We start from the raw sequence: 72,089 nt of genomic DNA on the forward strand, positions 1-72,089 counted from the left end.
CTGAAGCCCTTCAGGCCTGGGCACCAAAATGGGCACCTAGGTGCGCCCCTGGTTAGATGAAGAGTTGGTAAACCTAACTGGGAGGTGAACTGAAGATCAAGAAGCAGGCGTCTTGGGAATTCAGCACCCAGACAGCAGACAGGGATACCTTGCCATAGGGTTACCCACTAGAGGGATGAAAAGGGAAGGGATAGGAAGCATTAGGTGTACTTAAACAATTCCCAGCAACTAAATTCCAGCAAACAATTACCAGCAACACTTCCTAGAGATTTCTATATCAGGGAGTATAGAAATTCAATATACCAATAAACCAATAATAGGTTTGATGTTGCTTTGCAGAAGAGCCGCTTTCTGATGATTAATGCTGGAAGAGAATTTCTGCTGTAATACTCTGACGAAGCAAAGGAGAGAGAGAGAGAGACAGAGGATGTTGACACACAGACCTCTAAGCAGGGCCGGCTCTAGGGGATCTGGCGCCCAGATGCAACATTCTGTTGAGCGCCCTTAGTTATTGTGAAAAATAAAAATTCGAAATACAATTAGTCTGTATTCAAAATTTAATAGACAAAGATTTCATGTAATTATGTACATAACACAGTATCTAATATAATTATGCATATAATATATATGGACTTTGAAGAAGCCAGATAGAAAAAGCATCGACACTTTTGAACTTTGGTGCTGGAGAAGACTTTGGAGGATACCATGGACAGCCAGGAAAACAAACAAATGGATCAGGTTGGGATCATGATACTAAGGTTTCAACCTCAGCTGAAGGAAACTTAGTTGAGTCAATGTCAGGCTGCTCATTGTTAACGCTGATTTAATAGGCTGAGGCAGGCAGCTCCTCCCTCAAGAGCAGGGAAAGGGGAACCTGTTTCCCACTCCTTCCAGGGCGCAGCTCCTCCACAGCTTTTCACCCTGTCTGGTATCATCTGCTCAGGCAGCTCCGTCCTCCCTCAAGAGCAGGGAAAGGGGAACGGTCGGACCCACACTCAGGAAAACAACACAGGCTAGAGAATTGGCTTGGTTGGTTGCTGCTGCTTGTTGTTTAAACCTCCCCTACCCCCAAATGCCCGCAACAAGCTCAGAGGGGAGTCACAGCAAGCACAGCGTCTGGAGCGCGGGAAGAGGAAGGAGGCGCCAGCGGGAGATGGTTGGGATGCTGCACGCAGGCGCCAGGCAGGTCCACGTGATGCACAGTAACAGCGGCGCCAGCAGCAGGGCGTGATGATCGGGTTGGAGCGGAGGGACCAGGGCCGGACTGGGGGCACTGAGAGGGCGGGGGAACATATGTGGGGAGGGCGCCAGGTTTTCAGCAGAATGGGTGGGTTTCACAGCCCTTTTTTTGGTTTCATTTAATAATTTTTTTTTCCTGTTAACTGTTGATATCTAAACTCTGCTTTCTGTTGTTGTTGTTATTATTATTTCCATTTTATATCCCGCTCTTCCTCCAAGGAGCCCAGAGCGGTGTGCTACACACTTGAGTTTCTCTTTCACAACAACCTTGTGAAGTAGGCTAGGCTGAGAGAGAAGTGACTGGCCCAGAGTCACCCAGCTAGTATCATGTCTGAATCAGGATTTGAACTTGGCTCTCCCCAGTCCTAGTCCAGCACTCTAACCACTACACCACGCTGGCTCTGTTACTTATAGGTTACTATTAATACTTCCAATGAAGTATCACTTGTAACTATTAAGAAAGCACCATTCTATGCTAATGAAATAGTTTGGATAGATGTGTTCCTGTGTAGCCCCGTTCCTGCAGGATAGTTAGAAACTGAAGTGGATGGCATCTTAATTCACTCTATAAGTCACTTGATAATCTGCCCTTCAGTCCTACAATAGCACTGTTTTATTTGCTCTCTCCGCACCAGTTTCTGCCCTCCCACCAGCGTACCCTCTAATTCTTACCATCAGTGAGCAGAAAGAGTTTTCTTCTGGGCAGCACTATCAAGGCAGTGTGTGCACACCACTCTCTTTCTCACACACACACGCAGACACATTTAAGGGCCTGTGATGGGGGTTTCAGGCAGATTGGGTGGAAGATACTGCATGGGACCGAAGTCTTAGGAAGAAGGCTGAAGATGGAGTCAGAGCTGAAGGAGGAAGGGCAGGCAAAGAGCTCAGGTGCCTGTTCCCTTTCAGGAAGTCAGTTTACCAGGGAAGAGAGTCATTGCTGGCTAGATACTGATGACCTGGGGAATGGCTACCCAGTTTTAATGGAGTTTTGAAGGAATGCATATGGGAATTGCAGACAAAAGGGGGGGAAAACCTAGAAGGAAATACGTAAAAGGATTTTGGTTGGAGGTTGTTAACAACAACAAAAAGAAAAATGCTTGAAAAGCACCAGTAAGTTATAAGATTGTGATGTGGAAAGGTAATATAGAATTACAGGTTGTTTTCATGGATAACTGTGATAAGTTTGTTCTGTTTAAACTACTTTCTTAACTGAGTTTATGGCTGACATATTTAAAATGCTATAAAATTCTTTGTGATTCATATGAAGTCTTCTTTTGTTTAGTCCTTTGTTCTGTGAAATACACAAGACAAGCCTCTGTGTGTGTGTGTGCATGTTTCTGAGAGGGAGCCCAAAGCTCTGGTTCTGTATAGGAATTCAACCCACATCAATTTTATAGCTCATCTCTGTGAAGATGAGGTTTCAGTTGTAATTATTCTGTTTATTCTGTTGTATTTGTGAATATATTTATACTAGTGACATGTTGTTGTTTTTCCCTTTCTGTAAACTGTTCCAGACCAAACTTGCTCTGACACTGAATTCCTAAATTAGCAGTTATTATATTAATTGAACATAAAATTGGTCATGAGCAACTGAATCTTCCCACCTCTGCAAAAGTGCTGCTTATGGATGGCTAAATGCATTAGGCATGAGAGCAAGCTCTATTTCATTCATTTTTATGTTAAGTTGATTGTGATATTTCTGCCACTACTGAGTGTCATAAGCCTTTATATGTTATGTTTACTGATTTCCTTGAGATGGTCTCTTACCTATTTTCCGTGAGCTCAAAACTCTAAACCGGAAGTTTCCCTTTCAAATTCTTGCTCACAACTGAGCTGATCTCTGATGAACAACTCCGCCCATTTCCAGATGGGAGGGGGAAAGAGGTTCTCTGTAAAGCAGTTTGTGTTCCAGCCAGATTAATTGTGGGTGAGAAGGAAAAATGGATTTTAAGATAAATGAGTCTAATTGTATTACTGTCATGTTTTTGCAAAATCTATGCAATATTTCTGCTAACTGAATTGATGTAAACTGAAAGCTACTAATCAAATGGTCTAAGGTTCAAAAAAATGTTTTTAATTTGACTCATCCACCAGCCCTGCTTTGCCTTCACAGCAGCTGAATCTTAAAATCCCAGACATGAGATTTGATGAAAGGAATTTTGTTTTGCCAATCCTGCAAGTGGCAAGGAGTTCCAAAGCACCGGTTTGCAATTCACCTTGGAAATTTCCCAGCTAAAAAGGATTCGTCTGGGGCAGTAGATGGCTGACTCCCTCACACATGACCGAATATCATGTGACTTTGGTGGGGATCCTGGGGTTTCCATGGCTACTACTTTGTTCTTAATCCAGCTAACTTACTTCCTTTTGAGCCTACAGAAGACCAAGAACATGATTGCTTGCAAGCTGTGGACTGCATCTATGCCAAGCCGTCCTGATCTTAAAGATCAACCTCTCCAAAATGCAGACATTGATTTGTACACAGATGGAGGCAGCTTCATGTAAGATGGACAACGTAAGCTGACTATGGAGAAGTGACTGACCATGCTCTTTCTCCAGGTATCTCAGCACAGCTTGCAGAACTCATCACCTTCAAGGTAATTTTTACACAACTCATGGGGCCACTTGGAAAGAAAGAAGATTTTTAACAGTGGGAAACAAGGAAGTAAAATATGGGACACAGATATCAGAACTCTAGACTGCTGTTACACTACTAGAAGAGGTTGCAGTCATCCATAGCAGAGGTCACCAGAGGAAAATGACCCAGTGACAAAGGGTAATTGGATGGCAGATGCTGCAGCTAAAACCGCTGCTCCTTCTATTTCTGTTTCCAAGCATCTTGGATTCCTGTGCTAACTATCTTGGCACACCCCCCCCCCCCACATATTCAGAAAAAGGACATTGACTTTGCACCACAGCAGGGGGGCGCATTTAGAAGAGGATGGCTGGTAAAGAACAGCAGATGGATGTGGATTTCTTGCAGAACCAATCCTTTGGTTTTTCCTAGTCAATACAAAGACACTTTTGTGCCTCTTGGATGTACCCTTTTGCAGAACATGTGGCAACAGCCTTTGTAATACAAAGGCCTGTAAGTATGATTGTCAGCCAGCGTGGTGCAGTGGTTAGAGTGCTGGAATAGGACCGGGAAAACCCGAGTCCAAATCCTCATTCAGCCAAGACACTTGCTGGGCAACACAGAGCCTACAACTCAAATGATTTGGCCTGCCTCACAGGGTTGTTGTAAAGAGGAAGAACAGGATACAGAAGAGAATGTGAGATGCCACATGGAAACTGGACTTGTTAGCAGTGACTATGCTTGACCTGAAAGGCTTTAATGCCTCCTCAAAACCCCAAACTCACAAGGGGGGTGAAAAATGTGAATGCCTTTTTCTTTTTGACTTTATTGCCTTGCTTTTGCCCAGGATTGCTGTTTTGTTCTCGTGATCAGAAACCAGCCTACAACACAAGCCAGCCAGCCTCCAAGAAGCACCAGCTCCCACACACAGCCTCATGCCTGGCCACCAAGCCTCAAATGAAGACATCATCCCCTGTTCTGATCTTCAGGGAAAGGGGGGCCCAAGGCAAACAGGGAAACAAAAAATATAAATTGGGGGGGAAAAGAAAGAAAGAAAATTGCCAAAAGACCAAATTGAAATTAGCCTCAGGTTTTGTCCATCCTTTGTATTATTTGCCTTGAAAACTTGACTTTTCCTTTTGTGCTAACGGTTGGCACCCAGAGACTTAGTCTCAGGATGCTGTCCCTACATGGGGGGGAGGGAATTGGCAACTCACTTGCCCGTCTTTCTCTCAGGTAAACAGGTTTGCAACCAACAGTGCCTTGAATTGTCTTGCCAAAGAAGGATTGGTCCTCCCCAGATCGAAGGAATACCTGGATCCATCGCCAGAATGTGATCCCAAGGGAGTCTCCATCAAGAGTGACCCAGGAAAACTAACCATCAGCAGCAGCAGCTACCGGAGGGCAGTGCCTATCTGCATTTCCAGTCCAACCCAATGGTGACAGAACGTCCATCTACTACCCTGTCCTGTGTTCGAGGAAGAAGGCCTAAGGCACAGAAGTTCATCTTCCTGCTCCTAAGTGCTGTAGGAGAGGAATAGACAACAAACAAGCAAGCCAATTTGTTCACTTTTCTCTGGAGTCATACATGCAACAGCATTTCCCTAAGCTGTAAAGCCCTGGAACCATCCTACCTGGGTAAGATACCTTGCCAAAGACACTATTTCAATTTCTGCCAAAGACACTATTTCAGATTGCCCACAAGGGGAGGGAGTCAAGGCTCCCAAACACATGAACATTTGAGCTTGTCTGTGGACACTAGCCAAACAAGCCAAAACAACACGGATCAGGATAGCCAAAATCCTGCAACGTTTTACAAAAGCATTTGGTTCTCAACTGAAGGACTAAAATATATTTTTCCTTACCAAGGACTTTTAGATTTTGAATTCTAAAGCTCTCCATGGCTTCCTTTTTGGCCATGACAGACTTTAGAGGACACTAAGGGGGGTGGGAGTTGATGATTTGCACCACTTTCTTATATTACTTTCTTGTAGTGACTATGTGCTATCATTATGTTGAAAACCTTGCTGTCTCCAGTCATTTCCTTATTGTTTCACTTATATATTGTGCCAATCATCTCATTGTTTCAACCAGAGCATTTACCTGCAAGTCTGCACCTATCCCCAAGTTACTGATCCCTTTATGCTCTAAGACATTAAGCTGGCCCAAGCTTTACCTACAATTTTATAGACACTTGTATTAATCAGTGTGATTATACATGACTTGTCATTGCTATTGCTTTCCACAAGCTGATAACCCATTAATCACCAGAAGCATCTGGTTCCACAATGCAAGACTGTTATTTATACTTTATTTGGGATAAAGATGGTTTAAAATCATGTTGCTTGCTATAAGTTGTATGATCTTTATATGTACACTTTGCTGTTATGTGTAAAAATTTTATATATATATCAAATCATGCCAGATATGGGTGGTTAAGGATATGTGTGTGTGATGTATAGAATTATATAATTATGTTTGTAGCTCTAGAATATTGTATGCAATGTGCCTGCCATAGCACATACCATTTCTGTAAAAACTATGCTTAATGCATCACAAATGTTTAAGGCATCCCAAAACCACATGTGTCCCAAACCCTTTAGCCACACGAAACACAGAGTTCCATCTAAGAGTTTATGTGTTAAAAAGGAGCTATTATTAATATTTCCAAACAGTTAGAACTTTCATTAACTAATATGGAGAGCCTATTGATTTATAGGCACAGAAGATAATTCTAGTTATAGCATGTATTCTCTTGTATTGATAATCACATGTTGCTGCTTACAATGCATTCTAGCTTTAATCCAAATGTTTATGAGAACCTTTCAACCTTGCCATAATGTAAGACCCATACATATAGTTGTACCTTTACAAAACTTAATTAAGGCATCCTGAAGATTCAGGATGATGCAGTGTTTAAGGGGGGGATTGATGTGTTTTAGAAAACCAAAGTAACTCCATTTTACTTAGAATACCTCACTCTAACTTAAAGTAACCCCAGCCCAGCTCAGGCCAGCTCAAGGACACGGCCTCACATGATCAACGCCATTATCTCTCTCCACTAAAATGTATCAAAAGAAACTTGATTCTCACAGGACAGTTTAGAAAACAGGATGTAACCAAATAAGGGGTGATCACCAGATGAACAATGAATCATTCGCATGCGTACTAGATACTTAGTCCACCATTTTGTTGCCAAGTGTACTATGTCTAGGGTGTCAGCATCATTCAGATTGTCTGTATAAATGTAAGATGCACCTATAACCAATTGGTATCTCCATGCAGAGCAATAGCCCATTGATTTACCTGCTGGCTGCAGCAGCAAATAAAATTGCCTCTAATTGATCCCACTGAGTCTGTTTGATAGGCTAAAAGGCGGACCCAGGGACGAAATGGTATTCACATCAGTTTGATTTTAATTGTTTGTTTATCATGTTGTGAACCGCCCTGAACCATTTTGGAAGGGCGGAATATAAATCTGACAAATAAATAAAATAAAATAAAATAAAGAGAGAGAGACCAGATTGAGGACTGCAAGAATTCAAGCAAGCCATCAGGGAACAGCAGCCAAGCCTGTTTGAAAAATTCAAGGCTGAAGAATCCATCCCAGTTGTCAGAAGGCAGGCCTGGCTTAGAACCTTCCAAGGCCTGTGGCATTTAAAGGGATAGCACACCTTTGTCATCAGCTTCTGTGATTGCCACTTGAAAGGACAATTAGGGGGAACTGATGGAAATGTCAGTTACAGATTCAAACTGATACAACAGAAGGAGAGCTGGGACACTTGATGTGGCAAGCATGACTTGTCCCTTTAACTAAGCAGGCTCCGCCCTTGTTGCATATGAATGGGACACTTGATGTGTGAGCACTGGAAGAGATTCCCCTCAGGGGATGAAGCTGCTCTGGGAAAAGCAGAAGGTTTCAAGTTCCCTCCCTGGCTTCTCGAAAGGTAGGGCTGAGAGAGATTCCTGCCTGCAACCTTGGAGAAGCTGCTGCCAGTCTGTGCAGACGATACTGAGCTACATAGACCAATGGTCTGACTCAGTATATGGCAGCTTCCTATCTTCCTATGTTCCTACACGCAAATAATGGGCCATGCACAGTGTGGCACACAAAAACATTATATCTCACCTCCAGCCCCCCACCTCTGGCTCTGACTTTCCAAGAAGTAAGGTCTCCAGGATAGCTGAGAAGAGAAAAGTATCTGCCCCTCAAGCTATATTATTTATGGCATATAGAAGAACAGGTTCATTTCTCATGGGGTTATGAAATCTAATGGCTCCTCTGTCCCTTACAGATTATTATTACATTTATATCCTGCTTTTCCTCCAAGGAGCCCACAGCGGTGTACTACATACTTAAGTTTCTCTTTCACAACAACCCTGTGAAGTAGGTTAGGCTGAAAGAGCAATGACTGGCCCAGAGTCACCCAGCTAGTTTCATGGCTGAATGGGGATTTGAACCCGGGTCTCCCCAGTCCTAGTCCAGCACTCTAACCACTACACCACATTGATACATATGCTACATGGAAGATGGAGAAAGGCATCATCTCATACAGCGCAGGAGATGGCAATGGTAAACCCCTCCTGTATTCTACTTAAGACAACCACATGGCTCTGTGGTCACCAGGAGAAGAAACCAACTCAATAGCACACTTTACCTTTACATGTCCAGAACTGAATGAAGACTGAGTGTGTGTGTGAGAGTGTGGGTGAGAGAGATCCGTATGTATATTCTTTAAACTAAGGTGTAACATATAAGTAAGGTATTCATTTCACAGCAATTCACTGGCCAGCATGAACAACCACCTTCACAAAATCCTTCTTACTCCCCTCTATCTCATCATTGAAACTTACACAAGATCACACACAGGCTTTTTTCTTTGTGCCGATTAATCTCAATTTTGTGCACATATTCATGATTAAGCAGGCAAAACACTCAAGTAGTCCTTGCTCCTTATTTTCACCCTTTCAAAAATAGTCCCTACCTATGCCTGTAAATTCTACTCAATTTACTCAAAATAATCATACTGAAAATTAAATTTAACATTATACTGCATTAAGCAACTAAATCATACTGCATTATTGCATTTTTGCCCTGGATTCTACATGCACTGCATTTTTTGCATTCAGTACTCTGCCATCTCCAGAATCACAGACACAGAGTGATTCCATGCCCGGTATCTCCCCATTTCACAAAACATCCCCCATTTGCACCCCTCCATTTTTGCTTACTGTTTTTGAAATAGGAATGCTAAAGGATGCTTCCTCTTTGAAATGAGACTGTGCCTGTGGTCTTGCTCCCCATGTCTCCTTTCTCCTCACTCTGATCTGAAGAGCCTCACCCATGAGGTGAGGAGTGACTATGTGCATGTACAGAGAGTCTAGCCCAGAGAGCAAGCAAGGGGAGGAGGAGAGCCTCTTTCTACTGGCTGTGGTCTAGTTTGTTTGAGAGTCTCTTTGCAAAACAAAGAGAGTCCCTTTGTTTTGACTTGATGACTTGTTGACTCAGACTGAGCAGAACAAAGGGAAGCCGAGTTCACCCCCCACCTCAGCTAGTCTGTCTATCTTTGCAAATTGCAATCCACTTGTATGCAGATTCCCTGCCCTGAATGAGACAGGCAGGCCCCACGAGACACACACAGGAGGGGGTCGGGCTCAGGCTGAGGGCACAGCACACTCTGAGACTGTTGCTGCTTTTCTTCAAGTTCCATCGGCAGCGGCACCTTCCCAGCCCAGTGGGTGGCGCTCTGCGCCTTCCAGCAAGCTGTGCCTAATGCAACGCATCTCTTGCTTCATCGGAAGAGCTGCCCCTGCTTGGAATGCAGGTAATGTGTGCTCAAATGGCTTCAGCCACACATTTCCTGGGATATTCCGAGGAGCAACTAGCTTTTCTAGTTACTACAACTGAGCATGAGCATATGTAAGTGAATACCTGTTCTTCCCCAGAGGTGCATCTAGGTAACTTTGTAGCCTGGACCTAAAGGCCTTTGGAGACCTACCCCACCCCCACCCATTGCAAATTAAGCATCATCCCCCTGCACGCACGCGCGCACACACACACACACACACACTGTGACACATGCAGTATTTTTAACATGTGGGTTCATGAGGGTACAAACAGCATTGCGTAGTGGTTAGAGTGTTGGACTAAGAATGGGAATACCCAAGTTCCAATTCCCATTCACCCATGAAACTCACTGGGTGACTCTGTGGGCCAATCATGTATCTTTCCACCTAATCTACCTCACAGGGTTGTTGTGAGAATAAAAAAATAACCATGTGGACTGTTCTGAGCCCCTCAGAGGAAGAGCGGGATATAAATGTATAAAATAAAGAATCAGCAACGGAACTCACAAGAATGTAATAATATAAAACAGGTTTATGCAAAACTATCATACTACGGACACATTATGCAAAGATCCAGCTCCCTTGAGAAGTCCATAATGCTGGGAAAAGTTGAAGGAAAGAGAAGAAGAGGATGACCAGCAGCAAGGTGGATGGACTCGATTATGACAACAATGAATGCACCACTGAGAGACCTTAAAGGCCATGTTGAAGACAGATCATCCTGGAGAGTATCTATGTGGTCGCTAAGAGTCGATACCGACTTGACGGCACTCAATCAATCAATAAATCAATCCATCAATGTTTATGCATTAGCAGAATCATTTCAACATGCAATTTAATATATTCCCATCTTACATATGTCTTTCCCCACTTCCGCTCTGTCTCTAAAGCGGAGGTCATGCTTGGCCACCTGGCAGAGTCTGGGCTGTCTGCAAGGCAACCACATCCCCTGGGACAGACTAAGGAGGATTTGGGGCCCCCAGGGGGTGTGGATTCCCTGGGCTTCTACCCAGAAGTCCAGGGGGAAGAGTGCCTCTGTCCTCTTCCCCCTTATTTTTCCCTCCTTCTTTCTTTCCAAATGTTTCTCCTGTGTACCTCTTCAGGGCAGAGACTGTGCTTCCGTTGTGGCTCCCTATAGCACCCTGCAGCAGCTGCTGCTGCTCATTTCAACAGTAACACTGTTGGGGGAACTGGGCACTGGATCAAGACTGCTTATTAGCAAGAAATCCCCACGTTATGATGGGAGTTACTCCAGAATTTCTTTTTCTTCAAAGAGTTGCTTTGAGTAATAAACCAAGCAACAATTGATCAAATGCTGCCTCTGATAGGTCAATTTCTCTCTTGATTGTGGTTGCTTCCGCCCAGGACCTCTTGAGTGGTTTTCTGCAGATATCTGGCAGCAGAATTAAAACAGTGGTTTGCATCTGAAAGCCACCATCCAATTGCATTTAGGTGCAACAGAGCAGCAATTGCAATGAAACATTTGAAAAGTCACCACAAATCATGTCTGGACAAAAACAAGAAGGAAACACTGAACACCTTGGAATGCAAAAGGCTGCAATGCTACTGTCTGGAACAAAGGGTGGCAATTTCAGACTCAGCAGTTTGTGTGGAATTAGCCAACGTGTGTACATGTTAACTTGGAAATCGGAAATAACAAAATAAGAGGTGAATACATTGACATTGCTCAAATGGGTATATTCCAATGTGTCGCATAACTGATATTCCTAGGAAAGAGGGAATGGCCAGGTGTCTTCTGAATTGCTGGTTTGCTTCCTTTTTGCAGGGAATGAAATATGACACAAATGGGGACCCAGAAACAAGGCCTAGCAAGGACCCAGCATCACAGAGACATCACTCTAGAGTGCAGGGAGAGGCAGACTCTAGGCTGAAGCAGAACCAGTGGAGTGCCTCTGGTTGCGGGCTGGGCCCTGCACCTTGTCCCTGCCTGTGACCAGGCCGAAGCCAGCAAGCAGCCTTTCCCCCAAGCCATTTCGGGGGACAGCTGGTGGCAGGAAGGGTCTGAGGAGTCTGGCGAGAGGGGTGCTGGTTTGTGGTGGTGAGTCACCTCCCCTCCAGGCGCTACTATGAGAGTTACGTCTTCCTAACTCAGCAAAAGGGTGTCTCTTGTAGGGAGCAGCTGGGGGGAGGGCGGTGGATCCTTTCCAAATTTGGGGGACGCACTTTTGCAAAAGAAGGCATTAAGGCTCCACGGTGGAGTTGCCACGGATTGCCCAGGGTGATTCTGTAGCCCCGAGTGTGAAAAACGCCATCACAGGCAATGTCTAAGAGGAGGCCATGGGGTGGGGGTGGGCAGGGAGGGAGGAGGGAGGTCGCCTAGGTAACCAGGTGGGCAGGGAGGGAGGGAGGTCGCCTAGGTAACCAGGTGGGCAGGGAGGGAGGGAGGGAGGTCGCCTAGGTAACCAGGCCAGTCGTCCAATAGAACTGTTGCTGGAGCTGCTGGTGAGTGAGAAGTTGGAAGAGAGAAGAGGGGGGAGGAAGAGCCCCGGGGGTAGGAGGAGGAGGAGGAGGAGGAGGGAAGGTGACCCAGGACTGGGTGTGCAGCTATAATTGAGCGGACTTTGGGTTCAAAGAGCCCGAGCCCCCCACCCCCCCTGCTCCACCCCCCCTCTTTCCTTCCTGCTCTCCCTTACTCCTGCCCACCAGGGGCTGCTGGAGAGAGGGGTCAAGGGTCACACAGGCCCCCCCTCTCCCTTAGCTCCGCCCCTGCCCAGGACCCCAAGGAAGGAGGGAGGCTGGGGGGGAAGAAGCGGAGGAGGAGGAGGAGGAGGAGGAGGAGGAGGAGGAGAGACCAAGGCTGGAAGGACGGAGACTTTCCTGAGGAGACGGTCCTGCTGCGACAGATCCTGAAGGCAGAGAGCAGTGCTGAGGGCCAGGCAATGATGACGGGAGCGGTGAGGGGGCTCTGTGGGGAGGGGCACCTCTGGAGATTGGGGTGTGTGTGTGGGGGGGTCTTACCTAGTGCAATGGTCACTGTTTGTTGTCTTTGAAATGTGTCTTTAGGGCCACTGATGTTTGATTTACCTTGAACCGGCTTCTTGCTCTTGCCCATTAAGTTAGGTTCTCTGGCCTCATTTGGTAGATCCCACTGACTGCTGGCACCCCCAGGGCCCGTCACAGATTGGCTGCCGTGGGGCAGAGTGGGACCTGGGACAACGGTAACGGGTCTAGATAACAAACTAAATGAGAACCAGTGACCCAGGCTTCAAGGCTAAGGGTAAGGGTAATATATAGTCAACAGAACAGCCTGACTTTCTCTAGTACCATTAAATGACTTGCATCATCCACAATTTGCAAAACCTTTTAAAAAATAACTTAGGATGATGTTCTAATGTGGCACATAGGATATTACTAGAGAAAGACATGCTGTTCTGGTAGCTCCAGGTCTTAGCACCCTCATCAATTTTGGAGGATGAACACAACTGAAGGAAGCCTGGGCAGGTGTGTGGCTGGGGGAGTCAGTCATGTGGCTTGCCTCTGGGGGGCCCCCCAAGGCAGTGAGCCCCCAGACAACCGTCTCCCCTTGCCCTATTATTGTTACGCCCCTGCACTGGTCTAGAAGGTAAACGTAAAGGGTGCTGTCAAGTCAATTTTGACTCCTGGCACCCCCAGAGCCCTGTGGTTTTCTTTTGGTAGAATACAGGAGGGGTTTACCATTGTCATCTCCCGCGCAGTGTGAGATGATGCCTTTCGGCATCTTCCTATATCAATGCTGCCCAATATACTACCAGCAGGGATTTGAACCGGCAACCTTCTGCTTGTTAGTCAAGCATTTCCCCGCTGCTCCATTAGGAAGGACAGTATAAATTAATGGTTGTTATACAGAATACAAAATGAATGACGAGGTATACATTTAATCAACTATTTAATCCTATGCCATGCAGTGGAGAAAAAGAAGGGTGTTTGGTCAGAGGAGCATGGAACAGCAGGTGAGTTAAATGGTTGGGATGAAAGCCTGAAGTCAGGGGCTCTCAAACCTGGGTCTCCACGTGTGGTTGGACTACAGCACCCATCATGCTGGTCATTGTGACTGAGGATGATGGGATTGTAGTCCACCAACATCCGGGCATTTTCCAGATTATGCGCTGTAACAGTTTCGCTACGTGTTCACAAAGTGCCCCTCCATTTTGCCCGTGTCACGACATCAGTGTCGTTATGTTGTCAGCAGGGTACCGTTCATATTTCCCATGCCCTGTTTCAGATTTAATTGTTTCGTAATTGCCCTATAACGTGGCAAATGTTTTGCAGGAAAGTAGCTGTATTTTTCCATTGTAGGGAGGCTTGTCACGTTATTTATGCTTGCAGCATTTTGCAGTGTGGACAGTTATTTTTATTTTATTTTATTTTATGGTGGGGAAAGGGAGGGGGCACACACTGCTTTTGATGGGGGTGGTGGGCAAGAGGCTCCCTTCCACCTCCTTCCCTGCCAAAAGAGTGGCACTTTTCTGAAGAGGAAGCCCATCGAACTAAATCTAGCTGTGTGAGAATTGGTTGATTTTGCAGCCCCTCTCCGATCCATCCATGAAATAATTTTACCAGACTGATTTTGCTCTCCTTCCAGAGGGCTCTTTGGGTGTGTGGGTGGGGGGGGCTACCTGCCCTCCCTTTCGCGGCCCCTCCTCCCTCTTGCGAATCCGCTGCTTTTCTGGAGCCCCTCTGCCAGCCCTGCACTGATGGGGAGTGGAAGTGGTGGCGGTGGAGACAGCCCAGGTTAGGGAAAGCCCAGGACTGCTAGTCCGAGAAGAGCCACTGCTCTTGCTTGTGTGGGGGTGGGGGGGTGGGGTGGGGCACAGAGAGCAGACCTTCTCATGGGCAGCCCGCTCCCCCGCCCCGCGTCTTCAGATTGCTCGTCCTCCCCTCCCCTCCCCTCCGCATCTTCCCTTCTCCATCACCATTGGATTAAATTTTTTTTAAACCCCTGCTTGCCTTACACAAGCCTGCTATGACAAAAGGAATTGTTTTGGACGGGTGTGTCCCCCTACTGGCGGATTTGCACAAGTGCACCGAGATTTATTTTTTCTTTAAGTTCCATCATGTCAGCAATCCCCCTCTCCCTCTGCAACCCCTTTGGCCCAAAATTGGGGAGGATGAGGGGCCAGTGGATGTGTTCCAGAGGTGGAATATGGAAGCTCCCTGCCTGGAAAAACTGCTGCAGTGATGGGCAGTATGGACGGGCAAAACCTTGTCACATTGCATATCTTACTGCCTGAGAATCGCTGCGCTTGTGGTTTCAAACTGCTGCCTCATTCCATTACACTTTGCAACACTTTAAGCATTGCAAATCTCATCCGGAAAATGCCCTGGAGACCTAAGTTTGAGAGTCCCTGCCTTAACTTAAAGCACCTGAGTCTGTTACTTATGGGAAAGGCCAGGAGAGAGTATTGTGGGCTCAGCAGAGACATACGACATATTATATGCAAGTGATGAAAGCATTAAGAACTTCTCTGGGACCTAGTGGGTATGCAGATTGGGACGGAGCAGTTTTTCCTTCATTATAAGAAAGGCCCTGCAGAATCATTGCAAGCACTTGGCATTGCCCTCAGAGAGTTAGCGGTGAAAGCTTTCCCTGGAACTAGTGCAGAGGTGCAAGATCTGATGGCTAGAGGCCAGATCGCTAACAATGCCTTCAAAGGAGAAATGCACCTCCAGTTCCAGTTAGGACGGTCTTGGCATTGGGCTAATGCCATCAAATTGGCCCCAGAACTGGAAGGCTAGAAAACTGGAAACAAAAAAATTCCAGGCTCTGGAAACCAAAGGGCATGTTCACACAATCAAGGAAACAAGAGTCGTTTCTGATGAGCAGTTGAATATGCAAGTGATGGCAGGGCCCCCCCCCGAGATATCTGTAGTGAACTTCATAGGCTAAAAAAGGTGGTTCATGTTTAACTTCAAAGCAAGAATGAATGGAGCACGTAGGCTAAATCAAAGGGATCAACCCTTTGTAAGAAAGTAAGTAAAGGATGCAGAAACTGTGGAAGCCCATGTCATTTTCCTTGGAAATATTATCTGCACAGAGGAGATCCAAAACAGGGAAACTAAGGAAGGCAGTGGATGGGGGCCAATCCACTGCCAAGACGGATGCTGGCTCAAACAATGAAATGTTAATTGCTGAGGCGGAAGGCCTGGGATACTTTTTGGAAGGAAATCTGCAAGTTGTACAGTACCAGTTTCTGCTGGACTCCGGTGCACAGGTATCAATTGTTCATAGCCAGTTTTGGGAGCAAGTTAACAAAGAACATGAGAGGCATTTCATACCCTGTGGACTGATAGTTCCAGTAGCTAATGGAGCAAAGCTTCTGGTCTGTGGAACGCGGAACGTTACAATCAGTTTACGAAGTTGAAGTGAAGAGTAATGTTGTTGCACTTTCCAGAAGTGAGATGGTTATTTGAGGCTGACTGCGGGGCAGAAACTGGAAAGATCAGGATGGTCTGTTTGAACTGAAGCTTGCCAACTGGCTAGCATGCCTTGTGGGATCCGTGATGCTCAAGAGGAAAAGAAGTGAAGTTCTGGTGCCTATAGCCAACCTACGGACAGACCCGCAGGTGCTGTAAGAAGGGGCAGTCATTGGTATGAAGCAGGGGCGTAACTACCATTAGGCAAGGGACTTCCGGTGGTGCTTTCTACCGGAGCGGTTGTGTTTCTATTAAGCTCCTTCAGCCTCCACCTATTTTGAATCTTTTTTAAATCTTCTGGGCTTTTTATTGGTATTTTATCTCCGGCCTGGAAGATAGACTGTATTTTGACTGTCTCCCTGTTAAAGCTTTGCTGATTACAAGTTATAATGACCAAGAAGAAAAGAACGTGAGCGGCTCTTTCCCCTTCCTCTCCCCCAGACCATCCTACGGAACGCTCCTCTAAACAACAGACGTTGGATGCCTTTCTAATTCCTTCAAAGGACAAACCAACCATACCTCTTTATAATCATTTGGATTTATTGGCTGACCAGGAGGATTTGCAGGAGGATCACCAGGAAGAGGTAATACATTCCCTTGAGGAAACTTTCCCTGAAATACAAACTAAGGGAAAATTACCTGACCAGAACTTTCTTCTTTCACAATTTTGCTCTCTTACTGCAGCCACATAGCATTATATAATTCTGATGGCCTCACGCTTAGAATCTAAAATGGATGTTATTTCAAGGGAGTTGTTGCAACAGAGTCTGCCTAATGATGGCCATAGATCTAAGGCATTCAGCAAAAATGAAGAGACTAGAATATTCGAGTCGCCTTCTCCTTTAACTCATTGTTTGCCCAAGAAAGTCAGCTACAGACTTGACCCGAATTGCGTTGCATTAGGCAAGGGGAGGCGGCTGTCTGGGGGCCCCCACGCCTCGGGGGGGCCCCCAGAGGCAAGTCACATGAGGCAAGTCACATGACTATATATTGTGTGCATCAGCGAGGGGCCCATTTTCAAATTTTGTCTCTGGGCCCACTCCAGCCTTGTTACGCCCCTGGTATGAAGCATTTGCATCCGTAGTGTTTACCTTGCAAGAGAATTCTGGCTTGAAGAATTCAATCTATGCCAACCTGCTGAGATTGTCTGAAGGGAGGCCCAAGGCCAGTAGCCCCTGGAATGCGTCAAAGCTGGAAGATATTTGTCTTAAATCAAGGCAGTTTGAAGCTGGAGCACATACAGGCAGCTCAAGAGGTTCTGCTATTGTCTTCAGATGTCCTCAGTTGTGGTGAGAATGACATAGGCTGCACTTGGTTAGCCCAACACAACATCAGTATGGGAGATGACAGCCTGATCAAGCAAGGACCCCCATTTTCCCCGTTCATTTTCAGTGTGAATTTGAGCAAAAGATGCAGCAATGGAGGCTAGAGGTAAAATTCAACTTCCAGAAATTCAACTTCCGCATTCCAGAGACCTGGGCAGCTCTTGTAGTTCTGGTCTGAAAGAAAGTAGGCCAAATGAGAATTTGTGCCAGTTATAATAAGATCAACATCAGAATCAAAGGTATGTGTACTATATGTGTATGTGTAGGTACCTGATTATGAGGTGGTTTGCCTACCTCATCACACTATGTAACTGTTAGGGACCCATACTGATCCAATGAAAATGGGTGAAGATGCTGAACCTGAGTGGTCATTGGGTCAGTTAGCAGACCGTGCAGGACCACAGAGTCCAGTCACCAGCTGAATTCAGGGCTGTAATGACCATTCAGCTACTGTGGAGCCAGGGGGAAAGAGAACATGTGGTGCCAGGGAAGCAGTAGTATAAGGAAGTAGTATAAGTAGTATAAGCAGTAGTATAAGGAGCTGAAATTCACTTGGGTTGTCAAGTGTTCAAGGTGGCTGGGGAAGCAGTGGAGCCCTACCCGAAGAAGCTGTGCCAGGAGCCTGTAGAGAAGCCCAGCAAGAACACTTTTGTGCGAAGAGACACAAAGAGGGGCAGGCGAACCCCCAGAGGCCAATCTTCCTGATTCTGAAGAGTGAGAGCCTGTCACGTCACCAGCTGCAAGATCTGAGTACCCATCCGGTGGCTGTGAGTGAAAGCCTTGGTGGAGCCCATCCTAACAGAAGGGAAATTGGGCTCTGGTGGACAGAGCGGTGGGGGGCAGGGGAGGATTCTTGGTGTGAATCTTAAAATGAGCTGGTATTAATCAAGGATTGGCACTATCCCATCTAGCCTACATCTTTCTCCCATTCTGAGAAACTAACAAGCAAATCATATTTTTTAAAAAAATCTATTTACGTTGTATTGTGCTAGCACTGGGGCGAGTGGCGAGGTGAGCTGGAGTGGCCGGGCGGTGGGGAGAGAAAGAAACCAGGCTGCCAGGCAGTGGTGTAGTGCTGCAGGGAGGGCACGTTCCCCCATCTGGGGTCTCAGCAGGGATGCAAAGCCCTTGGCTTTCGACATAGGGCTAGTGTGATGCTCTTGCTCTTCCAACCATTGATTAGCATGCTACCTATCTTAGGAACAGAGGGAGCTGCCTTCCTGGAGTCAGACCCTGGGCCCCACTGACTGGCAGCAGCTCGTCATGGTTTCAGGCAGGAGTCTTTCCTAGCGCCAACTGATTAAAGCAAGTACCGTCAGCATGCAAGTGCTCTGGTGGGTTAGTGTCCTCAATCAAATGGCAGGGAATGCCCACTGAAATGCACTGCTTCCTTCTAAAGGGAGTCCTCTGGCCGCTGTTTCGGTGGGTGAGGCTACACCTAGGAATTTACGACTACTTCGCTGCTGCCAGGAATCCCACAATGCACTATGCGAACAGCGCAGTGCATTGAGGAAGTTCCCGATGCTGTTCCACTCCATGCGCCGCCCCCCCCCCCCGCTCTGTGGAAAGGATGGCTGCCATCAGCCTGAGCGACCACACCACCCGGGTATGAGGTAGAAGGCAAGTACACATCCTGCTACCTCACTTTTAGCCTGGGTAAAAGCAGGGCTGCCTGGGGATGGAGCACCGGGATCAGGAGTGATTCTGGCGCTGCACATGACCAGCCCTACGTAAGTTTGCCTTGTCCCTGTAGGGCCGGTCATGTGAACAACCTGAGTGTGGATTTAGACTAGAGCAGCCATTGTCACTGACTGATCAGGTCATGATGTCACAAGAAGCCACAGAATTCTGTGATCTTGGTTTACTTTGGAGACTCTCTTGGAGTCTCCATGGGCTTCCTGTGCAAAGGAACAGCAGACAGGGTTGGTAAGAGGAAGACCAGGGATCCTGGGTAGCTAGGAAAAGAGCTTTTCCTGAGAGCAGCTGTTAGTCAGAGCAGGGCAATGAGAGGCTGAGGGTTTGCAATGTGGTCCCGGTGTGTGTGTGTGTGTGTGTGTGTGTGTGTGTGTGTGATAGGTGGCATATCCCAGCTGGATAATGTAAGCAGCGGAAATTGCTATCAGGTCTAAGTGATGTGTTCCTCTTCATTCCGTGTGTATGTTTGTACCTGGAGGTCCCTCAAGAACTGCCTGCTGCTCCATATGATTTGCACATTTCTGGTCCACAGGACTGGACCTTTCCCTGTCCACCCATTCGCTCTGGAGCAGAGACACCAGGGCAAAGCTTGGGCAGCACTTTATTCAGAAGGGACTCAGAATTTGTTTCTGCCTGTTATGTGCTATGTAGTGTGTTACTTTCAATGCCAATATGTTCTTATTCATTCCGTGTGTGTGTGTTCCCTTTTTAGGTTTTGTAATAAGCGGTGAACATTTCAGCAAAAAGGCAGAACAGCAGTCAGTGTTGCTAAAGCTGAGCTGCTTTGTTTTGCACTAATGATTAAAAAAGCATTGAGCCATGTTTTGTTTCCTGACATATGCAAAGTATATTGCCAATGCTGATTTAATATATACAAAAAATCCATTCCATTCACTACATGTTCTCTGTGCTGAGAACTTTAAAATGTACATCTTCTCACCTAGGTTGTGGACAAGCTGGCTATGGAGGCTCGCTTAATGAGGAGCTGCGAGGCCCCCTGCTACTTGCAGTGGGATGAAGAGCTGATCAGCCTAACCCGCAGGTGCATTTCAGATAAGCCAGCAGACATGGGTCTTAAGAATGTAGCTCCTAGACAGCAGCAGGCTGAGCAGAAATACAGGTCACCTGGTCCTAGGATTCCCAACTGTGGTGAGTTGCATTTTTCATTATCTTATATCTTAATCTATGGCCTCTTTTTGTCTTATTCTGTCTCTCTCTCTCTCCCCCTCCCTTGCAACCCCATTATTTAGTCAACAGGAATCATAGTAAAGGACTGGGGTTCTAATTCAAAAACATATATGAAAATATTAATGTACTGAGCTAACTTGCACATAACAATCCACAGGCTCCGGATCAGAACAGCTAATATAACATGATTTAGTGGTTCATCTGAAGTCTGCATTGTTTAAAATCAGCTGCTAAGTTCTAAACATCAGACCTAGTATGTGCTGCACATTGGATTTAGTTTCCAAATACATTTCCACCACTCTTAGAAACATTGGAAGCTGCCTTATACTGAGTCAGACCATTGGTCCATCTAGCTTAGTATTGTCTACACAGACTGGCAGCAGTTTCTTCAAGGCTGCTCAAAAGCCATAGTCTTTGACAAACAGGGTCCCATAAAATTCTGTTTTGGCCCCCATGATTTTTAACATCTCCATGTCCAAACAAAGCATCTCTGCCACTCCCCTGGGGGAGGTCCTTTGGGGACTTGATGTTGGATCAGAGGAACTGTGGAATGAAATCAAAGAAGTTGAAGGACAAATGTGAAAAGAGACTGCCAAAGACCAAGAAACAGAAGAAAGCAAAATGGATGTCAGAACAGACGGTGGAAATTGCCAAGAAGAGGAGAGAAGCCAAAGTCAAGAAAGATAAAGACCTCATTAATTAATTTAAAAGGGAATTTCAGAAAGCTGTTAGAAAAGACAAAGAACAGTACTACAGTGGCATTTGCAAAGACCTCGAGGAAGGAAATAGACATGGAAAAATAAGGCAAGTTTTCCAAAAGATCCCTGAACTCAGAGGGAGGTTCCAAATTCCAACCTTGTATTGGTATGTTAAGAAATGCCAAAGGACAGATAGTAACTGATTCAGAGAAGATCAAACAGAGTTGGAAGGAGTATACTGAAAATCTGTACAGCAGGGACACCAACATCCAAGATACTCTGGAACAGGGATTCTCAACGTTGGGTCCCCAGATGTTTTTGGACTCCATAATCTCCAGTCCCAGTGCCCTTTGGTTGGGGATTCTGGGAGCTGAAGTCCAAAAACATCTGGGGACCCAACGTTGAGTATCCCTGCTCTAGAAGATATTCCTATTTGCAAGAACCTCTAGTACAGGAATATGAAGTTAGATTAGCACTCCGGTCATTACCAAGTCAGAAGGCTACAGGAATTGATGGAATAGCTACAGAAATATGGCAGGTAACAGAAGAAGAATCAGTCAAGGCTCTAACCAAACTATGCCAGCAAATTTGGAGAATGACACAGTGGCCAACAGATTGGAAGAGGTCAATCTACAAACCCTTACCAAAGAAAGGAGACTTAACAGATTGCACTAATCATCGCACAATATCCTTAATTTCACATCTCGCAAAATAATGCTCAGGATCATTCAATGCAGATTAGAGCCTTATGTGGAAGGGAAATGCTGGATGTTCAAGCTGGTTTCAGAAAATACTGAGGAACAAGAGATATTTTGCTGATGCATGCTAGATCATTGAGAAAGTCAAAGAACACCAGAAATAAGTCAACATGTGCTTTATTGACTACAGAAAAGCCTTTGATTGCATTGACCATGAAGTTGTAGAATATCCTAGGAAAATGGGTGTCCCAGAACACCTCATTGTTCTCATGAGAAACCTATCCACAGTACAGGAAGCCACAGTCCAGACGGAACATGGTGAAACAGACTGGTTCCAGATTGACAAAGGAGTAAGACAAGGCTGTATACTTTCTCCTTCGTAATGTAATGTGTAATGTAATTTTATTTACAGTCATTGACCAAACAGAGAGTAAAAACCAGTAAACATTAAAATATGTATATACATATATACAGTTTATGATTGGGGTGATATCCCATTATACCTTTTAAAAGCAATATAACTAAACTTATCTACAGGAATAGAAATTAAAGCATCTTTGTCTGAAAGCAGATGTTTTACAAGGTTAGCATCAGATTGATCTGCCAGTTTACATATTAGAGGAGCAATAAGGCCTTCCCTGGGATACAAATGGAGATTACAGTGGAGAAGGATATGTGCGACAGTTTCTGTATCTCCTGACCCACAACGGCAGTGTCATTCTTCTAAAGGCACACCTTGAAACCTCCCAGCTAGAAGTGCGGATGGAAAGGAATTAACCCTTACTCTTGTGAATATCCATCGAAACTTAGAGAAAGTCATTGTCGACAGATATTTTGCGGGGAAAAGATCCATTTTAGTTCTTATAGCTCTATCAAACTCTGGAAGCGCAGCCCAGTTTTCTTGGATCTCAATTTCAACAAAGCGTTGTCTCACTACTCTTTTCGCGTTCACTAGACCCAATTCCAGCAGTTGGGCTGGGTCTAAGCCTAGAGAGGTGAGCTTCGTACTTACTGTAGTACACCATAATGGCTGGGGACTAACTGAAAGAAACTCAGGAATTAAACCAACTGGTCGCAGATGTATTTTCAACCAGAAATAAATAATCAAAAGCGAGGCCCGAGATTCAATTTTTATGAAACCAGTCTCTGTCCTTAAAGTCACATTTGCTGTACATTTTGGTGTACCAAATAAATTCCTCAAGAACCCTGATTGAGTTCTTTCCAAAGTGTCAAACCTTGAGTATGGACCTAGTTGTATGCCATACAATAATTGCGGAATGACCTTTGCGGTATAAAGCTTTAAGGCAGCTGGTATGTAGCCTGCACCCTGAGTTCTGAAAAATCTTAAGATTGCTGCTGTGCTGCGTTTTGCCGAATCTGTGAGCATACTAATATGTGCTGATTTCCCAGCATTATATTGAAAAATTACCCCCAGGTATTTTAATTGATTTAATTGTTCGGACAATGGTTTTCCCCGTGACACTCTGGATGCGAAAGCTGGACTTTGAAGAAGCAAGCTAGAAAAAGCACTGAAGCTTTTGAACTTTGGTGTTGGAGAAGATACCATGGACAGCCAGGAAAACAAACCAATGGATCCTAGAACGAATCAATCCAGAATTTTCATTCAAGGCACAAATGACCAGGCTCAAACTATCATACTTTGGACACATTATGCAAAGTCCAGATCCCTTGAGAAGTCCATAATGCTGGGAACGGTTGAAGGAAAGAGAAGAAGAGGATGACCAGCAGCAAGGTGGATGGACTCGATTACGACAACAATGAATGCACCACTGAGAGACCTTAAAGGCCATGTTGAAGATAGATCATCCTGGAGAGAATCTATATGTGGTTACTAAGAGTCGACATCAACTTGACAGCACTTAATCAATCAATCAATCAAATCAATCATCTCCAACAATTTCCCTGCTAGATAGAAGCAGCCAAGTAGGGCTAGATAGAAGCAGCTAAGTCAGGCAAGGATCCAGCGAAGAAGTAGTAGGCCGCACTGCCCCAAGCAGCTAGTCCATGTCCTCCGGCATCACATATGGAAACTGATCCAATCTAATACTGCAAGGAGGATTGCTGGCCACCACCTTAACAGATTCCACAGAAACAGTGGAGTCGAAGTCGCCTGAATAAAGTATAATGTAAACCTAGATAGTAGATTTTAAAATTAATGTGCTTGCAAAAGAGACAGGAATCCAAATACCACTATTTGCGCAAAGACATACAAAATTAAATTATTGCAATTTTGGGCAAGACCATCACTGAAAAGATCTTGTAAGCAATCTAGAAAGCAAAGTACTATTTTATAATATTGGACTGCATTCCAGACATCAGTCACATTGAGCAGATGATGGTTATGATTCATTTTGTTTCCTGCAAAGAAGGCACTGTGGACATAGAAGAACATTCCCTAGGTTTCCTGGAAGTGCATGATGCAACTGGAGAGGGTTTGTGTGACACTCTTGTCAATCAACTGCATCCCTGGAATCTTAATATTGGTGGTATGAGGGACCAAGGCTACGACAACGGAGCCCACATGAAAGGGAAAAGGAATGGGCTGCAGAGGTGGATTTTAAAAATGAACCCTCAAAGTAAAATCAAGCAAGAAACAAAACACAGAATTAATGTGTGCCACTACTCAAAGAAAGTTGCTCTCTGAAGCCAGCCCCTTCCAAATAAGTGCAAGCACAAATGCAGAATGAATGTGTGCTACTCAAAAAGAAATGTCCCTGAGGGAACCATCTTTACTTATTTCTCACTTTTCTATGTATTTCAACACTTTTCTTGTGTTGAAAAGCAGTATACAAATAGCTAAAACAGAAGCAAGTAGACTTCCTCCCTTCAAAACTCTTATTTTTAGGTCCAGGCTACAAAGTTACCTAGATGCACCTCTGGGGAAGCATATGTGTTCACTTATATATGCTCATGCTCAGTTTTAATAGAGAATAAAGATCAGCGTGCCAAAGGTTTCACAGAAAAGCTAGGTGCTCCTCGGAATATCCCAGGAAATGTGTGGCTGAAGCCATTTGAGCACACATTGCCTGCATTCCAAGCAGGGTCAGCTCTTCCGATGAAGCAAGAGATGCGTTGCATCAGGCACAGCTTGCTGGAAGGCGCAGAGCGCCACCCACTGGGCTGGGAAGGTGCCGCTGCCGATGGAACTTGAGCAAAAGCAACAAAAGTCTCAGAGTGTGCTGTGCCCTCAGCCTGAGCCCCGACCCCCTCCTGTGTGTCCCGGGGTGGGGGGCTCCTGCCTGTCTCTTTCAGGGCATGGAATCTGCATACAAGTGGTTTGCAATTTGCAAAGACAGACTAGCTGAGGTGGGGGGTGGACTCAGCTTCCCTTTGTTCTGCTCAGTCTGAGTCAACAAGTCATCAAGTCAAAACAAAGGGACTCTCTTTGTTTTGCAAAGGCACTCAAACAAACCTGACCAGAGCCAAGTCTAAAGAGGCTCTCCAACTCCCTTTGCTTGCTCTCTGGGCTAGACTCTCTGTTCATGCACATAGTCACTCCTCAGCTCATGGGTGAGGCTCTTCAGATCAGAGTGAGGAGAAAGGAGACATGGGGAGCAAGACCACAGGCACAGTCTCATTTCAAAGAGGAAGCATCCTTTAGCATTCCTATTTCAAAAACAGTAAGCAAAAATGGAGGGGTGCAAATGGGGGATGTTTTGTGAAATGGGGAGATACCGGGCATGGAATCACTCTGTGTCTGTGATTCTGGAGATGGCAGAGTACTGAATGCAAAAAATGCAGTGCCTGTAGAATCCAGGGCAAAAATGCAAAAATGCAGTATGTTTTAGTTGCTTAATGCAGTATAATGTTCAATTTAATTTTCAGCATGATTATTTTGAGTAAATTGAGTAGAATTTACAGGCATAGGTAGGGACTATTTTTTAAAGGGTGAAAATAAGGAGCAAGGACTACTTGAGTGTTTTGCCTGCTTAATCATGAATGTATGCACAAAATTGAGATTAATTGGCACAAAGGAAAAAGCCTGTGTGTGATCTTGTGTAAGTTTCAATGATGAGATAGAGGGGAGTAAGAAGGATTTTGTGAAGGTGGTTGTTCATGCTGGCCAGTGAATTGCTGTGAAATGAATACCTTACTTATATGTTACACCTTAGTTTAAAGAATATACATACGGATCTCTCTCTCTCTCTCACACACACACACACACACACACACACTCCTCATTCTGTTCTGGACATGTAAAGGTAAAGTGTGCTATTGAGTTGGTGTCTACTCCTGGTGACCACAGAGCCATGTGGTTGTCTTAGGTAGAATACAGGAGGGGTTTACCATTGCCATCTCCTGCGCTGTATGAGATGATGTATCAATGTGGTGTAGTGGTTAGAGTGCCGGACTAGGACTGGGGAGACCCGGGTTCAAATCCCCTTTCAGCCATGAAACTAGCTGGGTGACTCTGGGCAGGTCACTTCTCTCTCATCCTAACCTACTTCACAGGGTTGTTGTGAAAGAGAAACTTAAAACCGCTCTTGGCTCCTTGGAGGAAGAGCGGGATATCAATGTAATAATAATCTGTAAGGGACAGAGGAGCCATGAGATTTCATAACCCCATGAGAAATGAACCTGTTCTTCTATATGCCATAAATAATATAGCTTGAGGGGCAGATACTTTTCTCTTCTCAGCTATCCTGGAGACCTTACTTCTTGTAAAGTCAGAGCCAGAGGTGGGGGGCTGGAGGTGAGATATAATGTTTTTGTGTGCCACACTGTGCATGGCGCATTATTTGCATGTAGGAAGATAGGAAGATAGGAAGCTGCCATATACTGAGTCAGACCATTGGTCTATCTAGCTCAGTATCGTCTTCACAGACTGGCAGCAGCTTCTCCAAGGTTGCAGGCAGGAATCTCTCTCAGCCCTATCTTTGGAGAAGCCAGGGAGGGAACTTGAAACCTTCTGCTTTTCCCAGAGCAGCTTCATCCCCTGAGGGGAATCTCTCCCAGTGCTCAGACATCAAGTGTCCCATTCATATGTAACCAGGGCAGAGCCTGCTTAGCTAAGGGGACAAGTCATGCTTGCCAGCACAAGACCAGCTCTCCTTCTGTTGTATCAGTTTGAATCTGTAACTGACATTTCCATCAGTTCCCCCTAATTGTCCTTTCAAGTGGCAATCACAGAAGCTGATGACAAAGGTGTGCTATCCCTTTAAATGCCACAGGCCTTGGACGGTTCTAAGCCAGGCCTGCCTTCTGACAACTGGGATGGATTCTTCAGCCTTGAATTTTTAAAACAGGCTTGGCTGCTGTTCCCTGATGGCTTGCTTGAATTCTTGCAGTCCTCAATATGGTTTCTCTCTATTTTATTTTATTTTATTTTATTTTATTTATTTATTTGTCAGATTTATATACCACCCTTCCAAAATGGCTCAGGGCGGTTCACAACATGATAAACAATTAAAACAAATGAACAATGAAAATCATATTCTTAAAACTGGGTAGCCATTCCCCAGGTCATCAGTATCTAGCCAGCAATGACTCTCTTCCCTGGTAAACTGACTTCCTGAAAGGGAACAGGCACCTTAGCTCTTTGCCTGCCCTTCCTCCTTCAGCTCTGACTCCATCTTCAGCCTTCTTCCTAAGACTTCCGTCCCATGCAGTATCTTCCACCCAATCTGCCTGAAACCCCCATCACAGGCCCTTAAATGTGTCTGCGTGTGTGTGTGAGAAAGAGAGTGATGTGCACACACTGCCTTGATAGTGCTGCCCAGAAGAAAACTCTTTCTGCTCACTGATGGTAAGAATTAGAGGGAACTCTGGTGGGAGGGCAGAAACTGGTGGGGAGAGAGAAAATAAAACAGTGCTATTGTAGGACTGAAGGGAAGATTATCAAGTGACTTATAGAGTGAATTAAGATGCCATCCACTTCAGTTTCTAACTATCCTGCAGGAACTGGGCTACATAGGAACACATCTATCCAAACTATTTCATTAGCATAGAATGGTGCTTTCTTAATAGTTACAAGTGAGACTTCATTGGAAGTTTTAATAGTAACCTATAAGTAACAGAGCCAGCGTGGTGTAGTGGTTAGAGTGCTGGACTAGGACCGGGGAGAGCCGAGTTCAAATCCCCATTCAGCCATGATACTAGCTGGGTGACTCTGGGCCAGTCACTTCTCTCTCAGTCTAACCTACTTCACAGGGTTGTTGTGAAAGAGAAACTCAAGTGTGTAGTACACCGCTGTGGGCTCCTTGGAGGAAGAGCGGGATATAAAATGTGGGGTGTGCAGAGGCCCTGGACTTTGAGTGGGGGGGGGCATTTTAAAATCTTGTCTCTGGGCCCATTCCAACCTTGCTACGCCCCTGGCAATAGCAATAGGAATAGCACTTACATTTATATACCGCTCTATAGCTGGAAGCTCTCTAAGCGGTTTACAATGATTTAGCATATTGTCCCCCAACATACTGGGTACTCATTTTACCGACCTCGGAAGGATGGAAGGCTGAGTCCACCTTGAGCCCCTGGTCAGGATCGAACTTGTAACCTTCTGGTGACAGGGCGGCAGTTTTACCACTGCGCCTCCAGGGGCTCATGGATAGGATGTTTTAGGAGAGAGCTCCTGCAGTTACCGTATTTTATGGACTATAAGACTCACTTTTTTCCTCGAAAAATATCCGCCAAAATTCAGGTGCGTCTTATATGTTTTAACAGTTTAATATGTTAAAACTCTGAAAAACTGGATTAAAATTAAGGTGCGTCTTATAGTCCGTAGCGTCTTATAGTCCATAAAATACGGTAAGCCTTTGCTTCAGTTTGTTTTCTTTATTCTCCTTCATGACCAGCCTCTGGCTATGGAGGGAAACAGGAGTCACCACTCTTTGGGTCTGTCCCTGCCTGGTGGTTTCCCTCCCCCTCCCCCCCTTCCTCTCCGCTTGGATCTGCAAGGGTGGGGAAGGGAGCTGCCTCTCTTTGGAGCCAGCAAACAAACAAACAAACCATCAGATAAGATTTCCTGCTCAAGTTAATCCTTTTAGCTTGCATTCGGCTTGATTGGCTGCTTACTAAAGTATTTGCATTTGTTTGGAGGGGTCCTGGTCAGCGCGGAGTTCCTCTCAGAGGAACCCTTTCAGGGCTCAGCGTTGGAGGCTCAGGCCTCTCAGCTGCGCACGTGTTTTCTCCGCTCTTGCTGTTGCCGCGCCTTAGTCCAGCAGGACTGCTTCAGATTCCCCCTGCAGCCTCAGGCTCAGGCAATGGGGACGGGGACCTTGGGGCGGCACTTAGCCAAAACCCCCAAGAGGTCCAGGCGCAGCGGACGCCAAGAAACAGAGGCGCCAGCCTGAGTGAGTCCTTCCAAGGTACTTTTAAGGGAGCGCCTGTTGATTCAGGTGGCCAGCTGGAAATCAAAAGCGAAAGCAACCCAATGGCGCCAAGTGGAAGGCTGGATCCAACAAGCGCCTTCGCTTTGAGGGAGACGACCAGAGCCCGGTGGGCACTATCCTGGCATCTCAGCCTCCGCCCATTGGGGCCTCAGCGTTTGAGGGGGAACCGGCTGGTCCGCACCCTCACCGGTCACCGCTGTAAGTAAAGACTATTTCTCTCCCGGGATTCTCAATGGCTGCGTGATTTTTTTCGGAGCAGTGGGAGGAAAGTGGTCTTGTGGCAGCAGGCATGAATTTTTTCCCCTTTGCTAAGCAGGGTCCACCCTGGTTTGCATTTGAATGAGAGACTGAATGCTGTAGATATAAAAGTTTTCCATTGAGCCACCGACAGCCTCGCTTGCTACTCCCCTGGCATGGCCCTTACCAGTTCTACGGGGTCTCACCCCTTACATGCAGGGACACGTGTCTAGCTCAGTATTGTCTGCACAGACTGGCAGCGGCTTCTCCAAGGTTGGGAGAAGGTTGGGGTCCGCCCTGGTTGCATGTGAATGGGAGAATAGCACTGTAAGATCTTCCCCTTAGGGGATGGAGCCGCTCTGGGAAGAGCAGAAGGTTCCAAGTTCCCTCCCTGGCTTCTCCAAGATAGGGCTGAGAGAGATTCCTGCCTGCAACCTTGCAGAAGTCACTGCCAGTCTGTGTAGACAATACTGAGCTAGATGGACCAATGGTCTGACTCCGTATATGGCAGCTTCCTATGTTCCTATGACATCAGAATGTATTTGCTCCAGAGGACGCTGTGACTCTGTCTGTGTCTGGCATGCAGAAAAGCTGGGTCTCACCCCTTTATTAATAGCAATTAAGTAAGCAACACTTTATTAAGTAAGCAACACTGGCACCTTGTGGCAGCTTCTCTGCATGACTCCACTTTAAAGTCCTTCATAAGTCCCTTTCCCCCAAGCTCATTGATCACATGTATTTGCCTATGTGCTAGTCTTTTAGGCCATATGGTAGAACACTTCTTGAGTTTTCAAGAGTCTGCAAGCCTGGCCTGTTCAGTTACACAGTCCAATCGAAAAAGCACATCTTTACGCATATCGGCTGTCATATTGAAATCATCATCTTTGGTGATGGAGTGTCTGAGGGGGTTGGGGGTGGGAGGCACTGCTTTGCAGTGGTTCCGCTCCTACCTCTCGGGCAGATTCCACACGGGGTCCCTGGGAGACTGTTGCTCTTTCCAATCTGAACTTTCATATGGTGTTCCTCAGGGCTCCATATTGTCTCCAAAGTACTTTAACACCTACATGAAACCGCTGGGAGAGATCCTCCGGAGATTTGGTGCAAGGTGTTATCAGTATGCTGAATGAAAACTCTCTCTTACAGACTGTCTTATGAAAAGACACTTGTTCTTATTACACACCTTTTCCTTTTTATCTAATCCTAAATCCTTGTTACTGAAGTGTGCTACTCTTCATGTTGGGTCTGTGACACACCTTTGGAGGCCTAGGACTGCTCAGCCTTTTGCGGGAGTGCCTACTTCTAGTGTGCAGTCCACACCCAGCAGCAGTGTCATCTCCACTTCCTGGTCCAGCAGCAGGGTGTCCCTGGCAGCACCAAGGGAACCGGCACACCAGTGTTAGTTGCAAGTGAAAAGTGACTGCTGGCTAGGGCACTGGCCTTCACTTCATCTTGTGGCAGCATACTCCAAAAACCCATCCCAAACATGGTGCACGATGTGAAGAGAGGGTGCACCTCTGTCATGCCCTCCATTCTTTTCTTCTTTCTAAATGAAAAGGTCCCTGTTGCCTCCACCTTTTCCCTTCCAGGAAGGAGCTACACCCCTGAGCTCTTTCGTGGTCCTTTTCTATGCCTTTCCCAGCTCTAACATAAGCTTGGTGAGTTGGGTTGAGCAGAACTGCACACAGTGTTCCAAAGGTCTCTGCACCAATGCATTTTGGCAGCTTTCTTTACTTAATTCCTCAGCCAGAAAGAAGACGGCGCAATACCTGGAAACCTAGTGGGCTACCTGTATTGCTGCCCCAGCTGTTCTGCATACCTTCCATTGGCCCCCTCTCCTCCAAATGTCTGCCTAAGGGTCTCTTTCTCACCTTCTCCCTGCTCTCTTCTAGGCTGCGAAGGGTCTGCCAGTGCTGCAGGCAGCTCTTTCAGACCTCCCCCACACGTGACTCCAAGGGGAAGCCCCCCAGACGGAGGTTCTTCAAGAGGAGGAACCGTGTTGAGCCAACTTCGGCTCCTCCTCCAACTGCAGAAGGGGGCTTCCAAACGTAGTCGGGAGTCGCAATTGGTGAGGAGGTGCCCTAGGCTCCGGGGGAATGGTTGGGACTGGGGGTGACTGTTTTGGGAGGGTGGGACAGCTAGTGCTTAGCAAACTGGCAGATTTGTGGGCCTTAATTTAAAATTTGTGGGCCTGAATTTCTTCTTCCCTTCCAGCCTTGAGCACTGCATGGCAAAAAAAGGAAAGAGCTAAGGTAGGGTATCATTGAGTAGAGGGCCTTCCTCCACATAGCCCAGGTCATTTCTGTGAGAGGCATTTGCTCTGCTCTGCTCTGATCCTTTCCCCAGTTCTGCAATCTCCCTGAGAAGTAGCAGAATAATCCATGAGGGGGTGGGGTCCCCAGAAAGGGCTTGAGAGCAACCCACGAAGTAAGGGTGTCTGGTCCATTTCCAGGAAGCCACAGAGAAGTCCTTCCATCACTAACAGCTCAATGCTTCTAATTTTCAAATCATCCTCTGGTGGACCTCCGTCCTTAATTCCGTTTCACAGCAAGTGAAAGTCACAGAGTCCAGGGGCCAGGAGGACTTATTACAGTTTAGCAAGCCTCATATTGTTGAAGCCATTTTGGTGAGTGAGATGCAGCAGAGAATGGAAGAGAATGACCAAGCGCAGGCTCAGTCCAAACCTGACTGCCAAGACTGTGTGTTTGGGGCATCATCTTGATTGTTTGTTTGTTTGTTCTATTTATTATTTCTCTATATAAGCAAATTTGGAAACCTTTGTTGAAAGACAGTGTGAAAATATTGTTGTTGTTGTAACCATAGTTCTTCGAGTGGTCTTCTGTGCATTCACACTCCCGCCCTACCTCCCCACAGCAGCTGGTCTCTTTAGTTGAGCGGCGGTCTCCTTGACTGAGGTAGTGTGGGGTTCAACCTACCGAGGGAGTGGGTCTTCCTGCTCTTTTTTCCTTTTTGGGGGGTGAAGCTTTGGAAGGTTCCAGAACGTGGCTCTGCGCAGGCGCATAACCCAAGTGTGAACGCACAGAAGACCACTTGAAGAACTACGGTTACTGGTAGGAAACCTGCCCTTTCCTTGATGCCCCTTTTCATTCCTCATTTCATTCCGCATTTCATTCCAGCCCCTTTTCATTCCTCATTTGTGTGTTTGTGCGTGTGTGCATTTCTTTTAGGTGGCAAATCTGAGCTGAGTAAGGTAAGCAGTGGCAGAGGTGCTTTTACTCCTGGATTTGGGGGATGCAGCCCCTGGAGTCCATACTCCTTGGGGGCTCCCAAATAATCTTTAGTCAGTCCTGGGTGGTGTGGTTTGTGCCCTCAAGAATGTATGTGTTAAAAAATGTTTAATTTGCCATGTGGGGTGTGGGCTCCAAAGTCCTTTAGGTCCAGGCTCCAAAATTACTTAGGTGCACCTCTGAGCAGAGGTGATCTTGCCAGCAGCTCTTTCTCTTGGGGGGTTGTAATTTTTATCCCCCAATTAATTAGCAGAGCACTAAAGAAGCTACCCATTCCAGTTACAGAGTAGTTGCAGAGTTTAGTTGTTGCAGCTATTTAGAGAAGACACATGGAGATTCTTGTAGAATAAATACAAAGTATTTATTGGTGAAGTATACTTTGGTTAGGAAAGACCTAACCCTAATTTATAAAAGAACATAATGAATAGGTGGGGGAGAGAGAGAGATGTTTCCATCTGCTCTCTTAGAGGAAAGGAAGGGATTCTTTCTGACTCTCAACAGGAAATACCTGAAGAGTCCTATCAGGGGTTATAGAGTAGAGACCGATAGAACAGTTAGGGAGACCCTTACTCACTATCTCTACCCCCAATGCCCCTAGTGGTCATAAGGCTAGTTGGTGCAAAAAGTTGATGCACTGGTAGTCCATCTCCAACACTTTCCCGGGCTATGCAATGTAGTCCTCTACATTCCTCATTTGTGTGTTTGTTTGTTTTAGTTGGCAAATCTCAGCTGCGTAAGGTAAGCAGAGGCAATTTTGCCATCCTGTCTTTCTAGTGCTAATCAATGTGTTCCTTTACATTCCTTGTGTGTGTGTTTGTGTGTGTTTGTTTTTAGGTGGAGAATCCCAGCTGGTTAAGGTAAGCCGAGGCAATTGCCATCAGGTCTTAGCAGTGCTATGCAATGTGTTCCTGTTCATTCCTTGTTGTTGTTTTGTGTTGTGTGTGTTTCTTTTAGGTGGCAAATCCGAGCTGGGTAAGGTAAGCAGAGGCAATTGCCATCAGGTCTTGCCTGTGCTATGCAGTGTGTTCCTTTTCATTGGGGGTGTTGTTGGGCCTCGTGGGGTGCAAGGTCTCCATCTTATTGATTCTACCCCTGTTTAGGGGTGCCAGTCGGTCTGGCCTCATAACTCCTGAGGTCTTGGCAATGTCCTAGGCTAATGCCTCCACAGGCGTTCCTTTGCCTCTGTCACCTGCTGGAGACTTGACTTCCCAGAGCTGTCTGCCTCTTGACAGCTCTCAGCTGTCTGCCCCTCATCACAGGCCAGGCCATTTTATAAAACCCTGAAATCTCACAGCAACTCTCATGAGACCTGGCGATCTCACTATTGATCACACGAGAGTTTGGAGTGTGATCTTGCAATATGCTAACAACGTCCCATGAGACCACATCAGTGTCGGGTGACACTAGGTCACCCGACCACGGGAGCCAGTAGGGCCTGCCGATCTCAGCAGGTGGGGGTTGGGACACGTCTGAGGGCGCAGCATTCCTGCCCTGGTTGGGATCGTTCCCACCGTAGCCCTCTGCACATGGGAGGTGAGGCCTAGAGATGTTGGGACCCTGACAGGTGTGTACGAATGGTTCAATAGCAAACTGGTCTGCTGCGAACCAGGCTGGTTCGATGGTTTGATCATGAACCAGACAGGCCTTCAGGAAAGGTGGTCCAGTCCAAGATCAAGCCAAATCAGCCCTGACCAGGAGGACATGGCTCCCATTTGGCCGTCCTCTGTGAGAAGTGGCTACATGCATGGGATGGCCAATGGGGTCAGTGTGGTGATGCCGCTACTTATGCGCCACACATGCTTCCTTCCTCCAACTTTGCAGGCTTTGCGGCTCCCGCCCACCCTCCCTAGTTCAGTGAGAGATTAGCTGGTCGCTTATGGGCCGAGTAGGAATTTTTGGTCTTCACCTGATTGGCTTTGTGTGGAGATTTTTTCGCCTACTCCTCACTGAGTGTCTTTTAAAGGGAATAACCCCCCTTTTAGGGGTGGGAGTCTGGTTGCAGGTTAAGTGGTCACTTTGGCAGGTGAGTGTGGGCTTTGGAGGTTAAGACCTCGATTGGTGCTCAGCCATAGGTACCTTTCAGGTAGAGATGGTTTCATGTAACAATCTTTCAGGGTTTTGTGGCCCAGGGGTGTCTGAGGTGGCCAGAGCCTAAGGGGTATACTCATGGGTCAAATGGGCCGTAAGCCAGAATTTGGCTTTTAAAAAGCCAAATCTTGTCACCTAGCGAATGAACCACTTTTAGGGCACTGTTTAGCTGATCCACTCAGAGCTTTGGGGCTGGAGGGGTAGTGACCAGTGTTTCCTCTAACAGGGATTCCCAGATGTTGACTACAACTCCCAGAATCCAAAGCTACAATGGATTTTGCCTGGGGATTATAGGAGTTGTAGTCCACAACATCTGGGGATCCATGTTGGAGGGAACAGTGGTGGTGACCCTGGTGGCTACCTCCTTGACACAGTAAACTGTGTGGCTTGGTGGGGCTATGCTGAGGTTTCATATGGCATCTGCCAAGCCTGGCTGCTTTGCCCAACAGTGAGAGGAGCTCAACCCTCGCTAGGAGGCTGTGCCTACCCAAAAAGGGGATTGGAGTTGCCCACACTCTAGTTTAGGGAGGTTATAGTTATATCTGTTGCAGATCTCTGCATAGTTTATAGTTAATAAAGTGGCCCTAGTTTTCATCCATACACGTGTGTCCTGTCTTCCTTTGGGGATCTGGGGGCAAAGACTTAATGGCTTGGCAATGCTGTCCATCGAATAGCAGACTATCAAAGAAATTCTGGACTTCAGTCATAGAACCATCAAATTGCTTGTAAAACAGAAAAAGTGTCAGGCCAATTTTCTTTACAAACAATGATAAGAAAAGGCACTTCTCCAAACAACGGAATGGAGGATATTCCGGTCAGAAAAAAAGAGGCAGCAGAACAGGCATTGTTGCCGGAGCTGAGCTACTTTATTTTGCACTCATTGCAATCAAAACCACCTTTTATTTCTTTGAGAAGAAGAAGAAGAAGAAGAAGAAGAAGAAGAAGTTGTTCTATAGCAAATGTTAATTTATTAAATAAATAATTACATTTGCCACATGCTGCCTTGGCTGAGTATTTGAAAATATGCATTTTTCTTCTCACCTAGGTTGTTCCTTAGTGCAGAGAAGCAGGTTGTGGAGATATCTTGCTATTGGCAGTTGGATGCAGAGGCGCTCTTACCCCCCGACCTTGGGGAAAATGTCAGGGGGGCCTTCTGCTACCACCCCGTGCCCACCCTGTTACAGACCAGGCCTGATCTATATACCAAACATGCTCATTAGCCAGTATACAAAACAGGTCAGGACCATAATGTCACCAACGTGACCTTGTTCTTTTATATTGATGACCACGTATGATCTGGATTGCAAAGAAGGAAGGAGATCAAACTAGTCCTCAAAGATGTTCAATGGGCTTTATTGAACATAAAAGGCTGAAAAACAACCTAGCAAAGCAGAATTGCTAACAGTATTAAAACAGAACATCTAGCCAGTACCAATATTTTCCACCCAGTGTGCCTCAATGACATATGTGTGTGCAATTAAATCTTCCTAGAGCCTCTTACAGTTTAGATATAGGCGGAAAAGGGGGGGGGGGAGGAAGGAAGGCTGAGGGCTGGTAAGGTTTTTGGGGGATCAGAAATTAGTAAGGGGACAAGGGGAAGGGAGCAGGAGAAGGGGAAGGGATGAAGGAATTCCAGGCTTGTAGGAGCAGCATATTTACCAGGCTGGAGAATGGTGGATCTTTCAGCTGAAGAGGAGAGACTGTAACTGGGAACAGCAACAGAGCGATGGTCTGGCTTCTGGTGGTCAAGCAGACAGTTTGCTCAGAGCGAGGCAGAGAGTGAAGGTGCCATGGCTGGGGAAAAGTCTTGACTTCTCACTGCCCAGTAGAAGTCACAGGCAGTTCCTGTCCATGAGCAGAGTTCCTGAGCAAATCTTTCTGTAGGCACAAGATAGCTAGCGTGTGAGCAGAATGCCCGTAGGCACAGAACTGCTAAACTGCCATGTCCAGAGACTCCTTCTTATAGTGGTTCCATCCTTTGATGTCCCTTTTTAGTCTTCTGGATCACAAAAGGCATTTATTCCTGCTATCCTTGGAATATTGTCTTTTAAATATCAAAATTAGCTCAGGATATTTGATCAGTCCAGAGAGATCTCACTCTCATCTCCTGTTAGCTGTTATCTTGAGGAGGGGAGAAAGTCCAAAAGCAAATCTGCATCCCAGATGTGCTAGCCTGGTCCCAGAAGGTGTTAAAAGTTAGCAATTAGTGAGAGGGAGTTAATTCTATTTGTGTGAGACATTATTTCTTGTATACCTCTATCTAGTGTGTATTTGCAACCAAAGAATATTCAAAGTAACATCAAAAGGGTAAGCATGAGTGAGGCAAGTTAATCAACACCTTTGACTTAAGGCAGAAGCATCCTGTTACTGGACACAGGTTAATTTCAGCAGTGTGAGACTGGTAATTAAGCCTGACCCATTGTATCAGTGAGTTTCCGCAAACCCTGATAAACAATGCTCCATTCCCCTGACTCTACAAATCATTGACCAGGCAGTCATGAGATTCACCTCCAGTTCAGACATTGAACTGAACTCTTAAAATAAATCAGACACAGGCCTATATTTCATCATGCTTCTGAGTTGGTACCTCTGGTTATGATGGGTTATGACCATTCACAACAACCCTGCCGCTGCCCGGCTGCGCTGAACCTCCAGTGTTTTTCAGAATTTTTGCTGCCATGTGCGTGGCCGGGGGTGGGAGGTTGATCTAGCAGGCCTCCCCTCCGTGTCGCTGGGCGGAGCAGCCCTTGAGAACTGCGAGGCACTCCAGCGCACCTGCGCAGTGGGAGTAGATCATCACAAGCCCCTGGATGACAGGCCCAGCGGCTGCTCTGCCCATCGCCACCACCACCATGGAGGGATGCCTGCTTGGATCACCCCCACCCTCACCGGCCATGCACATGGTGGCTGCAAAAAGGTGGCAAAAAGGGCAAGGAGTGGTGCGGGGGCCAGGGCAGTGGCGTGTGCAGGCAGCGGCGCAGGAGGCCCCCTAGGTTTGCACTGAAAATGTCCAAGATAAAAAGAGAAGGGCTAAGAAGCATTAGGTGTACTTAAACAATGCCCAGCAACTAAATTCCAGCAAACAATTCCCAGCAAAACTGTCTAGAGATGTCTATATCAGGCAGTATAAAAATTAAATAAACCAATAAACCAATAATAGGTTTGATGTTGCTTTGCAGAAGAGCCGCTTTCTGTTGATTAGGGCAGGAAGAGAATTCCTGCTGTAATACTCTGACAAAGCAAAGGAGAGAGAGAGAGAGACAGAGGATGTTGACACACAGACCTCTAAGCAGGGCCGGCTCTAGGGGATCTGGCGCCCAGATGCAACATTCTGTTGAGCGCCCTTAGTTATCGTGAAAAATAAAAATTCGAAATACAATTAGTCTGTATTCAAAATTTAATACACAAAGATTTCATGTAATTATGTGCATAACACTGTATCTAATATAATTAGGCATATAATATATATGGACTTTGAAGAAGCCAGATAGAAAAAGCATCGACACTTTTGAACTTTGGTGCTGGAGAAGACTTTGGAGGATACCATGGACAGCCAGGAAAACAAACAGATGGATCAGGTTGGGATCATGATACTAAGGATTCAACCTCAGCTGAAGGAAACTTAGTTGAGTCAATGTCAGGCTGCTCATTGTTAACGCTGATTTAATAGGCTGAGGCAGGCAGCTCCTCCCTCAAGAGCAGGGAAAGGGGAACCTGTTTCCCACTCCTTCCAGGGCGCAGCTCCTCCACAGCTTTTCACCCTGTCTGGTATCATCTGCTCAGGCAGCTCCGTCCTCCCTCAAGAGCAGGGAAAGGGGAACGGCCGGACCCGCACGCAGGAAAACAAGAGAATTGGCTTGGTTGGTTGCTGCTGCCTGTTGTTTAAACCTCCCCCCCCCCCCACAAAATGCCCGCAACAAGCTGAGAGGGGAGTCACAGCAAGCACAGCGTCTGGAGCGCGGGAAGAGGAAGGAGGCGCCAGCGGGAGATGGCTGGGATGCTGCACGCAGGCGCCAGGCAGGTCCACGTGATGCACAGTAACAGCGGCGCCAGCAGCAGGGCGTGATGATCGGGTTGGAGCGGAGGGACCAGGGCCGGACTGGGGCACTGAGAGGGCGGGGGAACATATGTGGGGAGGGCGCCAGGTTTTCAGCAGAATGGGTGGGTTTTACAGCCCTTTTTTTGGTTTCATTTAATAATTAATTTTTTTCCTGTTAACTGTTGATATCTAAACTCTGTTTTCTGTTGTTGTTGTTGTTATTAACATATTATATCCCGCTCTTCCTCCAAGGAGCCCACAGCGGTGTACTACACACTTGAGTTTCTCTTTCACAACAACCCTGTGAAGTAGGTTAGACTGAGAGAGAAGTGACTGGCCCAGAGTCACCCAGCTAGTATCCTGTCTGAATGGGGATTTGAACTTGGCTCTCCCCGGTCCAAGTCCAGCACTCTAACCACTACACCACGCTGGCTCTGTTACTTATAGGTTACTATTAAAACTTCCAATGAAGTCTCACTTGTAACTATTAAGAAAGCACCATTCTATGCTAATGAAATAGTTTGGATAGATGTGTTCCTATGTAGCCCAGTTCCTGCAGGATAGTTAGAAACTGAAGTGGATGGCATCTTAATTCACTCTATAAGTCACTTGATAATCTGCCCTTCAGTCCTACAATAGCACAGTTTTATTTTCTCTCTCCGCACCAGTTTCGGCCCTCCCACCAGCGTTCCCTCTAATTCTTACCATCAGTGAGCAGAAAGAGTTTTCTTCTGGGCAGCACTATCAAGGCAGTGTGTGCACATCACTCTCTTTTTCTCTCACACACACACTTAAGGGCCTGTGATGGGGGTTTCAGGCAGACTGGGTGGAAGATACTGCATGGGACGGAAGTCTTAGGAAGAAGGCTGAAGATGGAGTCAGAGCTGAAGGAGGAAGGGCAGGCAAAGAGCTAAGGTGCCTGTTCCCTTTCAGGAAGTCAGTTTACCAGGGAAGAGAGTCATTGCTGGCTAGATACTGATGACCTGGGGAATGGCTACCCAGTTTTAATAGTTTGATTTTAATTGTTCATTTGTTTTCATTGTTTATCATGTTGTGAACCACCCTGAGCCATTTTGGAAGGGCGGTATATAAGTCTGACAAATAAATAAAATAAAATAAAATAAAATAAAATAAAGAGAGACGGAATTGAGGACTGCAATAATTCAAGCAAGCCATCAGGGAACAGCAGCCAAGCCTGTTTTAAAAATTCAAGGCTGAAGAATCCATCCCAGTTGTCAGAAGGCAGGCCTGGCTTAGAACCGTCCAAGGCCTGTGGCATTTAAAGGGATAGCACACCTTTGTCATCAGCTTTTGTGATTGCCACTTGAAAGGACAATTAGGGGGAACTGATGGAAATGTCAGTTACAGATTCAAACTGATACAACAGAAGGAGAGCTGGTCTTGTGCTGGCAAGCATGACTTGTCCCCTTAGCTAAGCAGGCTCTGCCCTGGTTGCATATGAATGGGACACTTGATGTGTGAGCACTGGAAGAGATTCCCCTCAGGGGATGAAGCTGCTCTGGGAAAAGCAGAAGGTTTCAAGTTCCCTCCCTGGCTTCTCCAAAGATAGGGCTGAGAGAGATTCCTGCCTGCAACCTTGGAGAAGCTGCTGCCAGTCTGTGAAGACGATACTGAGCTAGATCGACCAATGGTCTGACTCAGTATATGGCAGCTTCCTATCTTCCTATGTTCAAACATGCAAATAATGGGCCATGCACAGTGTGGCACACAAAAACATTATATCTCACTTCCAGTCCCTCACCTCTGGCTCTGACTTTACAAGAAGTAAGGTCTCCAGGATAGCTGAGAAGAGAAAAGTATCTGCCCCTCAAGCTATATTATTTATGGCATATAGAAGAACAGGTTCATTTCTCATGGGGTTATGAAATCTCATGGCTCCTCTGTCCCTTACAGATTATTATTACATTTATATCCCGCTCTTCCTCCAAGGAGTCAAGAGCGGTGTTAAGTTTCTCTTTCACAACAACCCTGTGAAGTAGGTTAGGATGAGAGAGAAGTGACCTGCCCAGAGTCACCCAGCTAGTTTCATGGCTGAATGGGGATTTGAACCCGGGTCTCCCCAGTCCTAGTCCAGCACTCTAACCACTACACCACATTGATACATGTGCTACATGGAAGATGCTGAAAGGCATCATCTCATACTGCGCAGGAGATGGCAATGGTAAACCCCTCCTGTATTCTACCTAAGACAACCACATGGCTCTGTGGTCACCAGGAGTAGACACCAACTCAATAGCACACTTTACCTTTACATGTCCAGCACTGAATGAGGAGTGTGTGTGTGTGTGTGTGTGTGTGAGAGAGAGAGAGAGAGAGATATCGAGAGAGAGATCTGTATGTATATTCTTTAAACTAAGGTGTAACATATAAGTAAGGTATTCATTTCACAGCAATTCACTGGCCAGCATGAACAACCACCTTCACAAAATCCTTCTTACTCCCCTCTATCTCATCATGGAAACTTACACAAGATCACACACAGGCTTTTTCCTTTGTGCCAATTAATCTCAATTTTGTGCATACATTCATGATTAAGCGGGCAAAACACTCAAGTAGTGCTTGCTCCTTATTTTCACCCTTTCAAAAATAGTCCCTACCTATGCCTGTAAATTCTACTCAATTTACTCAAAATAATCATGCTGAAAATTAAATTGAACATTATACTGCATTAAGCAACTAAAACATACTGCATTTTTGCCCTGGATTCTACAGGCACTGCATGTTTTGCATTCAGTACTCTGCCATCTCCAGAATCACAGACACAGAGTGATTCCATGCCCGGTATCTCCCCATTTCACAAAACATCCCCCATTTGCACCCCTCCATTTTTGCTTACTGTTTTTGAAAGAGGAATGCTAAAGGATGCTTCCTCTTTGAAATGAGACTGTGCCTGTGGTCTTGCTCCCCATGTCTCCTTTCTCCTCACTCTGATCTGAAGAGCCTCACACACAGGGGCGTAACGATGGGGGGGGCAGGGGGGGCACGTGCCCCTGGCGCCACTTGGTAGGGGGCACCAAAAAGTGCCCCCGCCAATCCCCTTCCTTTCCCCCAATTTTTTTTTTTTGCAAAAAAAAATTTTTTTTTGTAAAAATTTTTGTGTCGGCTGCGGCGCCCCTCCCCCCCTCGGCGCAGGCGCGACTTGCCAGTCACGGTGCTCTCCCACCATTGGTTCCTGGCTGATGCCTCCTGCTTCTGTCACAACCCCAACCCATGTGCTGCTTCAACGCTTCCTGCCGTGCCGACATCTCCTTCGGTGCTGCCTCTTTCTCGCTCTCAGTCTCCCCGGCCCTAGGAATGCCTAGCCAGTGGGGTGGGGTAGGCAAGCCAGGCAGCCCAGCGGAACCTGTGTACTCCGATATAGATAGATCTGTCCCAGCTAGCCGGCAAGGTTCGACCCCACCCCAGTCTCCCTCGGCAGGAAGGCAGGGAGTGAAGCGGAGGCTTTCCATGAGCTAGGGGTGTAAGCAGGGGGCGGGGGCAACGAGAGCGGGTACGGCTCCAGGCGAAGGGATACGGACCAAAGGAAGTGCTGCGGTGGGAGAAGAGGAATGGGTAATAGTCTCAATGGCAAAGGAAGACGTGGGGAAGGTTAGTGCAGGTGTACGGAGAAGGGTTGCCCCCAAGGAGAAACTTGTGGAAGGCTGCCGATGCCAGGTGATGGAAAGACAGGTCGGTCGTTCTCTGAGACAAGGAGAGTGTGCGGGTGAATTAGAAGGGGAAAGATTATGGAGAGAAAGGCGATGGGGTGACCGCAATTGGGCCACAGCTTGTGAAGCACATGCAGAGCTGACATGGAGGAGAAGGGCAGGGCTTCCAACAAGCTGGGGAGAGAGAAAAGCAAAGAAACGTCTGTAACCTCTCCCAGCTCGCCCCGCCCCCCTGTACACTCTAGCACGGCCAAAAGAGTAGCGAGCAGCCATGCAGCGATTTGCTTCCTGATTGTGCTCCACCCAAAACTCTTTGCTGGCAACGTTCAAATCAGCAAGGAGTGGGATTGCTGACTGAGCCGGAGATACGCTTTCCCAATTAGCACCTAACCTGCACGTGAGGAAAAAATGGTTACTCTCCTCTGACGGACAGTATGTTTGTGTTTAGGGTGTTTGGTTGTTTGGGGTGTGTGTGTTTTACAAGTTGCACCTCCTAAATGGCTTACTAATTCTTTTATTAAGTCTAATGTCCTTGCCTATCCCCGAGAGAGGCAGAGATATCCAGCCAGTTTGCCTTTTGCATCTTTTGCAAGTTGAACTTTGAATGGTGAAGAGGATGACTTTGGAGATTTGTCTACTGTTTGTTAGGGGGGTGGGGTGGGGTGCTGATTCTCTCTCTCTCTCTCTCCTGTTTCCTAGGCAGTATCTGCCATATCACCATCAACAAATAATTTATATTCCAAATGAGAGGGGCAGGGAGTGGGGGTGGCTCAAGATGTAGTGAGAGGAAGGAAGGGGGTGGCTCCTTCTCCCATGGAGAGCCTCCCCCTCCCCCCCCCCCCATCTGTGTATGCACAGTGCCCACTTTTTGTTTTCTTGGGCAGAGACTGGGGAGACCCAGGTTCAAATTCCCACCCAGCCATGATACTGGGTGCTCTTTGCTTCCCCATTCTGGTTTTCAGCTTCTTTTTTAAAAATGACACAGTGAACTACTATTGAGTCTTCTTTGCCTTGTGCTTAATTTTTGGATTATTTTTAGATCTCCCAAGTACAGCCTCTTTTAAAAACAAAAAAGTGCATACCAGTTATTTGCCAGTTCTATTTTGTACTGTTTTGCTTTACAAACCTGCAGTTACTCATTGCTGCAGAATGCAGTCACAGAATAGTTTTAGTGAAGTATTTCTCTATTCATGTCTAAATGTACACTCCATGCTTCCTCTGAGGAGTCCAGAGTGGTGTGCACATTTATGTTTATCCTCACAACAACCCTGTGAAGCAAATGGGGCTAAGTGAGTGGCCCAGAATTACCCAGGGAGCTTCATGTCTGAAAGGGGATTGAACTAGGTCTCCCCAGTCCAAATTCAGCACTATAAACCTTTTAAGGGTTGCATGTATGTGCTTATCTTTATTTCACTTTTAAAGTCAAGTCTTCATTCTTGTACTTGTCTCTCTACTTAACCTGCTACACAATATTACACAAGTCCTTATTGTTTTATGACCAATACATGGGTGTAGGGGAAGGAGATGAAGGTGGCAGGGTATGTGTGCGTGTGTGCACATTGCCAAATCTTCTTGGGACCACTCCAGGGTGCTTTCCAGACTGCAGGAGGGAGTGGTGCAAAATCACGCAGCTTTTCCGCTAACGTTTTGAAGCCACTGTCAGAAGTGGGGGGGGGGGTGACTGACGGCTTTCCCTCGCCCCCCTTCCCTTAGTGAATTTGCAATGGCCAACTCTCTTGCCACTCTCTTCCCTTGACTAAGAGGCTCCCTGTCCACCACGTCTCCTCCCTGCAGCCAAGCATGGGCAGGGAGGCACCCCCTCTCCTTGGCAGTCGCTTCCTGCAGCCATGTCACTGGGTGGATCCCACCCCCCCCCCATTTGCACAAGATGCAGCACGGTGATTTGCATAAGCCAGCGTGGTGTCGTGGTTAGAGTGCTGGACTAGGACCAGGGAGAGCCGAGTTCAAATCCCCATTCAGCCATGAGACTTGCTGGGTGACTCTGGGCCAGTCACTTCTCTCTCAGCCTAACCAGCTTCACAGGGTATGTAGTACAGTCAAGTGTGTAGTACACCGCTCTGGGCTCCTTGGACGAAGAGCAGGATAGAAAACGTAATAATAATAATAATAATAAATAGCATAGGGTTAGGGTAAAAACAAAACTGGCGAAAAATATTCTGCCTCTGAGCAAGCCACACTTCTATAGCTGCAATCTTATGCACTTTTACTTGGGAGGAAGTCCACTGAGTTGAACTCTTTACTTCTAAGTAAATCAAAATCAGCCTCCAAAAACTAATCAGAGAAGCCATGTTTTAATTTTTAATTTTTAATTTAATTTAAAATAGCAAAGATGTCTTGAAATAAGATAATACCATTGCACTTTTCCCAATTATGGGCTTCATCCAAATTAGAGCTTTCAGTGGAGCTACATCTCTTTCAGGCCTTGTCTTGGAACACCATCTACAAACACGTTGATTCACCAGGATTGGCATTTGGACCTCTGCCACATAAAAATCTAAAGGGTGTTGTCAGATTTGTCAATCAGGCTTATTCATAATTTATATTCCATCCCTTATTTGTTATAAATGTAACTTTGCTAATCACAATTGTATGTTTTATTTATTTGCTGTAATTGCAAATAACATAAATGTACCAATTAGTTCCTGGGACAAACTGGTTAGAAAGGAACTTAATTAGTACAATTAGTAAATGTTTTAATAGAGTTCTGAATTGTTAGCAAACATGGCTGCAAGGGGGAAAATGACTCTACCAAGTTTACTGATTTCCCTTTTGGTATTATTTTTTTCTGGGCCAACAAACAAAACAAACAAACAACCACTTAAACCCATCAGTTTAAACAATATCAAAACAGATTTACAAGTTTAAGACATTTAAGAAGAATTTAAAAATCTAGGAAGGTCAGACTGAACAAATGGGTTTTTAGCGCTCTCTTGAAGGCCAACAACGAGTCCAAACTATGAATTTTTGCTGGGAGTGCATCCCACAGGTAATTTTTGTAATTTTTGGTAATTTTGGTAAATTTTGTAATTTTTGAGGTAATATTATGGTAAAATAAAAGTTTTCGGAAAGGTGTGTGTCAGATGTATGGGGGGGGGGGCGCAATTTCAGTGCTTGCCCTGGGCGCCGTTTTCCCTAGTTACGCCTCTGCTCACACATGAGGTGAGGAGTGACTATGTGCATGTACAGAGAGTCTAGCCCAGAGAGCAAGCAAGGGGAGGAGGAGAGCCTCTTTCTACTGGCTCTGGTCTAGTTTGTTTGAGCGTCTCTTTGCAAAACAAAGAGAGTCCCTTTGTTTTGACTTGATGACTTGTTGACTCAGACTGAGCAGAACAAAGGGAAGCTGAGTCCACCCCCCACCTCAGCTAGTCTGTCTATCTTTGCAAATTGCAATCCACTTGTATGCAGATTCCATGCCCTGAAAGAGACAGGCAGGAGCCCCCCACCCCAGGACACACAGGAGGGGGTTGGGGCACAGGCTGAGGGCACAGCACACTCTGAGACTGTTGCTGCTTTTCTTCAAGTTCCATCGGCAGCGGCACCTTCCCAGCCCAGTGGGTGGCACTCTGCGGCTTCCAGCAAGCTGTGCCCGATGCAACGCATCTCTTGCTTCATCGGAAGAGCTGACCCTGCTTGGAATGCAGGCAATGTGTGCTCAAATGGCTTCAGCCACACATTTCCTGGGATATTCCGAGGAGCACCTAGCTTTTCTGTGAAACCTTTGGCACGCTGATCTTTATTCTCTATTAAAACTGAGCATGAGCAAATGTAAGTGAACACCTATCCTTCCCCAGAGGTGCATCTAGGTAACTTTGTAGCCTGGACCTAAAGGCCTTTGGAGACCCACCCCACCCCCACCCACTGCAAGTTAAGCATCATCCCCCTACACGCACACACATACACTGTGACACATGCAGTATTTTTAACATGTGGGTTCATGAGGGTACAAACAGCATAGCGTAGTGGTTAGAGTGTTGGATTAGGACTGGGAAGACCCGAGTTCGAATTCCCATTCACCCATGAAACTCACTGGGTGACTCTGTGGGCCAATCATGTATCTCTCTGCCTAATCTACCTCACAGGGTTGTTGTGAGGATAAAAATATAACCATGTAGACTGCTCTGAGCTCCTCAGAGGAAGAGCGGGATAAAAATGTATAAAATAAAGAAGCAGCAGCGTAACTCACAAGAATGTAATAATATAAAACAGGTAGGTTTATGCAAAACAGGTAGGTTTATGTAGGTTTATTACCTCTTTTCATTTCTTGAGGGGGGCTTCTTACATCCCCGCTGCAGTTAAACTGTTTGTATCTAAAGTCCACTCCCAAGTGCTGTACGGAGCCCAAATAGGACCTGTCAGCAACTTTATGGCTTTAGAAACCCTGCATTCTAAATTTCTGAGATCTATATTGTTAGTCCCCCGATGCGTGCCCAATGCTGCGCTTAGACAAGAGGTGGGTATGATTAGATTGGAAACTTGCTATTGGAGGACTATCATATTATTTTGGTTAAAATTTGTCTTCTCTTGCGTAGGACTGGCCCCCCTTATTAAGACTGATTGTTTCCGATTTAAGTGGCAGACCCAAATTGCTGACAAATTGGCTCACTATGGTTTCTCTCAGGATGAGATTATAAAATTGGGATACGATCGTGCCAGGATTGAGATTAAACAACGTATCATGGACATGGAACTGCAGGAAGAAGTCGCTTCTCTGCCTAAGACTATCTTTCTAGGGGATCAAATCTTCAACACTAAACCAGCTAGCTGTCTAAGTCTAGTTACCATCCCCAAATTAGACGTGCTCTGACGCTCGCCCGTCTTAATGCGCTTCCATCTGCTGTCATGGAGGGAAGATTTAAAGGTACCCCTTTTTCTGCTCGACTTTGCCCTTGCAGGTCTGGTCAAGTGGAGACAATTGCGCATGCCATACTTTATTGTAACTTTTATAGGGACACCCGCTTAAGCTTAGTGTCCCCTTTGTTGCAATATTTTCCCAGGCACTTGGATGACTTCTATTTGAAGTACTTATTGTCCAGTTCTGATGACAACCTAATCATCAAAATGGCAAGGTATTGTCATATCATTTGCACCATCCGCTCAGGTTTTCAATAATGTTCTGTTCTTTTCTTTCCTTCCCCTGTGATTCCTATTTCATGATTGCAATGGAGGGTGCTCTGCTTAATAAGGTCTTCAGTCAGACCTATTTGGAGTTCACCATAACTGTTCTAATTTTAACTTCGTACTATTGTGTTATAATCTGTCCGTTTTATTATACTGAGTCTCTTTTCTTATATGTAAGCATGTAAGTATGTATGTTTTAGCTATGCACTGGTCCATGACCGTAATAAAGGACTGACTGACTGACTGACTGCAAAACTATCATACTTCGGACACATTATGCGAAGATCCAGCTCCCTTGAGAACTCCATAATGCTGGGAAAAGTTGAAGGAAAGAGAAGAAGAGGATGACCAGCAGCAAGGTGGATGGACTCGATTATGACAACAATGAATGCACCACTGAGAGACCTTAAAGGCCATGTTGAAGACAGAGTCGATACCATGTTGAAGACAGAGTCGATACCGACTTGACGGCACTCAATCAGTCAATCTTTATGCATTAGCAGAATCATTTCAACATGCAATTTAATATATTCCCATCTTACATTTTTCTTTCCCTACTTCCTCTCTGTCTCTAAAGTCATGCTTGGTCATGCTTGGCCACCTGGCACAGTGTGGGCTGTCTGCAAGGCAACCACATCTCCTGGGACAGACTAAGGAGGATTTGGGGGGCCCCCCAGGGGGTGTGGATTCCCTGGGCTTCTACCCAGAAGTCCAGGGGGAAGAGTGCCTCTGTCCTCTTCCCCCTTATTTCCCCCTCCTTCTTTCTTTCCAAATGTTTCTCCTGTGTACCTCTTCAGGGCAGAGACTGTGCTTCTGTTGTGGCTCCCTATAGCACCCTGCAGCAGCTGCTGCTGCTAATTTCAACAGTAATACTGTTGGGGGAACTGGGCACTGGATCAGGATTGTTTTCTAGCAAGAAATCCCCACGTTCTGATGGGAGTTACTCCAGAATGTCTCTTTCTTCAAAGAGTTGCTTTGAGTGATAAACCAAGCAACAATTGATCAAATGTTGCCTCTGATAGGTCATTTCTCTCTTGATTGTGGTTGCCTCCACAAGGGAGAAGGAAGAGCCCGGGGGGGGGGGAGGAGGAGGAGGAGGAGGAGGAGAGAACAAGGCTGGAAGGATGGAGACTTTCCTGAGGAGACAGTCCTGCTGCGACAGATCCTGAATGGCAGAGAGCAGTGCTGAGGGACAGGCAATGATGACGGGAGCGGTGAGGGGGCTCTGTGGGGAGGGGCACCTCTGGAGATTGGGGTGTGTGTGTGTGTGGTTGGAGGAGGGGGTCTTACCTAGTGCAATGGTCACTGTTTTCTCTGTTTGAAATATGTCTTTAGGGCCACCGATGTTTGATATACCTTGAAACTGCTTCTCGCTCTTGCCCATTAAGTTAGGTTCTCTGGCCTCATTTGGTAGATCCCACTGACTGCTGGCACCCCCAGGGCCCGTCACAGATTGGCTGCCGTGGGGCAGAGTGGGACCTGGGACAACGGTAACGGGTCTAGATAACGAACTAAATGAGAACCAGTGACCCAGGCTTCAAGGCTAAGGGTTAGCCTTCACTGCAGTGTTTCCAGGGGCGTAGCGAGGTTGGAGTGGGCCCAGAGACAAGATTTTAAAATGCCCTCCCTCTCATTCATATTCATATATATCAGCGATATAGGAAGATGCTGCAAGGCATCATTTCACACTGAGTGGAGGATGGCAATGGTAAACCCCTCCTGTATTCTACCAAAAGAAAACCACAGGGCTCTGGGGGTGCCAGGAGTCAAAAATGACATGACAGCACACTTTACGTTTACCTTCTAGACCAGTGCAGGGGCCTAACGATAATAGGGCAAGGGGAGACAGTTGTCTGGGGGCTCACTGCCTTGGAGGGCCCCCACAGAGGCAAGTCACATGACTGACTCCCCCAGCTGTGCACCCACCCGGGCTTCCTTCAGTTGTATTCTTCCTCCGAAACTGATGTGAGTGTTAAGACCTGGAGCTACCAGAACAGCCTGTCTTTCTCTAGTACCATTAAATGACTTGCATCATCCACAATTTACAAAACCTTAAAAAAAAAAATTTAGGATGATGTTCTATTGTGGCACACAGGATATTACTAGTTAAAGACATGCTGTTCTGGTAGCTCCAGGTCTTAACACCCTCAGACAGAACTGCAGGTGCTGTGAGAAGGGGCAGTCATTGGTATGAAGCATTTGCATCCGTAGTGTTTACCTTGCAAGAGAATTCTGGCTTGAAGAATTCAATCTATGCCAACCTGCTGAGATCGTCTGAAAGGAGGCCTGAGGCCAGTAGCCCCTGGAATGCGTCAAAGCTGGAAGATATTTGTCTTAATTCAAGGCAGTTTGAAGCTGGAGCACATACAGGCAGCTCAAGAGGTTCTGCTACTGTCTTCAGATGTCCTCAGATGTGGTGAGAATGACATAGGCTGCACTTAGTTAGCCCAACACAACATCAGTATGGGAGATGACAGCCTGATCAAGCAAGGACCCCCATTTTCCCCATTCATTTTCAGTGTGAATTTGAGCAAAAGATGCAGCAATGGAGGCTAGAGGTAAAATTCAACTTCCAGGAAGTCCCTGGGCAGCTCTTGTAGTTCTGGTCTGAAAGAAAGTAGGCCAAATGAGAATTTGTGCCAGTTATAATAAGATCAACATCAGAATCAAAGGTATGTGTGTACTATGTGTGTATGTGTAGGTACCTGATTATGAGGTGATTTGCCTACCTCATCACACTATGTAACTGTTAGGGACCCAGACTGATCCAATGAAAATGGGTGAAGATGCTGAACCTGTCATTGGGTCAGTTAGCAGACCATGCAGGACCACAGAGTCCAGTCACCAGCTGAATTCAGGGCTGTAATGACCATTCAGCTACTGTGGAGCCAGGGGGAAAGAGAACATGTGGTGCCAGGGAAGCAGTAGTATAAGGAAGAAGGAGCTGAAATTCACTTGGGTTGTCAATTGTTCAAGGTGGCTGGGGAAGCAGTGGAGCCCTACCCAAAGAAGCTGTGCCAGGAGCCTGTAGAGAAGCCCAGCAAGAACACTTTTGTGTGAAGAGACACAAAGAGGGGCAGGCGAACCCCCAGAGGCCCCATCTTCCTGATTCTGAGGAGTGAGAACCTGTCACGTCACCAGCTGCAAGATCTGAGTCCCCATCCGGTGGTTGTGAGTGGAAGCCTTGGTGGACTCTATGGGCTTCCTGTGCAAAGGAACAGCAGACAGGGTTGGTAAGAGGAGGAGCAGGGATCCTGGGTAGCTAGGAAAAGAGCTCTGCCTGAGAGCAGCTGTCAGTCAGAGCAGGGCAATGAGAGGCTGAGGGTTTGCTATGTGGTCCCGGGGTGTGTGTGTGTGTGTGTGTGCTCTCTAGTCAGGTGTTCTTTGCCGGGGACTTCAACTGAGTTCCTAAACGCTCTCACGAAGGACTCCTTCGAGCCCATTTCTACCAGTCCACTGAAGCTCTTGTCTTATAAGGCCCTCTTCCTGGTAGCTATTACCTTGGCTCAAGGATTTCTGAGCTAGGTACCCTCTTGGCACAGAAGGTATATTGCACCTTCCAGCTAGATGCAGTGCATCATGGTCTGAACACCACCTCCCTCCCAAAATGTTAATTCTCACTTTCATAGATCCAGAGTTGACATTCTTCCTTCATTCTGCCTTTCCCCTGTCCAGCCAGGGGAATGATTGTAGCACAAGCCTGATGGGCCCAGGGCTTGGCGTTCATCGCACCAGACACATTCACAAGTCCAACACCCTCCTTGTCTTTTCCCGTCACTTCTCTTTGGGGAACAGAGTTTCTAAAGGCACCTCGACTGGCAGGATCGGATCATGCATTCACCCAGCCTACTCGGATCTCAACACTCGGTTCATGGCGTGAACGACCAGAAGCACAGCTACCTTTGCGGCCTTTTTTCCAGCCCATCCCACTATCGGGGATCTGCAGAGCACCAGCCACCTGGCCTTCCGCTGCTCCGTTCCCCTAGGCACTATAAGGTTCTGACCACTCAGCGGCACAGGCAGCCTTGGAGCGCACGGTGCTTTGACAAGGGGTTTGAATACATCCTTCCCATCCCAGAGATTAGTGTCTTCAGCTTGGGCATGTCCCATCATGAGGATCTCCTACTCAGGGGAAAAAGGAACATTGGTCTTACCGTGAAGGGTTCTTTTTCCCTGTAGTAGGAGATCCTCAGCCCCACCCGGATGTATTTTTGGGAGCTAGATACACAGATGGTTAACGGGGCCCACTGGAGGATGGCCCTGATCAGGGATGGAGGCAGCCCCTCAGGAGTAGACTCCTAGGCTGTTTTTTGCACTTGTCTATCTTATTCTCTAACCTCTCATCCGAGTTCTTCCCACTTTCTTCTTTACCTACAGCTTACAGAGTACTTACACAGAGCTCTCTCCACTCGACATACCACCTCGCTCAACAGCCCTGGAACTGGGGTTAGGATGGAGGAGGCTACGCCCACAAACAAGTCACGTGGTCCAGTTCTGTCTCGAGCATGCTCAGTTCACTACCCATCATGAGGATCTCCTACTACAGGGAAAAAGAACCCTTCACGGTAAGACCAATGTTCCTTTCTCCCTCTCTTCCTGGCCAGGTCTGACTAGAGTCCCCCGCCCGCCTGCCTGCCCAATCAGGAAGGGCACCAGCTGTGAACATGCCTATTGTGACGTGCTTGACGGATGTCCCAATTGTAGAGGGGAATTTGAATCCACCTCCCTCATTTAGCAGAGTAATCCAGTTGGATGAGCTCAGAGTAGAGGCCTGGAGAAAGTGTTTTTAAGTGTTTTTTAAAGTGTTTTTTAAAAACAAACTGTTCTAAAACAGTTTGTTTTCAAGAAGTTACAAACTTAGATTAAAAGCCTGCAACTTGTACTTCCTTCATGATGAGGGAAGGTTGGACGGTAGGAAGGAAGGAAGGAAGGAGCGGAGCGGAGCAGACAAAGAAGAAGGGAGTGCCCCAAGCTGTGCTTTGGAACATGTTCACGGCAATCTAACGAGCCTGAGACAAGTTTCCCCTGTAGCAGAGGCCTGTACAGAGCAAGCCAGGCTGCACATGGGACATCTCAAGCTGTTTGGTATTGCTTGTCATGCACCGAAATCACGCTTGATTGTGGAAGAGGGGAGTGGACTTCAAGGTTCTAATCAAAGAGCTGCATCTGAGCTGGCACAATACAAGCCTGAGTTGCTATTCTCTTATAATGAGCCAGCCCTATTGGTCAGGGGCATAGCTAGGGGAGAGGCGGCCCGTGTTCATCCCTCTCTCTGGCGGCCCTTCAGAGTAAGGGAGACAATCGAGAAAATAGGGAGGGATAGAGCTGGAGGCCTGTGTTCTTTGAACCCTTTTGCTCAATTATAGCTACACCCCTGCTATTGGTATCCTAGGTATATTTTGGGGTACTTAAGTTTTGCCCATATATGGCCAAGCTTTTCTTCAAGCAAATTGGAGTGTGAATGGTCAGACCAGGTACTGGTGGTCACCAGGGAGCTGTTGCTGAAAACGGCCTCCTAGGATCTGATCTCCAACTTGTTGCTAACACTTAGAAAAGCATTGTGTACAACTTGACAATTGCACTGGGATTCTCCATGTCTCCTTAGAATGGGCTTGTGGAGATTTACCATGTGGTTGCTGCAGCATTGTAATTTCACCAAGTACACATGCACAAACCCAGTGACGGTCATTCACTTCAAGGAGGCTGTTGTTGCAGTTTGTGAATATTTAGCAAAGCACCAAGGAAGCTGCCAGGCATTCGAGAAGATCCTTTATCTTCTACTTACAGTGGAGAAGGAATGTCCCATCCCCTTCTCTTTTGTATTAGGATGCCAGGGTAACAGGAGAGGTTTCCAACTTCCTTCACCTCTATTTCCTTGTTCAGGTGCTGTACAGTCTCATGGCTGTCTTGCTTTTCCTCTCATGTAATAGTCAAGTCATCAACAGAAGTCAGGATGTAAGTCCATCTATTGTCTCTGAATCTTGAATATAGGCAGGGGTCAGCTTTTCCTTGCGAGAACCTTTCCTTAAGTAGCAGTTGATTTCGTTTCTCATTCCACACTCTGGCTGCTTGTTTCGGAGCCATAGATGCTCCTTTCTAGTTTGCACAAAGCCCCTTCTTTCTAGGTACCTCATAGCCTGGTGGCTGTTGCATGTAGATGTCTTCCTCGATTTCCCCATGAGGGAAGGCAGTCTTTACATCCATGTGTTCAACTTGCATCTTTCTGACCGCTGCCACGCTGAGCAGTGTCCTAATTGAAGTGTCTGTCACAAGTGGTGCAAAGGTCTCATTGTAGTCCTCACCATAGTTCTGGGAGTATCCCTTGGCTACTTGCCTTGCCTTGTAGTGCTCTACATCCCCTTCTGCATCCTGCTTGACTTTCAAGACCCACTTGCATCCCACAGTCTTTCTTCCTGCGGGGATTGACACAAGTCTTCAAGTCTCATTTTTGTGCAGGGTGTCAATTTCTTCAAATGCTGCATTTCTCACCTTTTGTCAGCTGGCATCTTTTCCTTCTCTCCCCATGTGGTGGGTTCTTGTAGCTCTCCTCCTTTGGTCGCAAGAGAGAACCTTTTGGGTGGAACCCCTTTGTTGGGCCTCTAGCAGCGCCTCAGTTCTGCCTCAGGCTGTGCAGCCCCTTCTGAATCTGTATCCCCTTCTGAACCTCCTTCTGGTTGTGGCACAGATTCTTTGGATTCACTGTCTGGCTCTTGCATCATGAGACTCCACCCACGTGTTTCCTCTTTCACCTGGATCTCTGGCAGAAGTTCTGGTACATCACCTCTAGTTGGCCCTTGTCTCTCATCAAATGACACCACCTTGTAGATCCTGACCTCTCCATTTGTAGGATCAAGGATTCTCTATCCCTTTTGGCCAGGCGCATATCCAGCCAACACTCCCAGCTCGCATTTGTGATTGAGTTTGGTTCTCTTGGCCTTTGGGACATATGCAGAAGCCTTTGATCCCAACATTTTGACATGGTTTAGAGAGGGTTTGTGCCCAAGCCAAATGGTGTCTTGTCTATTGCTTTAGCTGGCAATCTGCTTTGCAAGTACTTAGGAACACATAGGAAGCTGCCATGTACTGAGTCAGACCATAGGTCCATCTAGCTCAGTATTGTCTGCACAGACTGGCAGCGGCTTCTTCAAGGTTGGGAGAAGGTTGGGGTCCGCCCTGGTTGCATGTGAATGGGAGAATAGCACTGTAAGATCTTCCCCTTAGGGGATGGAGCCGCTCTGGGAACAGCAGAAGATTCCAAGTTCCCTCCCTGGCTTCTCCAAGATAGGGCTGAGCGAGATTCCTGCCAGCAACCTTGCAGAAGTCACTGCCAGTCTGTGTAGACAATACTGAGCTAGATGGACCAATGGTCTGACTCCGTATATGGCAGCTTCCTATGTTCCTATGACATCAGAATGGATTAGCTCCAGAGGACGCTGTGACTCTGTCTGTGTCTGGCATGCAGAAAAGCTGGGTCTCACCCCTTTATTAATAGCAATTAAGTAAGCAACACTTTATTAAGTAAGCAACACTGGCACCTTGTGGCAGCTTCTCTGCATGACTCCACTTTAAAGTCCTTCATAAGTCCCTTTCCCCCAAGCTCATTGATCACATGGATTTGCCTATGTGCTAGTCTTTTAGGCCATATGGTAGAACACTTCTTGAGTTTTCAAGAGTCTGCAAGCCTGGCCTGTTCAGTTACACAGTCCAATCGAAAAAGCACATCTTTACGCATATCGGCTGTCATATTGAAATCATCATCTTTGGTGATGGAGTGTCTGAGGGGGTTGGGGGTGGGAGGCACTGCTTTGCAGTGGTTCCGCTCCTACCTCTCGGGCAGATTCCACACGGGGTCCCTTGGAGACTGTTGCTCTTTCCAATCTGAACTTTCATATGGTGTTCCTCAGGGCTCCATATTGTCTCCAAAGTACTTTAACACCTACATGAAACCGCTGGGAGAGATCCTCCGGAGATTTGGTGCAAGGTGTTATCAGTATGCTGAATGAAAACTCTCTCTTACAGACTGTCTTATGAAAAGACACTTGTTCTTATTACACACCTTTTCCTTTTTATCTAATCCTAAATTCTTGTTACTGAAGTGTGCTTCTCTTCATGTTGGGTCTGTGGCACACCTTTGGAGGCCTAGGACTGCTCAGCCTTTTGCGGGAGTGCCTACTTCTAGTGTGCAGTCCACACCCAGCAGCAATGTCATCTCCACTTCCTGGTCCAGCAGCAGGGTGTCCCTGGCAGCACCAAGGGAACCGGCACACCAGTGTTAGTTGCAAGTGAAAAGTGACTGCTGGCTAGGGCACTGGCCTTCACTTCATCTTGTGGCAGCATACTCCAAAAACCCATCCCAAACATGGTGCACGATGTGAAGAGAGGGTGCACCTCTGTCATGCCCCCCCTTCTTTTCTTCTTTCTAAATGAAAAGGTCCCTGTTGCCTCCACCTTTTCCCTTCCAGGAAGGAGCTACGCCCCTGAGCTCTTTCATGGTCCTTTTCTATACCTTTCCCAGCTCTAACATAAGCTTGGTGAGTTGGGTTGAGCAGAACTGCACACAGTGTTCCAAAGGTCTCTGCACCAATGTATTTTGGTGGCTGCCTCTACTTAATTCCTCAGCTGGAAAGAAGACAATGCAACACCTTGAAACCTAGTGGGCTACCTGTATTGCTGCCCCAGCTGTTCTGCAATCCTTCCCTGTCCCATTGGCCCCCTCTCCTCCAAATGTCTGCTTAAAGGCCTCTTTCTCACCTTCTCCCTGCTCTCTTCTAGGCTGTGAAGGGTCTGCCAGTGCTGCAGGCAGCTCTTTCCGACCTCCCCCACACGTGACTCCAAGGGGAAGCCCCCCAGACGGAGGTTCTTCAAGAGGAGGAACCGTGTTGAGCCAACTTTGGCTCCTCCTCCAACTGCAGAAGGGGGCTTCCAAACGGAGTCGGGAGTCACAATTGGTGAGGAGGTGCACCAGGCTCCTGGGGAATGGTTGGGACTGGGGGTGACTGTTTTGGGAGGGTGGGACAGCTAGTGCTTAGCAAACTGGCAGATTTGTGGACACCGTCACGGAGCTGCAGTAGACTCATAGTCATCAGGGATTAAATAGGAGGGGGTTGTGTCAGGAAAGGGCAGTGGCAAATTAGACAAGATCTGTAACTGGAGCTCCCCTTTTTAAAAAAGATGACAATTAATTCTAAGGGGGTTTGTAACATCTTGTTAAGTCCTCTAGCCTTAACTGCATCAGGGCTTCCCCAGGCCTGGATTTGTCATTTTTTAAAAAAGAGGAGAAACATCCCAGACCAACCCTTTTTACGCCTGCTGAGTTGCCCTGTTCCTCTTCTCTCCATGAGCTTCCCTTGGCTGAATCACCAGCCCTGCTCACACTACGAAATCTTATATTCTCCCCCCGCCTTCTGGCAAAATCAAGCCGCCGTTGCCCGAGGAGCTCCGGTCGGCAGTGCTGCACGTGGCGGTGTCCGGGGCCAACTACCTGGAGCCAGAGACCCAGGTAAATTCTCATTGAGCTTTTTCCTCCTGCGGCACAGACTCCTGCTGCTTCTACTCCTGGGGTCCTTGCAATGGTTTGACTGCCTGAAGAGGTTCTTTCTTACATTTCTGAGATTTAATGTGTAAGCTCTTCTTCCAGGATCATTGTGAGGGGCCTTTCCTACTTCCAAATATCCTGGTTGTTTCTCGGCCCAACTAGAATCAAACACGATACTGCCATAAGCATGAGTGCTCTTTCAGTATTGTGTTCTTAAGATGGGTTGTCTCTCCTACTCATGCCTGATCTTCTCTTTCCCCCCTAGAATGAGACCTTTCAATCTCTTCAGAGAATGATTAGGGGGTTTCTGGAGGAGGCCCCCTCGGTCCACAACTTGACCAGCATCTTGACGGTAAGTCCAATTTAAAGTGTAATGTGCAACTTAATGTGTAATGTGCCCTATTCGGACATTAGGCAGTACGTGTGTACAGGTGTCTGAACACTTGGACGTGATTTTGTGTGCATGACTGTAGTTGCATTCCTTTAAAAAGTGAACCAGGGTAGAGGCCCCAATATGGCATGGTCCAGATGGGAAGTGTCTAGCAGTGCCTGTCTTCCACAGCCTGTCTGTATAGCTGTCCCTGTGTACACTTCTGCACCTGTGCACTGTCCACCCGTCGTCCAAATGTTGAAGATCAGGTGTGAATGGGGCTTCTGTCTTCATCCTTGACTGAACTGAATTGGCAGCACCAGAACCAATATAGGTCCCTGGCCTACCCCTCTGGCTCCCAATCCAATGATTCCTTTCGGAACTACAGCAACAACAGCAAGTACCAACAGCGCAAGGGCACTGGAGCGCAGATTTACAAGTCGCACTTTTCCAAGGCGACTTGTACATACTCCAAGAGACAATGACTTTGGCGCCACCAGGCTGTCCAGCCACTACGACGCTTGGGTAGTCATTACATCCGACGCTTGGGTACTGGCTATCATTCGCAATGATTGCCGTATAAATTTCCTTTCTTTAGCACCTTTTTGGGGAATCAAGACTACCAGGCCATCCCCTCCGTTACTGGAGGAGGTCGATGCCTTCCTAGAAAAAGGGGCCATCTAGGAGATCCATACAGACAGGGGGAGTTTACTCAAGGTACTTTACCATCCCCAAATGGGATGGTGGTCTCAGGCCTATAATGGACCTGAGGGGAGCCAACCTTTTTGTCCGGTATCAGAGATTCCACATGATCACTATCCCGACTATTTTTCGCCTCCTGTCCAGAAATGTATGGCTCTCCTCGATTGACCTAAAAGATGCATATTTCCACCTCTCCATCGTACACTATCACCGTCAATACTTGAGATTTCGGGTGGGAGGTCATACCTACCAGTACAAGGTACTCCCGTTTGGTTTGGCCTCTGCACCTCGAGTCTTTACGAAATGTATGGCGGTGGTAGCGGCACACCTCCGGCTGCAAGGGGTGATGGTCTTCCCGTTCATAGACGATTGGTTATTGGTGGAAAACTCCCGCAAAGGCCTCAAAGAACATGTGCGGCTCACCCTTCAGCTGCTTCGGTCTCCAGGTCTAGAAGTCAACTTCAAGAAATCGAAACTCCAACCGTCGCAATGTGTGGAGTTTCTCAGCACGCTGTTGGATTCCAGAGAGAGCAGTGCATACTTTGCCCCACACAGGGTGCTGAGCATCAGAGAGAGGGCCCTGCGTTTCTGCCACAAGAGGTGTCACAGGGCCAGGGTGGTGCAGAAGCTACTCGGGCACATGGCTTCATCTACAGCTGTTCTGCCACTCGCACGCTTTCACATGAGGCCTCTACAAGTGTGGTTCCTGGACAACTTCAATCCCCACCTTCATCGCCCAGACAGACAGATGTGGGCCCCGCGGAGCATACTGGCATAGGTACAATGGTGGACGAAGTCCGCAAATCTGATGGGGGGTGTCCCTTTCCAGCGCCCTCCTCTGAGTTTGTCAATAACAACCAACGCTTCCACATCTGGATGGGGAGAGCACTTCGGGAAATTCACAGTGGCCGGCCTTTGGCCTCACCATTTCAAGTACGAACACAGAAACTACCTGGAGTTAATGGCCATCCTCCTAGCACTAAAGGCCTTCCACCACTGGATCTGGGGACAGTCTGTACTCATCTTGACAGACAATACCACAGCCCGCTCATACCTAAACCGTCAAGGTGGGACGGTCTCTTGCAAGTTATTGTTTCTGCTACTTGAGATCTGGGCGTGGTGCACACGCAGAGGTATCTGGCCAACAGCGGTGCACATAGAAGGAGTCTCGAACACCCTGGCGAATGCTCTCAGCCGACAGACGGAAAACTCTCATGAGTGGTCTCTAGAGAGGAATGTGTTGAAAGGCTTGTTCCATTGCCTTGGGACTCCGTCAGTGGATCTATTCGCCTCGGAGAGCAACAGGAAGTGCGTCCAGTATTGCAGCAGGGTGGGATAGGCCGACGATCCCTGGGCGATGCGTTCCTTTACCACTGGGGAAGAGACTTTGTGTACGCATTCCCGCCGTTCCCTTTAATTCCAAGGGTACTTGAGAAACTGAAAAGGGACAGAGCAGATGCGATTCTGGTGGTGCCTTGGTGGCCGCGGCAACCCTGATTCACTTCCCTCCTGCAATTGGCCAACCACACCTTTGTGCACCTGCTGGTATACCTGGAACTGTTGACATTGGAGGGGGCCCGCAGGATCCATCTGAACGTAGAATCCCTCCATCTGACAGCTTGGAGGATCTGACACTCCCCTCCCTCTCAGACTCTGGTCTTAAAGTCCTGGAAGCAGCACGGAAGCCATCTACACGATGCTGCTATCCTGTCCAGTGGAGAGGTTTTCTGATTTTGTGGCGAAGTCTGGTCTCGCCCCTGATCAGGTCCCGGTCCAGACTAACCTGGAATATCTTCTGGCTCTGAGAGAGTCTGGACTGGCACAGGCATCCATCAGGGTTCATTTGGCCGCTATTGCTTCCTACCACAGTTATTTGGGTCTGTTTGTTGACCTGGTGGTTAAGAAGTTTTTGGAAGGGTTATTAAATTTGTTCCCAACACATCCATGTTTGTTGCCCATATGGGACCTTCAACTAGTTCTTTCACGGTTAATGTCGCCACCTTTCAAAGCCATGGCGACTTGTTCTTTGAAGCTCCTGTCATTGAAGACAGTATTCCTCGTTGCCATCTGCTCAGCTAGGAGGGTGAGTGAGATTCACGCACTTCGTTGCGACCCACCTTATCTGATTTTTCACAAAGATAGGGTAGTGATGTGGCCAGACCCCATGTTTCTGCCGAAGGTAGTGTCGGAGTTCCATCTGGCGCAAGAACTAAGGCTGCCCGTTTTCTTCCCTGATCCACGCTCGGAGAAAGAAAGGACCTACCACTCTTTGGATGTTCGGAGGGCTCTTGCCTTCTATGTAGATTGGACAAGACCCTTCAGAAAGACAGAGAGACTCTTTGTCAGCTTTTCAGGCTCATCTATGGGCATGCCTATATCAACGCAGCGAGTTTCATGCTGGGTAGCAGAGACTGTACATCTAGCCTACCAGCTGGCTAAGAACCAATTGCCGAGCCCTATTCGGGCCCATTCCACGAGGGCAGTGGTGTCATCGAAAGCCTTTTGGCGGGGAATTGCATTGGAGGAGATTTGCAGGGCAGCTACCTGGGCTAACCCGTCTACCTTCATACAACACTATGCGCTGGATGTCCGTTCCAGAGATCAGGCGTGCTTGGGGACGGCAGTACTTCACTCAGTCTCTCATTAGGCTGCTCCCACCAACCAGGTATGCTAGCTCGCTATGATCTCAAGTGTGATGCACAGAGACCACGAAGAGGAAGGGCAGGTTTCCTACTTGTAACCGTAGTTCTTCGAGTGGTCTTCTGTGCATTCACACTCCCGCCCTACCTCCCCACAGCAGCTGGTCTCTTTTGTTGAGCGGCGGTCTCCTTGACTGAGGTAGTGTGGGGATCAACCTACAGAGGGAGTGGGTCTTCTCGCTCTTTTTTCCTTTTGGGGGGGTGAAGCTTTGGAAGGTTCCAGAACGTGGCTCTGCGCAGGCTATGCAATGTAGTCCTCTACATTCCTCATTTGTGTGTTAGTTTCTTTTAGTTGGCAAATCTCAGCTGCGTAAGGTAAGCAGAGGCAATTTTGCCATCCGGTCTTCCTAGTGCTATGCAATGTGTTCCTTTTCATTCCTCATTGGTGTGTGAGTGTGTTTGTTTCTTTTAGGTCGTAAATCCCAGATTGGTAAGGTAAGCAGAGGCAATTTTGCCTTCCGGTCTTCTTGGTGCTAATCCATGTGTTCCTCTACATTCCTTGTGTATGTGTTTGTGTGTGTTTGTTTTAGGTGGTGAATCCCAGCTGGATAAGGTAAGCAGAGGCAATTGCCATCAGGTCTTCCCAGTGCTATGCAATGTGTTCCTTTTCATTCCTTGTTGTTGTTTTGTGTTGTGTGTGTTTCTTTTAGGTGGGAAATCCGAGCTGGGTAAGGTAAGCAGAGGTAATTTTGCCATCAGATCTTCCCAGTGCTATGTAGTGTGTTCCTTTTAATCCCGTGTGTGTGTGTGTGTGTGTGTGTGTGTTTCTTTTAGGTCGTAAATCCCAGATGGGTAAGGTAAGCAGAGGCAATTTTGCCATCAGGTCTTCCCAATGCTATGCAATGAGTTCCTTTTCATTCTTCTTGTGTATTTTTGTGTGTTTGTTTTAGGTGTCAAATCCCAGCTGGGTAAGGTAAGCAGATGCAATTGCCATCAGGTCTTGCCTGTGCTATGCAGTGTGTTCTTTTTCATTGGGGGTGTTGTTGGGCATCGTGGGGTGCAAGGTCTCCATCTGATTGATTCTACCCCTGTTTAGGGGTGCCAGTCGGTCTGGCCTCATAACTCCTGAGGTCTTGGCAATGTCCTAGGCTAATGCCTCCACAGGCGTTCCTTTGCCTCTGTCACCTGCTGGAGACTTGACTTCCCAGAGCTGTCTGCCTCTTGACAGCTCTCAGCCGTCTGCCCCTCATCACGGGCCAGGCCATTTTATATAAACCTGAAATCTCACAGCAACTCTCACGAGACCTGGCGATCTCACTAGTGATCTCGCGAGAGTTTGGAGTGTGATCTTGCAACATGCTAACAACGTCCCACGAGACCACGTCAGTGTCGGGTGACACTAGGTCACGTGACCAGGGGAGCCAGTAAGGCCTGCCGGTCTCAGAAGGTGGGGGTTGGGACCCGTCTGAGGGTGCAGCGTTCCTGCCCTGGTTGGGAACATTCCCACCGTAACCCTCTGCACATGGGAGGTGAGGCCTAGAGATGTTGGGACCCTGACAGGTGTGTACGAATGGTTCAATAGCAAACTGGTCTGCTGTGGACCAGGCTGGTTTGATGGTTTGATTGCGAACCAGACAGGCCTTCAGGAAAGGGGGTCCAGTCCAAGATCAAGCCAAATCAGCCCTGACCAGGAGGACATGGCTCCCATGTAGCCGTCCTCTGTGAGAAGTGGCTACATGCATGGGATGGCCAATGGGGTCAGTGTGGCGCTGCTGTTACTTATGCGCCACACATGCTTCCCTCCTCAAACTCTGCAGGCTTTGCGGCTCCCGCCCACCCTCCCTAGTTCAGTGAGAGATTAGCTGGTCGCTTATGGGCCGAGTAGGAATTTTTGGTCTTCACCTGATTGGCTTTGCGTGGAGATTTTTTCGCCTACTCCTCACTGTCTGTGTTTTAAAGGGAATAACCCCCATTTTAGGGGTGGGGGTCTGGTTGCAGGTTAAGTGGTCACTTTGTCAGGTGAGTGTGGGCTTTGGAGGTTAAGACCTCGATTGGTGCTCAGCCATAGGCACCCTTCAGGTAGAGATGGTTTCATGGAACAACTTTTCAGGGTTTTGTGGCCCAGGGGTGTCTGAGGTGGCCAGAACCTAATGGGCATACTCATGGGTCAAATGGGCCGTAAGCCAGAATTTGGCTTTTAAAAAGCCAAATCTGGTCACCTAGCGAATGAACCACTTTTAGGGCACTGTTCAGCTGACCCACTCAGAGCTTTGGGGCTGGAGGGGTGGTGACCAGTGTTTCCTCTAACAGGGATTCCCAGATGTTGACTACAACTCCCAGAATCCCAAGCTACAATGGCTTTTGCTTGGGGATTATAGGAGTTGTAGTCCACAACATCTGGGGATCCATGTTGGAGGGAACAGTGGTGGTGACCCTGGTGGCTACCTCCTTGACACAGTAAACTGTGTGGCTTGGTGGGGCTATGCTGAGGTTTTATTTGGCATCTGCCAAGCCTGGCTGCTTTGCCCAACAGTGAGAGGAGCTCAGCCCTCGCTAGGAGACTGTGCCTACCCGAAAAGGGGATTGGAGTTGCCCACACTCTAGTTTAGGGAGGTTATAGTTATACCTGTTGCAGATCTCTGCATTGTTTATAGTTAATAAAGTAGCCCTAGTTTTCATCCATACACGTGTGTCCAGTCTTCCTTTGGGGATCTGGGTGCAAAAACTTAATGGCTTGGCGATGCTGTCCATCGAGAAGCAGATGATCAAAGAAATTCTGGACTTCAGTCATAGAACCATCAAACTGCTTGTAAGACAGAAAGAGTGTCAAGCCCATTTTCTTTACAAACAATGATAAGAAAAGGCACTTCTCCGAACAACCAAATGGAGGATGTTCCGGTCAGAAAAAAAGAGGCAGCAGAACAGGCATTGTTGCCGGAGCTGAGCTACTTTATTTTGCACTCATTGCAATCAAAACCACCTTTTATTTCTTTGAGAAGACGGAGAAGGAGAAGGAGAAGGAGAAGGAGAAGGAGAAGGAGAAGGAGAAGAAGTTGTTGTTATATAGCAAATGTTAACTTATTAAATAAACAATTACATTTGCCACATGCTGCCTTGGCTGAGTATTTGAAAATATACATCTTTCTTCTCACCTACGTTGTTCCTTAGTGCAGAGAAGCAGGTTGTGGAGATATTTTGCTATTGGCAGTTGGATGCAGAGGCACTCTTACCCCCGGACCTTGGGGAAAATGTCAGCGGGGGCTCCTGCCACCACCTGTGCCCACCCTGCCGCTGCCCGGCTGCGCTGAATCTCCAGTGTTTTTCATAATTTTTTCTGCCATGTGCGTGGCCGGGGTGTGGGTGGGGGGTTGATCTAGCAGGCCTCCCCTCCGTGGCGGTGGGCGGAGCAGCCCAGCAGCCCTTGAGAACTGCGAGGCACTCTAGCGCACCTGCATAGTGGGAGTAGATCATCACAAGCCCCTGGATGACAGTCCCAGCGGCTGCTCCGCCCATCGCCACCACCACCATGGAGGGAGGCGTGCTTGGATCACCCCCACCCTCACCGGCCATGCACATGGTGGCCGCAAAAAGGTGGCGAAAAGGGCAAGGAGTGGTGCGGTGGCCAGGGCAGTGGCGTTTGCAGGCAGCATTGCAGGAGGCCCCCTAGGTTTGCACTAAAAATGTCCAAGGGGGGGCCTCGTGGCAGCAGGGGGCTTGTGGCAGGGAGTGTGTGCCTCGTGGGGGCGGGGGGCCCCTCTGAAGCCCTTCAGGCCTTGGCACCAAAATGGGCACCTAGGTGCGCCCCTGGTTGGATGAAGAGTTGGTAAACCTAACTGGGAGGTGAATTGAAGGTCAAGAAGCAGGCGTCTTGGGAATTCAGCACCCGGACAGCAGACAGGGACACCTTGCCATCGGGTTACCCACTAGAGGGATGAAAAGGGAAGGGATAGGAAGCATTAGGTGTACTTAAACAATGCCCAGCAACTAAATTCCAGCAAACAATCCCCAGCAACACTGCCTAGAGATGTCTATATCAGGCAGTATAGAAATTCAATAAACCAATAAACCAATAATAGGTTTGATGTTGCTTTGCAGAAGAGCCGCTTTCTGTTGATTAAGGCAGGAAGAGAATTTCTGCTGTAATACTCTGATGAAGCAAAGGAGAGAGAGAGACAGAGGATGTTGACACACAGACTTCTATCCTCAATGCATGCTTTGTCTCACTGGAGGGTTTAAGTTTCACTGCTTTTCTCCACATTCTGCTCTGTGCCAGATGTTAAGTGTTCAACAAGTGCTTTTAAAATTATTTATCTCCTGTTCATATATCTTAATCTCTCGTTGTTGTCACACAGACCTTTTCATTCTTCCTGAAGACATCTCAGATGCCATTAAAACACCAAAAGGGAGACATTCAATCTTGCCCAAGATTTCCTCCTTTCATGGAATTGTGTTATTTCTTATATCTTCTTAAGCCATCAAAATTGATGATGATGATGATGATGATGATGATGATGATGATAAATGGCTTTTAAGAAAAAGGACAGCACATGATCAGTCTTCAATGGGCATAAGAAACATTTGCTAAACTCAATATGCAAATGAAGATTCATAAAATGTATTCAAATAAACACCAGCACTTCTCATTGAGTGTATTCTTGACAGGGAGCCACAACCAATCCCACATCTTCCTGTATGACCCATGTTTTCAAGCACCCATGTGCTGTATTCACATTTTCTATTTTAAGGTGTGAGCCACCTAATGGCGCAGTGGGGAAGCAACATGTCTAGAGAACAGGAGGCTGTTGGTTCAAATCCCCACTGGTGTGTTTCCCAAAATATGAGAAACTCCTATATTCGGCAACAGCAATATAGGAAGGTGCTGAAAGGCATCATCTCATATGGCATGGGAGAAGGCAATGGTAAACCCCTCCTGTATTCTACCAAGAAAACCATATGGCTCTGTGGTCACTAGAAGTTGACACCGACTTGATGGCACAACCTTTCCTTTCCTTATTTTAAGGTGTAAAAAAAAACACACCCTAAACAATGTCTTCATGCCCTCACGCAAAGTACTGATGCTGACACTGGGAGAGGTTGTGGGGCTACATTCCAGGCACGGAAAACATGCAGGCAGTATTCTACCCAGTTAGTCAGGAAGGAGTAAACCTGTTTCTGGCCCAACCTTCCAATTTTCTAGCCAATGGACACAAAGGCACAGGGATGATTAACAGGCACTTGAACCCTGGGGACATTTTTAATGGTATTAATAATATATTGCAATTGTATTAAATTATTTAATAAATTAAGTCAGTTGAAATATGTTAGAATACTCATTTGTTAGGTTTTTGATGCTTCTCACATATATTGTTTCCTTACACACACACACACACACACACATTCAGAGCGGGTATCCTTAAGCCCCCGCCCCCAAATACCATGAAATGCTGCCTGCCTCAGCCCCTGTGAAATACTTATAAGCAAGAAAGCTAGATTAGCAGTTTCCGGCAGTATTCTGCATTCCTATGTATGTATTATTTATTTTACATTTATATCCTGAGATACACGACTGGCCCAGAGTCACCCAGTGAGTTTCATGGTTGAATGGCGATTAGAACTCGGGTCCTCCTGGTCCTAGTCCAACACTCTAACCACTACACTATGGTGGAGCCAAAGATACAATGGCAAGAGAACGTATCTAATTAATATGTGAATGCTGATTGAATGTTCAAATAATTCAATTCAGTATGCAGCTATGAAATAGGCAAATTCCATGCTAGGGACCATTAAGAAGGGGTAAAGTAAAGGCAAAGTGTGCCGTCAAGTCGGTGTGGACTCCTGGCAACCACAGAGCCATGTGCTTGTCTTTGTTAGAATACAGGAGGGGTTTGCCATTGCCTCCTCCCGTGCAGTATGAGGTGATGCCTTTCAGCACCTTCCTATATCACTGCTGCCCGGCGGGGATTCCAACGGGCAACCTCTGGCTTACTAATCAAGTCCCACTGTGCCATGAGGTAGCTGAAGGGGACTGAGAATAAAACTGCTAATATTATATACAAATCTATGGTGCAACCACATTTGAAGTTTTGCATACAATTTTGGTCACCGTATCTCAAAAAGAATCTCATAGGACTGGAAAAGGTGCAGAAGAGGACAACCAAGATGATCAGAAGCCTAGAGCACCTTCCTTAGGAGGGCAGGGCTACAACAAGGGGGCTTTTTAGTTTAGAAAAAAGGTGACTAAGGGGAGACATGATAGAGGACTATAAAATGATGCATGGAGTCGAGAGAGTAGACAGAGAGAAATGTTTCTTCCTCTCTCACAGCACTAGAACCAGGGGTCATCCCATGAAACTGATGGCCAGGAAATTTGGGACCAACAAAAGGAAGTACTTTTTAACACAGCACACTATTGATCAATGGAATGCTCTGCCACTGGACGTGATGTGGTGATGGCCTCCAGCTTGGATGGCTTTCAAAGGGGCTTAGACAAATTTATGGAGAATTTAGGTCTATGAATGGTCTATTAATGGCTATGAGTCCGGTGGCTATAGGCCACCTCCAGGTTCAGAATACCAGGCAGGGGAGCAACAGTAGGGGAGAGGGCATGGCTTCATCTCTTGCTTGTGAGCTTCCTAGAAGCATCTGGTGGGCCATGTGGGAAACAGGATGCTGGGCTAGATCAGCATTGGCTTGATCCAGCAGTGTTTATTTTCTTATGTTAGGAAGAAACACAGGCAAAGTACTATGGCCACAATCCCATCTGTATCAAAAACAGCCACCTCTAGAATCGGCATGGGGCACAAGATTATTTATTTATTTATTTATTTATTTATTTATTTATTTATTTATTTATTTATTTATTTTACACAGTCAGACAGGTGTTATTGACTGGTTTGTTTTATCCAGACATCGAGTCCTTCCCAAGGACCTGGGATGGCAGAATTTTATTGTCAATGGTTATAGATATCGTCGCAGAATTTAGGCTGTTCCCAGTAAAGCTGCTTTTTGTAATTGGCTGATGGTGATTTCTGTGGCTCCTATGGTGTTGAGGTGCTCTTCAAGGTCTTTTGGGACTGCACCCAGGGCGCCAATTACCACTGGGATTATTTTGGTCTTTTTCTGCCACAGCCTTTCAATTTCAATATTTCAATATTTCAATAACAATATTATTATTATTATTATTACATTTATATCCCGCTCTTCCTCCAAGGAGCCCAGAGCAGTGTACTACATACTTGAGTTTCTCTTTCACAACAACCCTGTGAAGTAGGTTAGGCTGAGAGAGAAGTGACTGGCCCAGAGTCACCCAGCTAGTATCATGGCTGAATGGGGATTTGAACTCGGCTCTCCCCGGTCCTAGTCCAGCACTCTAACCACTATACCAAGCTGGCTCTCAATAGAGTTTGAGCTTCTGCAAATTCACTGCTGGAGTCCTGTGTTGGAGAGAAGGCTGCACAGGGAAACTACATGCTCACCAGTCTCCCATTCTGAGTGATGGCCTTTAGGCGTGGTCATTTGTTTTTTACCGTGGTGATTCTCTTTATTGAGCAGGGGGAGAGTAACTGGCCCTATCCACCCCCAGCACAGTACTTCCAGTGACTGTTGCTGGTGTGTGTCTTAAGTTTCTTTTTAGAATGTGAGCCCTTTGGGGACAGGGAGCCATCTTATTTGTTTGTTTTGCTTTGCTTTGCTTGTTATTTCTCTTTGTAAACTGCCCTGAGCTATTTTTGGAAGAGCGGTATAGAAATCGAATTATTATTATTATTATTATTATTATTATTATTATTATTATTATTATTATTATTATTTTGAATGAATATAGAACTCAATGTAAATTGAGCCCAGTTGTATCAGGTTCCATTTCCCCCCAAAACAAATGGACAAATGGAACAAATGGTAACAAATGGTGGCTTTCAGGACCCACATTCATTGCAGTTTTGTATGGAAGAGAAATTTTTGGGGCCTCAGAATCGTGTCTACTCCCTGGAGATATCAGTTCCCAAAGGGGATGTCAGACTAGATTTCATCATTGTCCCCATACTCTAGGCATTACATGTCTATGATATTTGCCTAGAGTCAATAAAGCCCACTTCTTACCAGCTGTTATTTTTTAAAGTAACCTGTCTTGCTCCTAGGCTGTAGAAGCTGACTGCACCAATCCTGCCATAGCTGGGGTGTGGGTGTAGACACAGTGGGAGGGAGGATGATTTCCTCCAATGACCTTTCCTTCTTGTTTCCTGTTTGTCTTCCCAGTCTCCACTGTCAGTGACTCATGAGGAGACTTGGAGACACTGGATCAGCTGCTTTACCTTGCAGGCACATTTATTTTAGGGGTGTGCATGAACTGCACTGGTTTGGTGCCGAACCAGTTCAGACAGGGTCCGAACCAGTTCAAAGTCCAAAGCAAACTGGTTTGATGCCGAACCGGTACAGACAAGGTGCAAACTGGTTCAGCGTCGTAGGGAGGGGAGCAGAGAGCGAGAGCTTTAAGAGAGAGGAGAGCATGTCCTCTCCACCGCCCCATGCAGTTTCCTGCTGGGGCAGTTCTGGGCCGAATTACCCCCGCATGGCAACAGCACACACATGGTGTCCGTGCATGCACGGGCACCATTTGCGTGGTCAGCAACACCATGCTGACCACGCAAATGGCGCCCACACATGCACAGATGCCATGTACATGCTGGCATAGCCCAGGGGTACCTGGGCTGAGCGCCGTCCCAACAGGAAGCTGCATGGGGCAGCAGAGAGCAGGTAAGGACCTGCTCTCCACTTTCATACAGTTCCCGTTCCTCACTCCCTTCCCCGCAGCACCGAACCAGTGCTCGAACCATGGTTCATGCATACCCCTAATTTATTTCAGCTCTTAAATGGGGGGCAGAGGGGAGAGAAAACCTAGTTGTATTGTAGTGCTCTGCAGGAGCTTCCAAGGCACAGCTGCCTGCTGGTGGTAGCCATTGTTTTAACCATATGGTGATAGCCATTGTTTTAACCATATGCCCCAGAATGTAGGGATGTGCATGGAAGTTTGAATGTGATGAGTTGACTTTAAGGGTGTGAGAGGGTGCACTTACCCCTCCCTCCACTTTTCCTCCGACTTGTGCACACGTGTTGGATACTTCCACTTACTCCCAGTCCGAGGAGCAGATGGGGAGGCAGGGAGGTACGCTGCCACCCTGCTGCACTGGTTTGCAATGGAGCACCGGAGGGAGGAAAGCAGAGGGAGGGGTAAGTGCACCCTCCCCCACCCTTAAAGTCAACCCCACCACCACCACCTTCGAACTGGCAGAACCGCCAGTTGTTCAAACCAGTTTGGAGGGCCATAAAAGGCCTCCAAACCGGTTCCATGCACATCCCCACCATAATGTACTGCTGTCACAGGGCAGTGTGGGTAAAAAGAAATATGGCTACCACAGCCTTGGGAAAAAATGGCAGTTGTCCCTTGGTCACTGCCCTTTTTCTTGGTGGGTGCTTTTCTTTTTATTCATGGTGCCCTGTGCCAATGATGCATGCTGGGGCACATGGTGTAAGAAAATAGCTGCCCCCAGAAAGCGACTGCAGCATCTCAGAAGCTCCTGCTACAGTCCAGGAAAGAGCTCCCCCCCCCCCCGCACCGCCACTGCTTTTGGTTTGGACAAAACAAATGGGGGGAGATACAAATGAAAGCACTGACAAGACAAACTCAAACAAATGGAAAACAAAATGAATTAAAATGAAAACTTTTAAAAAGAAACCCTTCCCCCCCCACCACCTTCTGGGGAAAATGCTGTGCTATGCACAATGCTGTGCTATGCACACTGGAGCAGTTGCTTTGCCTTCCTGACACATTTATTTTAGGGACGTCCATGAACTGCACTGGTTTGGTGCCGAACCGGTTCAGACAAGGTCCGAACCAGTTCAAGTCCGAACCAAACTGGTTTGGTGCCGAACCAGTTCAGACAAGGTCCAAACCAGTCTGGCTTGCCTAATAGCCTGTATGCTGCAGTACATACCCACCCATGATGCACCTCTGCTGAGAAGGGAGATGAAGGGAGGATAGTGTGATCGTATCCCATGGTACTCCCTCTGCAGAGGCCCCAGGAAGCATCATCCTCTTTTGGATGATCACTAAATGTTGAAAGATGTAATGTGATCGGAAATCTTATAAAGTGTAAATTATTTAAACCACATCAGATCAGTTCCTTTGCTCACACATCATTCATCCTACAGTGTCAAATTCCGTCTTTCTAGCCTGGGTGCTGGGAGGCTATGAAACTAAATGGGTGGACTTAAGGTTGATTGACACATACGTGTCCATCACTTTGTTTCTCATCACTTGGTTACTCAACCATTTGTGACTCTTAGCTGAATGTGTGAACTTGGAAGAGGAGAAAAGAAGTGAACTGGCCCACAAGCACAAGGCTTTTCAAAGGAACCTGTTCACACATTTGGCTAAGAGTCACCAAGGGGTGACTATTACATGTATTGTTATCATCTTTGATTATGTTTATAAACTGCAACCTTATTGCAATAAAGGGAAAGGGGGGGAAACCAAAGAGTGTCAAATGAAAAGAATGGAAGTGATGGAGATGTCTGTGTAGACATTGATTCTTCAGTGGCCTATTCATATATGCAAATCATCACTTGATGTAACAGTCAATGAGTGATGAAGATGAATGTGTGAAGTTCTGTGAAATGACTCATAAATGATGCATAAGGAATATTTTACACATTGTTTACCAGACACTGCAGTGCAGATTTAAGACCCCTCTGTGGCCACTGAAAGCAGAAATTATTCGATTTTGCATTTCCTTGCTTCCCCCACCCCTAATGTGCATATCTGTTGTTTTTCTTTTTCAGATTAACAAGCCAACAAAGAGCATTGTGATGGTAATATGTTGACAGCAGTTGAAAACTTATACCATCATTTTACATTGAATGGAGCTTTTCACCACCAACTATTTTCAGAAGGCGCTATTATACTTTTTGTAAGACAGATGGAAGGAGAAACCTCCTACCTAGCCCTTTGGGAAGGATGCCACTGGGTTATGTAAAATGACACGCCTAGCCCACCTTTTTAATCTGATCTGCAGAACTAAAGTCATGGCCCCTCCTTTCTGGAACTGGTCCCACCCGCACCCCTCTTTCCTATAAACTGAGTCTCTACCTCACAAGGTAGCTAATATGGGGGAAACCCCAGTCAGGGAGAACGAGCAAGAGAGCCCACTCTGCTCCCATGACGATGAGCCACTCCTGTATGAAAAGTCTGCTGTTTCTCTTGTCCACTCTGTGCCTTTGCTCTAGCCACTCTGAGACTTCGCCGCTGCGCTTCTCGGCATTCCTGGACCCCAGGCACCAGATCTACCTGCAATGGGACTATGATGTGAATGACTTGATGAGCTTTGACCTTCAATTCCAGTCAACAG

At 46.9% G+C, this 72,089-nt stretch overlaps 1 long non-coding RNA gene across 1 annotated transcript; it reads left to right on the forward strand.

Moving 5' to 3' along the window:
* The first annotated feature begins 20,050 nt into the window (after positions 1-20,050).
* On the forward strand, positions 20,051-35,195 carry LOC128344696 (uncharacterized). Its single transcript, XR_008315992.1, has 2 exons — positions 20,051-20,241; positions 33,342-35,195. It is a non-coding gene; the product is annotated as an uncharacterized LOC128344696 (long non-coding RNA).
* The last annotated feature ends 36,894 nt before the right edge of the window (positions 35,196-72,089 follow it).

This window comes from Hemicordylus capensis, chromosome 2, assembly GCF_027244095.1.
Source record: "Hemicordylus capensis ecotype Gifberg chromosome 2, rHemCap1.1.pri, whole genome shotgun sequence".
NCBI classification, from domain to species: domain Eukaryota; kingdom Metazoa; phylum Chordata; class Lepidosauria; order Squamata; family Cordylidae; genus Hemicordylus; species Hemicordylus capensis.